Source organism: Telopea speciosissima, chromosome 2, assembly GCF_018873765.1.
Source record: "Telopea speciosissima isolate NSW1024214 ecotype Mountain lineage chromosome 2, Tspe_v1, whole genome shotgun sequence".
Classification (NCBI taxonomy): domain Eukaryota; kingdom Viridiplantae; phylum Streptophyta; class Magnoliopsida; order Proteales; family Proteaceae; genus Telopea; species Telopea speciosissima.
In genome coordinates this window covers 58453009-58523743 of record NC_057917.1, presented here as the reverse complement: position 1 = coordinate 58523743, position 70735 = coordinate 58453009, and the positions used below count along the sequence as shown (strand labels likewise).

The 70735-nt window shown below is 40.9% G+C and overlaps 6 protein-coding genes across 6 annotated transcripts; 4 read left to right on the top strand and 2 right to left on the bottom strand.

The window, feature by feature from the left end:
• Nucleotides 1–10928: 10928 nt before the first annotated feature.
• On the top strand, nucleotides 10929–11786 carry LOC122652506 (F-box/kelch-repeat protein At1g23390-like). The gene is made up of 2 exons (XM_043846266.1): nucleotides 10929–11300; nucleotides 11331–11786. The coding sequence occupies exons 1-2, from the start codon at nucleotides 11083–11085 to the stop codon at nucleotides 11755–11757; spliced, it is 645 nt and encodes a 214-aa protein (XP_043702201.1). The 5' UTR covers nucleotides 10929–11082; the 3' UTR covers nucleotides 11758–11786.
• Nucleotides 11787–35893: 24107 nt separating this feature from the next.
• LOC122649571 (endoglucanase 8-like) lies at nucleotides 35894–38638 on the top strand. Its single transcript, XM_043842769.1, has 7 exons — nucleotides 35894–36149; nucleotides 36218–36625; nucleotides 36709–36801; nucleotides 36903–37064; nucleotides 37639–37750; nucleotides 37856–38019; nucleotides 38182–38638. Exons 1-7 carry the CDS (start codon nucleotides 35910–35912, stop codon nucleotides 38503–38505), a joined length of 1503 nt encoding a protein of 500 aa, XP_043698704.1. The 5' UTR covers nucleotides 35894–35909; the 3' UTR covers nucleotides 38506–38638.
• Nucleotides 38639–42541: 3903 nt separating this feature from the next.
• On the bottom strand, nucleotides 42542–45758 carry LOC122650927 (cytochrome P450 CYP82D47-like). The gene is made up of 2 exons (XM_043844287.1): nucleotides 44805–45758; nucleotides 42542–43186 (listed from the first exon to the last, which is right to left on the bottom strand). Exons 1-2 carry the CDS (start codon nucleotides 45756–45758, stop codon nucleotides 42563–42565), a joined length of 1578 nt encoding a protein of 525 aa, XP_043700222.1. The 3' UTR covers nucleotides 42542–42562.
• Nucleotides 45759–52447: 6689 nt separating this feature from the next.
• On the bottom strand, nucleotides 52448–53469 carry LOC122650926 (cell number regulator 10-like). Its single transcript, XM_043844286.1, has 3 exons — nucleotides 53265–53469; nucleotides 52868–53179; nucleotides 52448–52571 (listed from the first exon to the last, which is right to left on the bottom strand). Exons 1-3 carry the CDS (start codon nucleotides 53467–53469, stop codon nucleotides 52495–52497), a joined length of 594 nt encoding a protein of 197 aa, XP_043700221.1. The 3' UTR covers nucleotides 52448–52494.
• A 2786-nt stretch (nucleotides 53470–56255) lies between these two features.
• Nucleotides 56256–61154, top strand: LOC122650925 (protein FAR1-RELATED SEQUENCE 5-like). Its single transcript, XM_043844285.1, has 5 exons — nucleotides 56256–56399; nucleotides 56481–58568; nucleotides 58659–58754; nucleotides 60938–60994; nucleotides 61083–61154. The coding sequence occupies exons 1-5, from the start codon at nucleotides 56256–56258 to the stop codon at nucleotides 61152–61154; spliced, it is 2457 nt and encodes an 818-aa protein (XP_043700220.1).
• A 5051-nt stretch (nucleotides 61155–66205) lies between these two features.
• On the top strand, nucleotides 66206–68657 carry LOC122650924 (protein PLANT CADMIUM RESISTANCE 2-like). The gene is made up of 3 exons (XM_043844284.1): nucleotides 66206–66446; nucleotides 66556–66840; nucleotides 68581–68657. Exons 1-3 carry the CDS (start codon nucleotides 66206–66208, stop codon nucleotides 68655–68657), a joined length of 603 nt encoding a protein of 200 aa, XP_043700219.1.
• The last annotated feature ends 2078 nt before the right edge of the window (nucleotides 68658–70735 follow it).

The following is a 70735-nucleotide window of genomic DNA, read 5'->3' as shown; positions in this document are numbered from 1 at the left end:
GAACTCGTAGCTGCATACATTGTCAAATTTCTTCCTGAAGTGGTAAAACGAGTAGGTTGCACCATCAAGGTTCCCTAGTTGTTGAATATAGAATATCTAATGAGTCAATAACAAAAAGAGAAACTACAAGGAAACAAGTCTTCTCCATAAACAACATTAAATCCATAAATAGACAACTTTATTCCTTAATGCAGGAGAGAGCAGGAGAAAAAATATTTTATTTTTCTCCTAGAATAATGTAGAAGCAACAAGCAAACATAGTTTCCCTAACTTAAAAATCAAAAAAGCACTGAAGAAGAAGCCAACAAGAAGAGAAAAAAAAATTGGTGGTGTTGTAAAACTCAATTATAAAACTAAAAATGCCTGAACATACGTAATGTCCTTTATATAGACCTCTAAAACTTGAAAATTCCATTAGAACCCAAACTATCTAAAAGACAATCTAGGAATCTGTGACTAAATTACAAACCAAATAAGCCAATAGGAGTAAGAACACACACACACACATAGAGGCCTTACCCTTGCTTTCACAGAGAGTCTATTTTGAGACTTGAACCCGTGACCACTTGGTCACAATGGGCTATTGAGCAACCTTACCGTAGCACCAAGGCCCACCCTTGAAGATGAAAATCTCAATCCAACTAGGAATTTCAATAGGAACTCTAAATCTGTTTTCTAGAGCTTGATTCTAGCTGGGACTAATCTGGAATTGGAATCCGTCTCTTTTCTTTATTTTGTGTTTTTAGGTAGGTACAGACATGTTATTAAGCTGCAATATCTTATCCATCCATTATAGCTGCTGTATCGAAAACATCATGTCCTCTATGGACCATGTGATCATCCATGGGGATTACCATTGTTGCAGGATCAATCGTGATTCCACCAAAGATGCTGGAGTACATAGGCAAGAAAAGCTGCCTTTTTTGTTCTCATGGTTTGCCTTTTTTTAACCTTTCCATAACCTTAGAATACATAAAATTAATGATATTTCAGACAATCAATGCTGACAGATGAAAGCTGAAGAGGATTAAAATGTGAAAGATAGGGGTTGGGGGGGGGGGGGAGAGAAGAAGATAAATAGAAAACAAAAAAATTAAAGACAATGGAGCACATGGAAGATATATTAACTCAAGGAACTTAGTCAATGAACCCAAAAACAACGGAATTAATAGAAAGCAAAAAACTTAAAGACAGAGATTTGTTTAACAAGAGAATAAGTGAAATCTTACCGAAGATGTTTCATTGCTACTGGGAACCATATTGATTCCTGAGAAGAGTACCCAGCTGTGGCTGCAACAGTTGCTAATTGGAGGATACAAAACAGCCCCTTGTGATTCAAAAAATCCAAGGAGCTTGCTGAGATTTTTTTTCATCCTCTTTGATCTGCATATCCACCAAACAGATTCTTGCTGATTTTTTAATGCTTAATCAACTCAACAACCCCTTCCTGTGATGGTGTTTTGGTGCTGATCCAACAGCTGAGTTCTCCAATATTACTTAGTTACTAGTTCTGAATCCTACTTTCTAATTCCATGACTTGTTTATATCTAAGCATCTAACCACTAACTTTTGCTGAGATATTGAAGACTGTTTTATTCCCTTACTACCTACCTTCAACCAATGTATTGATCCCAACTAGGAAGTCTAGTTTCTATTTTGGTGGTTGGTTATTTCTGTCAGAAGTTCACTCTAAAACTATTAACCGACAGCCAAGTTCTAGCATTGTTAATGTTCTATTTTGGTGGTTGGTTATTTTTCCCCCCTTCTATTTTGGATCCCACATCGTCCCTAAGATACACTCCAGCATTTGAAAATTGAATGAAAACAACCAGTGATTTCTCCATCCCAGAGATATGACAACTGACCAAATTCCATTTTCCCTCTATCACCCTCTAGAGGGAAAAAATTGGTTTTTAAACAATGAAGCCTTCTAATTAAGTTTTAACCCAATTTAAGGTCCTAATTAGGATTGATAAAAACTGTCATTTGAAAATAACTTGCCATTCAATCAATTAATCAGATAATTACCACACACCACCAGATGGAAATGAAATAACAAATTGGTAAAGTTGGGTGTATATACATTGTGGATTACTACATTTGTTGGATATAATCCTTTTTGAACCATGGTCTACTTGTTCTGTTCTGTCCTTTTCTTATTATAGTAAGTCCTTTCTCTCTATTCTCTATAGAAAAATTGAGAGGAAATAGGAAATGGGTTTTGCTCTGTGTCTTTGTACAGGAGCAACCCACTTGCTGTATTTATGATTCAATGCATCTGTTTAAATATACAATTGTGTTTGGTATGTGCTAGCCTAGGTTAAAAAATCCACCTATGCCAATACATATGGTTATCAGATAATTTAAATTGGTTTTGGTTTGCTTTGAAACCGATTGTTTTTCGAGGATCGATTAGAGATTGAACCGATATTCCTTTCTTCCTTACCTCAGCTTTCTTCTTGTCTCAAGTAGGAGGTTTAATTGCTTGGTATTGGTTCCCTTCCCATAAGGCCTTATTACTAGAAGACAATATACGATGAGAGAGAAAGGGAACTAATACCAAGCACTTGTAAACTATAGCAGTGTTAGAGTGAAGGTAACAGGTTTAACTACATCAAAGTTTCAAAACTCACAGATATTCACTACGAAATCAAAGCTATATTCTCGGATGCAATGCATCGAAGGAACAAATATTTCAATGCAGCAACAGTCAAATTCAATGAATCTCAGATACAAATACTCAAAAACAAATTAACAGAAGATATCTTGCCTCAGAGCATCTCAGATTCAACATTATAAAATGGGGAAAAAAATAAATAAAGTGCAGACATCCCTGTTATCCCACATTATTCAAAGAGCAATGCAACACCATAGGAATTTCAATATATAGGAACTCTAAATCTGTTTTCCATGGTGAGGGATGCAATTCCCCAATTTCATAGGAAATTATCAAATCCATTTCCAAAATCACCTTTTAAATGCCTTTCAGAAACGCATGATTGGGTGGCAAAGCATAGATTCCCATATCCCATTCAGATAACCGAACCCTTTTCCACATTCTAGTTGAATCCTCCACGGACAGAAACAATGACTTCAAGTTTGAATTTGCTAAAAACTTAAAATTAAAGACTTCGCGTTGAATATAAGGAATTAATCTTTTCCTATATACAATTATGACGTATGGAGTGTATTAAAATTTCCCCAACCTCACTTGAAGAAAAAAAATAAAGGGACCACAGTTTTTGGAAAGAAATTACAAAAATACCTAGAATGGCTTTTCTTCCTCAACATCCAAAGAGAATGACACCTCCACCATTGTTCTGTGACTGTAAGAAGAAACAATGTGAGTAGAGAATGAAGTGCCAAGTAGAAATTTCCTAAAATAAAAAGAAAAGGAAATAAAACACTAGTAAGGGATGTACCCAGTGCACAAGTCTCCCGCCACTACAGGGTCTAAGGAGGGTCATAATTTACGCAGCCTTACCCCTGCTTTCACAGAGAGGCTGTTTCTAGATTCGAACCTGTAACTACTTGGTCATAATGGAGCAACCTTACCGTTTCACCAAGGCTTGCCCTTAAAACAGTGTTGTTTTTTAGTCAAAACGAAATTGATTTGTATACATTCACCAAGGGGCAAGTGGTGAAGGCGGGACTTGATCCCCAATCTCAGCTACAACAAGCCCAAGACTTTACCAGCTGAAACAGAGTTTAAGTCACAGCTCTTATGTACATATAAGTTTTAGATGGATGCTTGAAATTTTCAGATCTTTAAAAATTTTCTACACACAACACAATCTCCTTGAGAAAATTTTGAGTGAATACTAAAAACACAAGCATACTTGAGCAAATCAGTAAATACCAAGATTTGAAACCCTACAAAGAAAGGGAAGGGGGGGGGGAGAAGAAGACAAATAGGAGAAACAGAAACAAGAATCCACTTCATTGACTTAAAATACTTTCCACCACTTGAGCAAAGAGGTGTTGACTACTAAGCACTGTGGTCTCAATAAGGTATGAAAAGGTCAAATTGTCAAAATAAAAGAGGATTAAACTGAAAGTAGTACATACTTGATTGGACTTATCACAATTTTCAAGAGCAACATCTCCAACTGTAAGAAAATCACTGAAATATTCCAATTCCACAAGTTATTCAAACAATTTAACATGCAGAACACACATAGTATACATAAAGATAAATGCAGACATGGATAAATGCAATTATAATACGCATAGGCCTTTGTAGACATGATAGAAATGTTACTGTCTTACTGACACTTGGCTAACCTGGATACCTTCTTTGGAGGAGTGTAGGCTCCAGCTTGCAGTATAGTGACATGTACACTTAAATCAACAAGCAACGCATGAAAAGTATCAAAATGAACAGGGCAATATGAATGCAAACCCAGAAGGCCTTAGGGAGGAATCCGAAAGTCATGGATGAAAGTAGGAAGTGCGTCCAAGGATGGGAAAAGGAAGCCTAGTAAGTTGCTTCAAAGATCAACCTTTAGGTATTCAAGAACTGTTTTTTTTTTTTCTTTGAGAAGCAACCCAATAGCTTGATCTTCAACCCTCTTTGATCTTTTTCTCTTTCAATCATATTAACAGGGGACTTGCCTTCTACTCCGGAAGCAACAAGAACACACATATGTAGAAGACATTAAACGGTTGAATCCCTAGTTAAAAAAAAGGGGGGGTTAAGAAAAAGAAAACAAGGTATAACAAAAGAATCGGAAGAAGGAGAGCTATGGAGGCAGTAATTAAGTTCAGAGGAAGAAAACAGAATAAAATATGTTAAGATAAAAAGGAAACAATCACATTCAAAAATAGCATACCTTCTTTAAATCACAGGAACCGCTTTTGTTTATCTAAGCTATTCTCCTCAATGATCTCTTGGAAACCCATAGGGAAGGAGACAGAGATATATTGACCGTGAGAATATAAGAGGGGGAGAGAGAGAGAGAGAGAGATTGAGATTAAGAGAGCAACCAGAGGTAGAATGAGGGCGAGGGTGAGGACGAGAGAGAGATGAGAGGAGTTTGTTAGGGCACGAGAGAGAGAGAGAGTGAAAGACTGAAACGAAAAAAAAAAGGCAGGAAAAATCAAATGTCAGAGGGTGAAGCAGGAAATTTAAAAAAAAAAAAAAAGGAAAACCAAAAGACAAAAGGGAAAAAGGATTACAACGGTAGCCAAAAAAATCCGTCATATCATACCATATTAATAGGACGGAAACAGAGTTCGGTGGTAAAAAAATGTTAAACACGGTTACATACAGATAAAATTATTAACAACGGTATTATTTTACTATCGTAAAAAATGTATGTTTAACGACAGAATATTAATATCCGTCATTTCAAATCATTTTTAACCATAGTAATTTATTTCTGTCGTTAAAGACTAAAAATTCACGACGAAAAACGAAATATCCGTCGTTTCTTATTCTTGTACTACGATAATATCATATCGTCGTTAATTACTGGATTTTTAGTCATAGAATTAAATTTTCGTTGTAAATAAGTCTTTTTACGATAGGAAAAAAAATCTATTGTAAAAATACTGTCGTAAATGACCATTTTTGTTGTAGTGCAAGCACTTCAGCTAGTATGCTTCCCCACTTTAACAGTTCGAAACTTCGAAATTTTCTAGCATGTCTTTCAAACTGAATTTACTTACTATATCTACCCCTCTAAAGAACATTTTTAAGGTAAATCCTAGTTTTAGTTTTACCTAAAAATTTTCCTTTAACATGGTTTTTATCTGGAAATAAACAGTCTTAAATAACAAAAACAAAGAGTATCCAAGGCCAGGAGAAAGTTGATAAGATAGATTTTTTAATCTCATACTTCTCTCAGTAATGGTCCTAATGGAGGATGTTGGAATTTTCAAACAATTGATTTGGGATTTTAATCCCACATCGGTTGTGAAGAAAAGTATCATGTGGGTTATATGTGTTAGTGCCTTTACTATCACATATTATGTTTAGAAGAGTTTCTAAGGTGCACTTGCAAGGACGGTGATAGTCCGAGCACGTACGTATGCACGTGCGTGAGGCGCTTTGATGTCATGTGAGCCCAATAGTTGTAATCTATCTGAATAGCCATTTCCAAGCTCATAAACAACCCACGAATTCAGTCTTTCAAATATAATAACTCTCATGGTTTCAAGTTGATTACTATCTCTGCAAACCAGTGATCAAGTCAGCCTGATTTATCTTGGGAGGCAAATTTCCTATAACTCGTTGCAGTAATAAGGGTGCAAATACTAACTTAAGGACATAACGTGTTTGTTCGACTTGGGCAGTCTCACCGTCCTCTCCATTTTTGCTATCAATTTTTCTAACAATCTTAAGGCAGTATTTGATTCAATGGAGAAGACTACAATAATGAAGATACCTGGGAACAAAATTAGTAAACTGGACAAGTTCGATAGGTCGTTCTTCAAGCGTTGGAAAGGGAAGATGTATTTCTTCCTCACTGCTTTGAAGATTGCTCATGTTCTGAATAAAGAGAAGCCAACGGCATCGACAAACACCAATGGAGAACTTTCAAGTGGAGAAACACTAGTACAAATCAAGCAGTGCCAGCAGTGGGAACAAGTCGATTTCATGTGTAAAGGTTACATTCTCAATGGTTTGTCAAACTCACTTTATGATGTGTACGAGCCCAAATTTGCAGAAAGCACATCAAAAGAACTATGGGAGGATCTCGACAAAAAGTACAAGATTGAAGATACTGACAATAAGAAGTTTCTTGTGAGTAAGTTATTTGATTATAGAATGTTAGGTGATAAGTCCATTATTTCACAAACTTATGAGTTGCAAGTTCTCATGAATCAAATAATCTCTGAGGGCCATTCTCTTGAATCTTTCCAAGTATCTACAATTATTTCTAAATTACCTCTTGCTCGGAAAGATTATCGGAAAGAATTGAAATAAAAGAAAGATGCAATGACTATTCAAGAGTTGATCAAATATATCCAAGCTGAAGAGAATTCGCAAGTTAGACAAACTTGAATTGGAGGAAAATTTTCCAAAGGCTCATGTTATAGAAAATGAATCTTCCAAAGACAAAAAGTGAAAGTATGATGGTCAAGGAACTGTTTCAAATAAGAAGAAGAGAAATTTTACTATCCCTAAAGAGACATGTTGAAAATACAGAAAACCCGGTCATCTCAAGAAACAGTGTAGAGTTTATTTCCAGGAGAAGCAACAAAAGGGCCACACCAACATGGTTGACAATGATAATTCGGCTGCTATGATATATGAAGCATACACAGTTGGTGATGATGGAAAATGGTGGATTGATTTCGATGCAACCAAACATATTGCCAAAAACAAAAATTTGTTCAAGATTTATGAACCTATAGCAGATGGACAAAATCTCTTTATGGAAGAATTTTCAACTGTTAAGGACTAGGCTTGTCAACCGGTACGGTCCCAAAAATAGGTACCCAATACCGATACGGTATCGTACCATTTAAAAATACCATTTTCAATACCGATACCGTACCATTTTAGTATGGTTTCGGTACGGTATGAAAAACGGTATGGAAAAGCGGTTTTAAAGCTAGTACAAATTCGGTACCGATTGGAGAATTACTGGTTCATTGACCAAAAAATATATACATTAGATCAAAAGAGGAAAAGAAAATTCTTTATTAGAATAATTAAAATGAAAAAACTTAAAAACTTAAAGAAGGTAAATCCATGGGATGAAGACAAAACCCCAACATGGACAGTTTCAGAGAGAAAGAGAAAAGTGATTGAGATGGGTAAAGAAAAAGCTAAAACCTCTATTCACCTATGAGCAAAGCCAAGCCATTTAGGCATTCTTTTCTCACAAATTCCATAACCATATTCCTCTGTATTTCCTCAAACGCATATGGTTGCAACATCTAGAGTTACAGAGAGAGAGAGACATAGAGAGAGTTGAGAGAAAAAATCGAACCTGAGAGGTTGCAGAACCGTGGTTTCGCCTTCGCCCTAAGGTTACTGGGGATTGTGAGAGAAATTCCTTTTCGTCTCTCAGGAGGAGTGGAGAGAGGAGAGAGAGAAAGCAGGGGGTTGTTCGCCTACGGCGTGATTCAGACCAGAGATGGTTCGCCTTCGCAGAAGGTTGCAGAGGTTACAGTGTGCAGCGGTCACTCACCTTCACCGGATTTTGCAGCGGTGTTCGGGGGATTGTGAGAGAAAGCAAGGGCTTGTTCACCTTCGCTGGTCGGCTTCAATGGGCTCCCATATTGACGAGCTGCAACATCTTCAAGCATTTGAACTTCTTCACTTCTGGCTAAAAGGTTGATTCATAGTTTCCATCTACTATTCAGATATGGTGGACTCAATTGAGGAGGCTCTACGGCCTCTGCCGGAGTGCCGCTCTGGGCGCCTGGAGGAAGACAGGAAGGGCGAAGAGGAAAGGGCCGAAAGGAATTAGTAGGGTTGGTTTTAGCCTTTTAGGATTTAATCTTACCCATTTAGATTTTAGGTATTTTTTTTTAATTTTACAAGTATACCCCCAAAACGGTATAGTTTCGGTATGGTTTCGGTATAATGGTACAGTTTTGGTACATATCGACGGTATTGTACCCAATACTGATATTGTACCGTACCGTGATCAATATCGTTTGACCATACCGTATCATACCATTTTTGCAACAGTACGATTTTATACGGTTTTACGTGGACGATTTCGGTTTTGGTTCCAAATTGACACTCTTACTAAGGACATAGGAAAAGACACAGTAGTTCTGAATCTCACATTCGCAAAGAAGCTTACTTTGAATGATGTACTTCATGTTCCTAATATTAGGAAGAATCTAATCTCTGTAAGCTTGTGACAAATATGGGTTTAAAATCCTCTTTGAGTCAAACAAAATCATAGGGTCCAAAGGGAGAATTTATGTTGGAAAAGGTTATGCATCGAATGACATATATAAGTTTAATATGATTAATGGAAATCTATCTTCTACTTACATTGTTTCTACTTTTGATACTTGGTATTCTAGACTTGAACATGTTAATTATAAGTGCATGAAAAATATGATTAAATTAGATTTATTACCAAAATGCATTTCTCCTAGTCAAGATAAATGTTCTGTATGCATCAAGTCTAAAATTGCTAGAAAATCTTTTATGAAAATAGAAATGAATACATAAATTTTAGAATTGGTACATTCTGATTTGTGTGAGTTAGAAGGTATTTAAACTAGAGATGGTAAAAGATATTTTATTACTTTTATAGATGACTGTTCAAAGTATACATATATGTATACCGGTTAAGGACTAAAGATGAGGCTTTGGAGAAATTCAAAATCTATAAAATCGAAGTGAAAAATCAATTAGGTCGTAAGATTTTAATCTTACAAACTGATAGAGGAAGAGAATACTTCTCTACTGATGATTTTTGTGAAGTTTATTGAATTATCCATCAAACAACGACATCCTATAGTCCTCAACAAAATGGTATAGCAAAAAAGAAAAATAGGACTCTAAAAGAAATGGTCAATACATTTTTACTTACTTCTGACTTACAAAAAAATTTATGGGGGGAAGCATTAATAATTGCTTATTTTATACTTAATCATATACCTCATAAAAAGACTAATGTCATACCCTATGAACATTGGATGAAGAGAAAACATTCTCTTAGATATTTCAAAGTAAGGGGATGTAGAGCCTTAGTAAGATTAACAGATTCTAAAAGACCTAAATTATGTGAAAAAGCAATTGAATGTATCTTCATTGGTTATGCCCAACATAGTAAGGCTGGTAGATTTCTAACTATGGAATTTATAGACACAGTTAGTCAAAATACGAAGTGAGAGAGAGAGAGAGAGAGTTTTCGATACGAAGTGATTTATTTTTTTGCTTTAGTTCCATGGATATGAAGAGATTAATTCTCGTTGAATAGGGGGGGGGGGGAAATGAAGTAGTTGCAACCAAGAGTAGAAGTTGAAACAAAAAAGGAATCGTGAGAAACCAATACCTCGCGAACGTCAAAGTGATTTATTTTTGCTATAGTTCCATGGATATGAAGTGATTAATTCTCGTTGAATAGGGGGAAAAAATGAAGTAATTGCAACCAAGAGTAGAAGTTGAAACAAAAAAGGAATCGTGAGAAACCAATACCTCGCGAACGTCAAAGGGCTCAACAGTCCAAGGATCGTAAATTCCCTGATAAATTGTTCGATTGGTAGGTTCCCATAAGAGTTAGGTGAGAAAATACAGAAACACCCCATGTTAGCCCCATATAAAAGAAGAATCTGGAATGAATTAGAATTGTTGAGCAGTCTAAAACAACCAACAGCAATCGATCCCTCTACAACTGAGCAGTCTGCCCGCAGGCCCCTTGTGGCTTGGGCTGTGAAATTTTTTTTCTTTTAATAAAAAGGGGATCTAAGTAGAAGAAGGTAATGAAGCTAATTTAGCAATCGGCCGATTATTCCACCATGGATCTTGCTCCCTCCCTCTCTATCGCCTTCCCAGATCGCAAGGCTTTGCAGGTAGAAGAAGAAGAAAAGAGAGGGCGGGAAGCATGCCTTACTAAAAATAATCCAAATGACGCTTTTACCCTCGACTTTGAGGGTTTAAGAGCACATGCTCATTAAACTACTGAAAAAATGAAAGAAAAACTTTTTTTGCCATAATCCATAATAGAGAATCTATTATCTATTAGGGAAAATTACAATGTCACCCTGTGAGGTTTATATAAAATACAGAACCACCCCTGTGTTTTTAAAATATACAACTAGATCTTTCATGGACGGTGAGTGAACTGTGTTAAACAATACATTTTAAATACCAACTTTGCCCTTCAATTAAAATAATCTTATTCTAATTTTTTATTTTTCTAACATAAAAAAGTAGGAGCCACCACTATTTCTTCTTCTTCAACCACCGCCCCACCACCATTGCAACCTTCGTCCCACTCCACCAGATTCTCTTTCTCCTTCGATCCCTTCCACTTGAATTGGCACCATGTGAAAGCGCCATTTGTGTGGCACGAGAACCCCATCGTCGCACGCCTCTACTCCCGCGTCCTTGTCGCCGGTGGCACCTGCGACTTTATCGATGACCCACTCGCCATCGAAATGTACGACGTCAACTCCGGGAGATGGAACCCGTGTCAGTGCATGCCGTCGTTGTTCAAGGACTCCACCACCAGCACTTGGATCTCCACCGCCACCGACCGCAAACTCTACCTGCTGGAGAAGCGTTCCTGTCTGATCTGCTCCTACGATGCTGAAACCAAGAAATGGGGAGACACCTTTAATCTGAACCTGCAGATCTCGAATCCCAGCAAGATTAATCCACCTGTGGCTGTGGCTGTGGCTGTGGCTGTGACTCACTCCACCATCGGATTCGTCGACGACCGGCTGGTTCTAGTGGGGCTAATGGGGGAACCTGAGGACTTGCACGGACTTGGGCTCTGGGAAGTGGATCATGACACCTACGAGTGTAGGCCGGTCGGGGAAATGCCGCCGGAGATGGTGGAGAAGATGAGGAACAGAAACTCACCGCTCTCGACCGTGCGTGCGTCGATGGAAGGTGGTTCCATCTACACCAACAATCCTCGGAATCCAGAGCAAATATTCTTCTGCGAATTGAAGGAAGGGATCTGCCAATGGGGATACGGAGTGAATTCCATGGCGAATGAAGGGAACCGGATGCAGAGATTCGTGTTCACATGTTCCAGAGTCGGAATGGATGATCTTCACAAGGCTGTGGCGACTGGAAGCCGTACATTCGCGGTTGAATCCGACTGACGGACATGGCCTTTAGAGTTTCCACTCTGTCACTGGTCCCCTGTATTAATGTTTAATTTGAATCATGGTTCGTCACTTTCGCAGAGACTTTTGAGTCTTCTGCTACCAATAGTAGTAGTTAGTTGAATTGATCATTAGGGAGGGTGGGGTGTGAGGGTGGGGTGTGGTGTTGTTAATTGCAAGGGGGTGGGGAGGATGGGATTGGGTTGCAGCAGGTGGTGGGGCCAGTGGAGTTGCAGAGAAGAAGGAGGAGGAGGAAGAGGAGGGATGGTGGGTCCCATTAAGTTTGTTTCAAGGGTAAAATTAATAAAAAGAAAAAAATTGAGAATTAAGGGTATATTAGTTATTTTAAATCATGAATTATCAACATAGTACCACTTAAGGGGAATGATATAACAGACTGAGACTGTTGTAACAACTAACCAAACCTTAGGGAGTGTGGCTGTATATTTTAAAAATATAGGAGGTCATTTTGTATTTTATATAGATCTTAGGGGGTGGCAATGTAATTTTCTCTATCAATTATCATTGTGGGGGTATTTACATTTATTTTAAATAAAAACAAGTTTCAAAAGTGATACCAAACACATGAAAAAAATGAAAAATTATCAAAAAATGAAAATGAAAAATAATACCAAAAAAGCCCTATAAATCTATAACTTGTTACCTGTATATGTCTTCTTCCTGACCCTACAAAATAAAGCAAAGAAAAATATCAACTTTAACATCCTTTCGTCTTTCGTCATTCTATAGCATAATTTGCTCTACATGCACAAATGCTATCTCTTGGGGCTTTGTTTGGTTGTGACTAAAGGGAAGGGAACTGAAATGGATTGTAATTAATTTCAAAAGCAAAATAGAATTTTTTGTAATAATGTGATAGAAAATTTTTGCTACTAACTTGTTGCTGGAATGTTCCTGCTATCTAGACTTGCAGCCAAAGAAATGGAATAATTCACTTCCCCGTTAAGTTCACAAATACCCTCATAGGTTTTAATATTTTAAAAAACACCCTTTTATATTCCATTTCCTTGGCTGTGAACCAACTAATAGGAACATTCCTGCAACTTAGGTAGCAGTAAAATTTTGTCCTCATGTGATTGTCTAAAGTAGTTTGAAGTCTTAGGTTGTGTTTGCTATGCATTCTTGGAATAGCTTCTAGGTCTAGGACATATTCTGAAACCCAGTTCTTCATTATTTTTTGTTTTTTCAAAATGCATTTTAGGCCTAAAATCTATTCCAAGAATGGATAGCAAACACAACCTTAGTAAATATGCTCAGCACCATTGACAGAGAAGCAGTGAAAAGTGAATTCTGAATTGTATTCTCTATCTGTTACAGTGGTGTATATATAGGCATTATGCCTTGCTGTACAGTTTGTTAGAATAAAAGGTAAATGGAATATTTGGCGCTGTCGGAGTTTGTTGGAAAACAATGGTGGTGATTACCTTTGTGGATCAATGGTCTTTGATGAATCACATCTGTTATCATCCTCCCGCAAGCTGATGGGTAGTAGGTGCAGCAGCTTGGAACTGTGATAGTGGAACAAATGAGATGAAAGCCCCTTTGTAAAAATGTCTGCCATTTGAGAAGTAGACCGAACAAAATGGACCTTGAGTGTGTGGTTGATAACCAAGTCTCTCACAAAATGATAATCCACTTCTATATGCTTTGTGCGAGCATGAAGGATGGGATTGGCAGTCATGTGGGTGGCCGATAGATTATCACAGTGGATGAGGAGAGGAGGCTTGATGGGTATGTGAAGGTCATGAAGAAGATAAGAGCACCAGAGCATTTCAGAGGCTGTAATTGCAAAGGCCTTATATTCAGCCTCAGAGCTGGACCGAGATACAGTAGGCTGTTTGCGAGATGCCCAAGAAATGAGATTGGGGCCAAGGAAGATACAAAAACCACTTGTAGATCTCCTTGTGTCAGGGCAGCCGACCCAATCTGCATCTGAATAGCCTTGGAGAATGGAGATTGAACCAGGGGTAATGTGAAGACCTGCCCCAAGAGTATGCTTCAAGTATCGAAGAATTCTTTTGACAGCATTGAGGTGCTCATTGGTGGGAGAATGCATGAATTGACAGACTTGATTAACAGAGTAGGAAATATCAGGTCTGGTGATTGTGTGATATTGAAGAGAGCCTACAATATGCCTATATTCATGTGGATCAGACAGGGGATCACCATGATGGGCCGAGAGTTTGGAACCTGTGGGACAAGGGGTGGAGCAAGGTTTGCAGCCAGTCATCCCAGTTCGTTGAAAAAGTGAAAGGCAGTATTTGGATTGTGTAAGATGCAGCCCCTGTGGATCTCTATGTGCTTCAATTCCCAAGAAGAAGTGAAGATCTCCAAGGTCACTCACAACAAAGGCATTGCTGAGAAGAGTGATGAAATCATTGATGAGCTTGGAGCTGGTGCCCGTAAGGATAATATCATCGACATACAATAGCAAAATAATCATCCCAAGTGAAGATTTGTGGATAAACATAGAGCTATCAGCCCGGCTTTGTGTGAAGCCACTGTGTAAGAGAAATGAGCTAAATTCATGAAACCAAGCTCTAGGTGCTTGACGAAGGCCATAAATAGCCTTATTGAGCCGACACACATGGGTGGGATAGTCCTTGTGAATGAAACCAGGAACTTGTTGCATGTAGACCGCTTCATGTAGCTTGCCGTGTAGAAAGGCATTTTTAACATCTAGTTGTCTAAGAGGCCAATGGCAAGAGACTGCAATAGAGAGTACAGTTCTTATTGTTGTAGCCTTCACCACTGGGCTGAAAGTCTCCTCAAAATCAATCCCAGGTAACTGATGGAACCCCTTAGCAACCAACCTTGCCTTGAACCGTTGGATGGAGCCATCACTGTTAGTTTTAACTCTGTAAACCCATTTGCAGCCGACAAGATTAGTAGCTTGAACAGCAGGCACAAGGGTCCGGGTATTGTTGGAGATAAGAGCCCCAAATTCGTCTTGCATAGCAGCAATCCACCGTGGGTTAGTAGAGGCCTGCTTGAATGTGGATGGTTCAGGTATGGAGGGTGAGATAGTAGCAAGAAATGCTGCTGAAATGGGATGCTTTGTTGTGCACAGAGACAAGGGGACCTTGGGGTTAAGGTGACCTGTTTTGCTTCGAGTCACCATAGGATGACAAGGAGATGGATCCGAAGGAGGTGAAGTAGTTGGTAATGGTGGTGGAGGTGGAATTGGTGGTGGGGAATGCTGTGGAGAGGGTTGTGGTGGGGTGGGTGGTGTAGATGGTAGTTGTAAACGAGCTGGTGAAGAAGTAACAGAAGAGGAGACAACAGGTAATGAAATCATAGTAGGAGAAGATGGTGCTGTGGTTGAAGGCTGTGGAGACGAAGTAAAAGGGAAAGAAGTTTCAGCAAAAATCACATGGCAAGAGATGTATACTCTGCCAGTGGATAAATCAAGACACCTATAGCCCTTGTGAGAGGGACTATAGCCAATAAAAACACAAGCCAAGGACTTGGGAGACAATTTATCTTTTCTGTAAGGCCTAAGACATGGAAAACACTTGCAACCAAATAATCTAAGGGAGGAATAATCAGGTGTTGTTCCAAAGAGGACCTCATGAGGTGATTTGTGTTGAAGAGATGGAGTGGGAAGCCTATTAATGAGAAAAACAGCAGTATTAAAGGCTTCTAACCAGTATTGGGTGAGCATGTGGGCTTGAAAGAGAAGAGTGAGACCCATATCAGTGATGTGGCGATGCTTCCTCTCAGCAATCCCATTGTGCTCAGGGGTGTGAGGGCATGAAACCCGAGACACAATGCCATGATTATCAAGGAAGGCCTTGAAGGGACCTTTGGTGAGCTCTAAAGCTCCATCACTTTGAAAATATTTAATAGAACATTGAAACACATTTTCAACCATCAATTTAAAATGCTGAAAACACTGTATAGCATTAGACTTAGAATTTAGAGGATAGAGCCATGTATATCTACTGTACTCATCAACAAATATGATGTAAGAATGAAAGCCAGTAAAAGAAGCCGATTGAGTTGGCCCCCAAAGGTCACAATGGACTACCTCCAATGGTTGTTGAGAGTTTCTTACAATGGAAGAAAAGGGCAATTTATGATGTTTACCCATTAAGCAAGAGTCACAAACAAACTGAGAATTAACCGATTTAGGAAAATTTAAAAAACTATGCTGCCTAAGATGCAGAAGTATAGCTGAAGATGGATGACCCAATCTCCTGTGCCAGGTGGAGAGAGATTGCTGCGAACTGAGAAGAGCAGTATGGAAGGCCTAAAGAGTGGTCTTGGTGATGGGGAGTTGATAGAGATCAGCCTGTAGTGGACCCTTGAGCAGAGTGTGGCCTGTGAGAAGGTCCTTTATAAAGAATCCCCAAGGATAGAAACAAACACAGCAATTGTTATCACGAGTCAGCTTTGAAATAGACAATAAATTTTTAGAAATTTGGGGAACAACAAGTATATCGTGTAGCAGCAAAGTGGTGGAAGGGGTGGAAAGTGTGGTAGTGCCTAAATGAGAAATGGGCAGAGCCTTACCATCTCCAACCACAACTTGATCAGATCCAGTATATGCAGCAGCTTGATGAAGAACAGTTGGATCGAAAGTGATGTGTGAGGTTGTCCCAGAGTCAACTATCCATGAGGAGGTCTCAGAAGGAGCCGTGTGCAGACCAGCAAATGAGCTAGGTGGTGAAGAGTTGGAGGGTAATGGAGCTTGATAATGGGTCTGATAGCCTGGAGTAAAAGGTGTTTGAGAGTTACTTGGTGGAGCATTATTTCTACTAGCAGAGTATCGAAAGAAGCATTTGCTAGCAGGATGCCCTGTTTTGGCACATATCTGACATTTGATGGCTCGGTTGGAATAACCAGAAGGAAAGGACCAAAGGGTAGAAGGGTGTTCTGGATTGGGTTGCTGCTGATATGGAAAACGAGGTTTGGTGTTGGGAGGAAATTTGGCTTTGGGGTTGTTGGAATGCAGAGAAAGAAGGGCTGTTTCAATATGCAGATCTGGAAGGGGCAGAGACTGTGTACCAAAGCCTCGTTTGAGGCGCTGCTCGTGAGTGAGTAATTTGGCTCGTAGTTCAGAGAAAAAGACCAGAGGGGTGCTGTTTTCAATGGTTATGACAAAAGTGGAGTAGTCTGCATCAAGGCCATTGAGAGCATAGGTCACCAACTCTGCATCCTTGATGCGATCATCAATGACTGCAAGAGAGTCAGAGAGACCCTTGAGTTTGGTTAGGTACTCAGTGATGGAGCTAGTTCCTTTGTGCATATGCATCAATTCATGACGTAGGTAGCTCCTATGGGCTGCAGATTGTTGTTGAAAGAGATCGGCTAAGGAGTCCCACACATCCTTAGCAGTTTTCAATCCAAGGATGTGTGATGATAGTGACTCATGGAGGGTGGCATTGATGCAGGCTCTAACAAAGTGATCAGTCTTGCGCCAGGTTTGGAACTCTGGGTTGGGTATTGGGGTGGTAGTGATGACTCCATTAGCATCTGTGGAGGTTTTGAGAATGGTTGATGGTGGAGCTGACAGAGAACCATCAACATGGTCCATCAAATCGGAACTGATGAAGATGGATTCTAGTTGTTCTTTCCATAGTAGGTAGTTGGTGTAAGGGTATTTATGTAATATCCCTTTATATGTTCTAATATAATCCTACTTGCATTAATGCCCAAGCTATGAGGGGTAATCTAGTAATTAGCCCATCTGACCTAAACCCTAGTTTTCCTATATATACTAGCTGGAGGCAGCAGTCTGGGTATTTCAAACTAGATACTCAGGGTGTAATGCTTTAAGCAACCTTGTGCTTAAAACCCTAACCCTAACAATCTTAAAGCATTAGAGTTTGTGTGATCGACCTTGGAGATTGGAATCACCGTGGCTGTTCTTATACGATCAACTTTGGAGATCAGATTTGGCGCCGCTCATCGTTCAAGTCTGCAGGATTTATTCCTCTTTATCCAGAAGCTTTGGTAACCAAAAGCTTTCTGGTTGTTCGTTTGTTTTTTGTTTTGAAAAAAAAAAAACAACAAAAGTGTGGCGGGCTCCACCCACAAAGAAGAACTTCTCACCTCTGATAGCAATCGTCGTTGCCAACTACGGCGGCTCTATAGCTGTTATACCCGTACCCCGGGATATAATTAAATATCATTTCTTCTCGTGACGTGTAGATACCGCTGCCATGTATGCTGGTGACCTGTTCTCCATGATGGTCAAACCTAGCTACAAAATCGTTGACCACAGCACGGGTTTGCCTGTGGAGGAAAGATTCCTCAACCGCCAGTGGGGAAAGTTCGTGGACGGCGACTTCGTCGACTACCCTCCAAGTACCAGCCCGGGAAGCGAGGAGTTCAGGAGAGAGCATCCTGGACCGTCACCTCAGGTGGATATTTCGTTCGGTGATGAGCTTAGCATTGCCGTGGCGAAGTGTTCGGGTCATGGGTAATAAACCATGACAGGGGGAAAAGTAAGTTCTAGCCTCAAGACTTATTAATTATTCTTCCCTTGGTAACCTCGAAGTGCGGGTCCGGGCTTGAACCGCTCGAGCTATTTCATGAGAGAAGGGAATAATTTAAGTTCGGGTCCCGCGTACCTTTAGGAAGTACATTGGGGACTTAAACCCATCTCATATGAACCCATCTAAGAATGGGCTTTTCCCTAATTGAGGTTGTGGGCAGGCCCATATAACCTATTGACCCAATGATGGGTTATCCCATCCACTTACCCACATAGGACTAATGGGTTGACCCATTAGGCCTCATGACCCATTTGACTAAGGGTACCCATAGACCCATTTATTATAAATGAGTCCATGAGGGAGAGAGAGAACATCACTTCTTCTTCAACATCCTCTTCTACCCTAAATCGTGGAGGAGAGAAAGAGAAAGAGAAAGAGGAGAGAAAGAGAAAGAGGAAGGAGAGAGAGGCTTGGAGGAAGGTGGAGACCCCATCTCTTGGGCCATAAATCGTGGAGCTCTCATCTTGGGGGAAGGTAAGCTATTGAACCTTCTTCCTTCTTCTATTTTGGATTTTAAAAGGGGTTGGGTAATGGGAGAGATTGACCTAGATCTCTCTTGGAACCTAGGGAGTAGATGGAGCTTTAAAGCCAAGCTATGGTGGAGTTAGTTCACTCCATTATGAGCTCTAATGTGAGGGTTCTCATTGCCATTTGAGAGATTTAAGGTTGGACCCTAATGAGCTTAGGATGGAGTTTTCTAGAAGTCCTTGTGCTTTAAAACCACTTGAAATGGGGTCCTTGGAGGGGAATCCTTCGGATTTTGGACCTGAAGGTGTGAGGGTTTACATGTGGTTTCAGACCTGCAAGAAACCACCCTGAAATTACCTTCCCGAGAAGGATTCTGTGAAGGTCGGATTTACACTCGGATTCAGTTTTTCTGAAACCACATCTGCATCCGACCTTGACAAAAATTGTCCTGAGCCCCTGTGAAGCTCGGATTTACACTCGGATTCAGTTTTTCTGAAACCACACCTGCATCCGACCTTGACTAAAACTGTCCCGAACCCCCGGTTTCCTAGGATTTACATGTGGTTGCAGAATTTGGGCATGAAACCACTCCTGCAACCACTTCGTCTCTGAAACCTTATACTTAAGTGTTTATGGGAGACCTTTTGGGGATCCGTTCCTTTCGCTCGTGTAACCTTATTCCACTCCTTGTATAGGTTAAAATATTCACTTTTGTGGCTTATTGCTTGATCGAGGCGACAACTGATAATCGTGGTGCTTGGCGTATACGTTGTGAGTGGGTTTGGTCGTTTGGGCTTGTTAGTATTATTGCATTATATATTATGTAATCATTATAATTAATAAGCATGTTTGTGCATATTGCATACTCTTATATACAATTGTTATAATGTTGATTGGTAATGTGATACCTTGATGGGTCTCGGTGCCGGTGGGTACGTGCGTTAACCCAACACTATATACATTTATGAAGAAATTTTGTTGAATGTCATGTTGAATCAGATGCGCCGTGCCGTCTGTAACCGGGCACTAAACCGATGAAAAGTTGATGCGCCGGATTACCTCTCGGGCGATAGGACTTGCATGTAGTATATTGTGGCTAGGATTTCACACCCTTATGCTACGACCCTTACCAACAGGGGTTTAGGTGTTGGGTAATCGCACACCGGATTCTCGTGGAGGTGGGAGAGGCCATCATGGTAGTATTGGTTATCGTGGGTCCGCCACCGAGTGGTCTTGGAGGCTTCGATCGGCGTAGGTCCCACGTGACAATTGAGGTTTCATTGTGGCGATAAGTTAAGTGACCCACAGTGTCTCCCGAGTTGTCACAGTAGCATATGCCATTGACTTAGTTGTTTGTTAGGTGGAAAAATGAACTTAACATGTGCATGCATCATTGGACTATGTGAATTGTGTGTTTGTGCATTCCCATCCCCTCACCGCTCAGTGGAGCTAACCCCTCGTGCGCACATTTTTTAGATTATGATGCAGGTGACGGATATCTCGCGGGACTTGGAGTTCAGCCCTCGGGATACGATGAGATCGGTGAGGAGGAACCGGAGGCCGTGTTTGAGGAACATGGCGACGGGTGTCCTTGCGATGATTGTGCCTACGGGCCGTGAGGATATTCGGAACTCGATCCCTTTTTGATTACTTTTGAGGCTAAGGCCTATGGTGAAATACTTACTATTATACCGTTTTTGATAGTTATTAGATGGTCATTGAAAATGTAACTAATTACTGTATTTATCATTTAGCTTTGAACATCTTGTAACTATTCGATATATACGCTTCCGCAATACTACTGATCATTGGAATGTAATATTCCTCTTTTCTGCATTCTAATATTATATTGTGTTAATATTGGATATGACTGTGCGTTGGGACACTGTGTCAGTGATCCGGGCGGTTTAGTAGGATGACACGCGTCGTCCTAGTCACCCTTTATATGATATTATATCCCTTGTTGGGATGGGGGCGTGACAATAGCGCTGTCATCAGAGCGAGATGCTCTGCACCAGCCACAGTCTAGCGGAATTGTGATTTACTCTACACAATAGGTTGCTAAAATAAAAGCTTCTAACAATGCATAATTGGAATGTGTGCGAGTGTTAGGGAGAAAGCCGAAGACAATAGCAAATAATAGACAACAGTGGAAGGAAAGACATGTGTATATATTTATATATATATTCCTTAATTCCACTGTGAATACATTTTCCATAAGCCAAACGAGTGATTACAACAAAATTCAGCTGAATCAGAGACTTCAAATTCTTACAACCAAGAAAAAGAAAAATAAATTTGCCGCATGGTAAGACAAAATGCTAGGGGTCCATTGAGAGTATGGTGGGAATGGACAGAGGTCTACCGCTCCATCTCATCATCACTACTCGGGCTCGTCCCTCTCGTGCCCTCATCATGGAGGTAGGAGTGCAAGTCCTCCATCTGCTGCTCGAGGCTCTCCATGCGTCTGTCTGATGCATCGAGCCTAGTGTTCACTCCTTCAAACCCCTGAGCCATGCTGGTGCTCATCTGGCCCAGAGTTGCAAGAATCCTCGTCGATGTCGACTCCACTAGGAGCAAAGGCGGATGAAGAGGCCGCATGCACAATGCCGAGGAGGAGGCTCCTGCACCGAGGCTCGTGCCCGTGACCCTCGCTGGGACCAATGGCTCCCCATCACTATATGCATCCATCGCAATTCGCATCCTCGCCACTGCATTTCGATCTAGAGGTGGATCTTCGGTTAAGTCTTGATCCTCCTCACTCAAGTCAACTCCAAAATGCTGAAAAATAGTGGTGAGCAACCTCCCATAGGGTAAATCTAAGTTCCTCCTGGGATTTCGCCCCGCATGATCCATGGTCCGCATGATAATGTAGGGCAAGCAGATGGGAATGCCTTTGTAGAGGTGATAGGCCACATAGCCTACGAAGATGGAAGGCATGGTGCGGTGACCTGCTATAGGCACGATGTTGTGCTGCACAATCCGGCTCAGTATCCTGGGAGAATTGGCAAAAGAAGTCTCAGGCACTTTCTTCTCGAATGCCCCACGTGTAAGCTCCCTGTACAATTCCCTGTATGCCTCTCTCCTGAGAAAGGAGTAGGGATTCTTCCATGGTGCGCAGTAGGTCTTCTCTCCCCAGATAGCTACATTGAGGATGCCTGCCAACTGTGCCCCTGTGAAGGATATGGTGACTCCCTTGACATAAGAGAGGATCCGGTAATCTCGCGTGCCTAGGTTCTCGGTGTGCAGGTTGGCGTAGAAGTGACGAACGAGCTTGGGATAGAATGGCTCTGGAAGGTTGAGGAGGTTGGACCACCCCAGTGCTTCAAATCTCGGCCCTACCTTGTAGGCCTTGAGGTCTTCCAGTACCACATCTCTCCCCTCCAAGATACTCTTAAAGCGAAAGTGGTCTTGGTACATCTCCTGCTTTCTCTAGGTCTTGGAACCATAGTGCATCCAAAGCAACAGGGCAGCTTGTTCGGCCCGTGCACGCCTTGTTCTAGGAGCCATTTAGATTCCCTAACCTGCAACCAAAGAAGGTCGAGAATACAGAAACATATTAAGTCCATGCTTGGATATTAAGGTCTAAGCAGATATACAATGAAAGGAGATAGAATTAAACTAAATTCAAGAAACAAATTACGGAAACTTTCTAGAAAATTTGGTTGTGAATGGTCTAGAGTTAGGAAAAGGGAATGCATGGCCAACATGTAGATGCAATCATAGAGGATAAATGTACATGGCCACATTATGCTTGGAGAAGCATTATATCATACAAGCAATTAGTTCAAACAAAGTTGGACTGATTTGATAAGAAATTTACTAAGAAATCCAAAGAGGAAATTTTCAGTTTTGTGTTTGGAAGTTGAATGGCATAGTAAACAATATACATACATGGCCATAGTATACCTAAAACATGAAGTTTATACTAAATACCTAGTTCAAGCAATATATGGAGCTAAATAGTAGTAAATAATGCTTGAATCTCTAAAAGAAAATTCAGATGTGATTCTTGAAGTTCCAATTTGCAAGAAATAAATAAGTAATGGCTTGAGACAACCCCAAATTATATACACCAAGCCTACCTAGCAAAACCGAACTTGAATTGGGCAAAAAGACATAGAATTTCGGTTAGGGTTTTGGGATTTCTCCAAAATCCAACCCAAACCCATGGTGAAGGTGCAAATTTGGGGGGAAATACCTCAACTAGGTTGCATATGATGGGAAACGAATGGAGAATGGACAATAATCCATCTATTTAGCTAGGAGAAAACAAAAAAAAACCCAAATCTTGTAAACCCGAAATGGATTTTGGGGTTTCTCCATAATAGAAGTCGAAAGGAGAAAGAGATAGATCGATAAAGAGGGAAGAGGGCATACCTGAACTCGATCGGATCTGTTGTGCGTGGATTGAGTGCCAAAAATCCACCTAGAAGGGAGAGGGAGCAAGGGACGAGTGCGGTTTTGGGTTCTCCAGAGCGTAGGGGGTGTTTGGAAAAAGGAATTTGGGTTTTGAAAGAGAGTTTCGAGTTAGAAATTCTGTTTTTTTGACCATGCGGTTTTACACTCGGATGCACAATTTTGAAACCGACTGTGAATCCGCGGTTTCCCGAGACCAGACTTTGGTCCTGTGAATGTCGGATTTACACTCGGATGCAGCCTAGTGAAACCGCATGTAAATCCGACCCGGCCAGAAAGGGTTTTTTGACCCTGTTTTGCTTAACCAACTTGTTTCTAATGCTTATTACCCTCATTATTGCTTCCCTTACCCCTCGTGTAACCTATGTTTACCTTTGCAAATCGATTTTTGATTGGTTTGCTTAATATTGCTATTGTGCCTATAACTGTGGGTGTTGACTGTAACCAGGTGTGAACCATGGTTAATACACGGTCAAATGCCAACCGTTCTCCTGCTAGGGAAGAGGCCGGTGAGGCTTCGAATACGGTTCTACCGGTAGCACCGCCAATTAGTAATAATGCGGATGTCGCCGCGTTGTTGAGCAATAGGTTGCAATCCATGGAACGAGAGCATAGGGAGGCGCAACAAGAGCAACGCCAATTTATGCAAAACATGACGGCTATGTTCCAAGCCTTTGTTAGGGAAAGGCAGCCGTGCCTCCTCCCGTGCAAGTCAATCCTCCCCACCGCCCGTGGGTTCTCCTGCACCTAGTGTTCCTCCTGGCTCAAGCCACCGCGAATTCCTTTGACACAAGAGGTGCAAGACCTATTCTACCTTCCACTTCGTGGCTCCTTCGGTCCATGCGGTGACTCGGCTTGGGTGGATGCTGCTAGGTTATCGGAGAGATTTCAGAAACATCGTCCTCCAACCTTCTACAAGATGGCCCATGATTCCTTTTTCCCGGCAACATTTATAAGGGATCTTGAGAGAATCTTTGAAGTGATACAGTGCAATGACACGGACAAGATCCGGTGTGCTACCTACCAGCTCCGGGGTGATTCTGATGCGTGGTGGCTCTCCTCTAAAGACCATTTTTGGGCAACTCACCCAGAGGCAACTTGGGCTCAATTCAAGGAAGTCTTCTTCAAAAATTTCTTCCCTCAAAACTTCCGTGATAGGAAGGAGTCTGAGTTTATGAGCTTCTTTCAAGGATCCAAATCGGTCCTTGAGTACCAGCAAGCTTTTGAGGAGCTGTTTTACTTCGCCCCGGTACACATGAAGGCCGAGAATGTGAAGGCTAGGAAGTTTGAGAAGGGGCTTAGACCTAGCATTAGTACTTCTGTGGTGCTACACAAGTACCCTACTTATGCTGAGACGGTCCAGGCCGCTAAGGTGATTGAGGACCAGCAGAGAGAGAATTACAGGGCCATTCAGGCTGGTAAAAGACCCATGACCTCTCACGAACCTAGGGGATCCACAAAATTCCAAAAGAGAGGATCCTACACTACTACTTTTCCGGTCCAGTCCCGGAGGTCAGATGCGGTGCAAGCGCCCAGGCCTACCTCAACTCCTCACTATGGTTCCCAGACTCTTATATGTTACAATTGCAAGGAGTCCGGGCATATGGTTCGAGACTGTCCCTCATCCTCGGATGATAGGTCCTCCAGTGCAGCTACACAAAGGGCACCCCAAGCCAAGGCATTGTGCGTTCTCTTCTTCCCCGCTCCGGCCCATAGATCTCAAGGTCGGGTGTATTCTCGTGACAAATGAAGAGGCCCAGGCCGATCCCAAGTTATTACATGGTAATGCACTCTACTCTTAAGATGTGCATATAATAGCTTTTGTTTCTATGATTGGTTGTCTGTGCTTGTCGTGTGTCGTTCTTGTTTGCTCTCACCGCTTATGCTTTATTTGATTCGGGGCATCACACTCTTTGTGTCCCCTAGTTTTGCTAAGAAGATGTCCATTGAACCAAAGCTAATGGCCCGAAACTCGATAGTCAAGACACCAACGGGTAGCAAGGTTAACTTAACTCGGTTTGTGATCCTTGCCCGGTATGTGTGGGTGGTCACGACTCAAGCAAGCTTAGTAATCGCTGGATATGAAAGACTTTGATGTGATTTTGGGAATGGATTGGCTATCAACTCACAAAGCCGCCTAACTGCTTCGAGAGGAAGGTTCTATTCAAACCAATAAGGTGAAGAGTTTGTGTTTATGGGTACTAAGCGGAGAGACCCAAGAAAGTTATCATCTCCGCCTCCAAGTACGTGGTTGTTGGCGAGAGGGATGTCGTGTGTTATCTAGCATCCGTGATAGACATCAAGCCAAAGGCGGCCTTTGGAAGAGTTGTACGTGGTGAAAGACTTTCCGCATGTCTTTCCCGAGGATCTAACGCGTTGCCACCGATCGCGAGACAGAGTTCATGATAGATCTCATTCCCGGTGCAGCCCTAGTATCCAAGGCACCTTACAGGATGGCCCCAACTGAGTTAAAGGAGCTACAAGAGCAGTTGAATGACCTGTTGAAGAAGGGTTTCATTAGACCCAGTGTATCTCCTTGGGGAGCACCTGTGTTGTTTGTGAAAAAGAAGGACGGTAGTATGCGTCTATGCATTGACTACCGTGAGCTCAACAAATTGACAATCAAGAACAGGTATCCTTTGCCTAGGATCGATGACCTATTCGATCAACTACAGGTGCTAAGGTGTTCTCGAAAATTGATCTCCTGGCAGGGTACCATCATTGAAGATCGAAATAGTGATATCAGAAGACAAAGATTCGATCTCGCTATGGTCATTATGAGTTCTTGGTCATGTCCTTTGGGCTGACCAATGCCCCGGCCGCCTTTATGGAGTTGATGAACCGGGTGTTCCACGATGTTCTAGACAAGTATGTCATTGTCTTCATTGATGACATCTTGGTCTATTCCAAGAGCGAGGAGGAGCACGCAGACCATCTTCGCCTAGTATTGCAACGCCTAAGGGAGAAACAGTTGTACGCCAAATTCAGTAAGTGTGAGTTTTGGCTACAACAGGTGGCATTTCTGGGACACCTTGTTTCTGGTAAGGGTATAGAGGTTGACCCTGGCAAGGTGAAGTCAGAGTTGATCGGGCGATACCCAAGAATGTGGCGGACATTCGTAGTTTCCTGGGACTAGCATTACAGAGATTTATTGAGAACTTCTCAAGGCTCTCCGCTCCTATGACACGACCGACCCGAAAGGGAGTGAAGTTTGAGTGGTCCGATAGCCGTGAAAAGAGCTTCCAAGAGCTCAAGCGAGGTTAGTTTCCGCTCCAAAGACTTACCATTCCTAATGGTACTGGAGGGATGGTAGTCTACAGTGATGCATCTAAAATGGGCTTGGGTTGTGTTCTAATGCAAGATGGGAAGGTAGTGGCCTATGCTTCTCGGCAATTGAAGGACTATGAGAAGAACTACCCGACCCATGATTTGGAGCTTGCGCCGTGGTTTTCGCTCCAAGATCCGGAGACATTATTTATATGGTGAGAAGAGCGAAATATACAAGGATCACAAGAGCCTCAAATACTTCTTTACACAAAAGGAGCTCAATATGAGGCAAGATTGGTTGGAGTTGTTGAAAGATTATGATTGTACTATCCATTACCACCTGTGCAAGGCAAATGTAGTAGCGGATGCGCTGAGCCGGAAATCTCGCCTTGTCACCGCATCATTAGCACCAAAGGAGAAACTCATTGAGGAAGCTAGAAGGATGGACCTGGAATTACTGGTTGATGGTGTTACCTTATCTCTATCAGCTTTATCAATACAATCCACACTGGTAGGGCGAATTCAATCAGCCCAGGCTTCTGATGAGGAGATTCAAAAGGTTATCGAGGCTATCAAGGGGGACACGCAGCGGGAACTGGATTTTACTTTAACAGAGAGTGGTGTCCTCATGTTCAGACAACGGCTATGTGTTCCTAGTAACCCTCAGTTGAGGAAGGAAGTGTTAGCCGAGGCCCATGACTCTCCCTATTCTATTCATCCAGGTAGTACGAAGATGTATAGAGATCTGAAGGAATATTACTGGTGGAGTGGAATGAAAAGGGATGTGGCTGAGTATGTGGCAAAATGTCTTACTTGTCGCCAGGTGAAGGCGGACGGACAATGCCTCATGGCCTCTTACGTCATTGCTGTTCCCGAGTGGAAGTGGGAGCATGTTACCATGGATTTTGTCACCGGGTTGCCCCGCACGCCTAGAGGTGTCGATACCATATGGGTTGTCGCGATGTGATTAACAAAGACGGCTCACTTCATCCCCATGAAGATTACCTATTCGATGGACAAGCTGGCTCGCTTGTACATTGATAATGTAGTTCGTCTACACGGAGTTCCTGTCAGCATCATCTCCGATCGGGATCCCAGATTTACATCTAAGTTCTGGGGGGGGTTTTCAGAAGGCAATGGGTACACTGTTGAGTTTTAGTACAGCCTTCCACCCTCAAACCGACGGACAGTCGGAGAGGACTATTCAGACATTAGAAGATATGCTCCGAGCCTGTGCCATTGATATGCAAGGCAGCTGGGACGAGCATCTCTCACTTATTGAGTTTGCTTACAATAACAGTTACCAGGCTACTATAGGCATGGCACCGTTTGAGGCTCAGTATGGGAAGAAGTGTCGGACACCGTTATATTGGGACGAAGTAGGTGAACGGCGTATTCTTGGACCCGAGTTGATTCAGGCAACATGCGAGAAGGTGGACTTGATTCGTGAGCGGATCAAGGCGGCTCAGTCCAGGCAGAAGGGTTATGCAGACTTGAGACGGAAGGACCTTGAGTTCACTATCGGTGATAAAGTGTTCCTTAAGGTATCACCCTCCAAAGGGGTGATGCGTTTCAGCAAGAAGGGCAAGCTGAGTCCGAGATTTATAGGACCTTTTGAGATCCTTGCACGGATTGGACCGGTGGCATATCGGTTAGCACTCCCTCCCTCTTTAGAAGGTGTGCACGACGTCTTCCACGTGTCCATGTTGAGGAAGTATGTCCATGATCCAAGCCATGTATTGACGCATGAACCACCGTAACTTGCGGCCGACATGTCCTATAAAGAGTCTGCCTCGAAAAGATTTTGGACAAGAAGGTTGTTCATCTTCGCAACCGCCCATTCATTATGTGAAGATAAAATGGTGCAACCATCCGGAAGAGGAAGCTTCTTGGGAGGCAGAGGTAGAAATGCGGGCGAAATACCCTTTTCTTGCCTATCTACAAGGTACATCAAATTCCGAGGACGAAATTTCTTATAAGGTGGGGGGGATGTTATACCCGTACCCCGGGATATAATTAAATATCATTTCTTCTCGTGACGTGTAGATACCGCTGCCATGTATGCTGGTGACCTGTTCTCCATGATGGTCAAACCTAGCTACAAAATCGTTGACCACAGCACGGGTTTGCCTGTGGAGGAAAGATTCCTCAACCGCCAGTGGGGAAAGTTCGTGGACGGCGACTTCGTCGACTACCCTCCAAGTATCAGCCCGGGAAGCGAGGAGTTCAGGAGAGAGCATCCTGGACCGTCACCTCAGGTGGATATTTCGTTCGGTGATGAGCTTAGCATTGCCGTGGCGAAGCTGTTCGGGGTCATGGGTAATAAACCATGACAGGGGGAAAAGTAAGTTCTAGCCTCAAGACTTATTAATTATTCTTCCCTTGGTAACCTCGGCGCGGGTCCGGGCTTGAACCGCCGAGCTATTTCATGAGAGAAGGGAATAATTTAAGTTCGGGTCCCGCGTACCTTTAGGAAGTACATTGGGGACTTAAACCCATCTCATATGAACCCATCTAAGAATGGGCTTTTCCCTAATTGAGGTTGTGGGCAGGCCCATATAACCTATTGACCCAATGATGGGTTATCCCATCCACTTACCCACATAGGACTAATGGGTTGACCCATTAGGCCTCATGACCCATTTGACTAAGGGTACCCATAGACCCATTTATTATAAATGAGTCCATGAGGGAGAGAGAGAACATCACTTCTTCTTCAACATCCTCTTCTACCCTAAATCGTGGAGGAGAGAAAGAGAAAGAGAAAGAGGAGAGAAAGAGAAAGAGGAAGGAGAGAGAGGCTTGGAGGAAGGTGGAGACCCCATCTCTTGGGCCATAAATCGTGGAGCTCTCATCTTGGGGGGAAGGTAAGCTATTGAACCTTCTTCCTTCTTCTATTTTGAATTTTAAAAGGGGTTGGGTAATGGGAGAGATTGACCTAGATCTCTCTTGGAACCTAGGGAGTAGATGGAGCTTTAAAGCCAAGCTATGGTGGAGTTAGTTCACTCCATTATGAGCTCTAATGTGAGGGTTCTCATTGCCATTTGAGAGATTTAAGGTTGGACCCTAATGAGCTTAGGATGGAGTTTTCTAGAAGTCCTTGTGCTTTAAAACCACTTGAAATGGGGTCCTTGGAGGGGAATCCTTCGGATTTTGGACCCAAGGTGTGAGGGTTTACATGTGGTTTCGCACTGCAAGAAACCACCCGAAATTACCTTCCCGAGAAGGATTCTCGTGAAGGTCGGATTTACACTCGATTCAATTTTTCTCAAACCACATCCGCATCCGACCTTGACAAAAATTGTCCTGAGCCCCGTGAAGCTCGGATTTACACTCGATTCAGTTTTTCAAACCACACCGCATCCGACCTTGACTAAAACTGTCCCAACCCCGGTTTCCTAGGATTTACATGTGGTTGCAGAATTTGGGCATGAAACCACTCCGCAACCACTTCGTCTCTCAAACCTTATACTTAAGTGTTTATGGGAGACCTTCGGGATCCGTTCCTTTCGCTCGTGTAACCTTATTCCACTCCTTGTATAGGTTAAAATATTCACTTTTGTGGCTTATTGCTTGATCGAGGCGACAACGATAATCGTGGTGCTTGGCGTATACGTTGTGAGTGGGTTTGGTCGTTTGGGCTTGTTAGTATTATTGCATTATATATTATGTAATCATTATAATTAATAAGCATGTTTGTGCATATTGCATACTCTTATATACAATTGTTATAATGTTGATTGGTAATGTGATACCTTGATGGGTCTTGCGTTTGGGTACCGGTGCGAACCCGAACACTATATACATTTATGAAGAAATTTTGTTGAATGTCATGTTGAATCAGATGCGCTGCGGCCGTGCGGTAACCGGGCACTAAACCGGATGAAAAGTTGATGCGCCGGATTACCTCTCGGACGATAGGACTTGCATGTAGTATATTGTGGCTAGGATTTCACACCCTTATGCTACGACCCTTACCAACAGGGGTTTAGGTGTTGGGTAATCGACACCGGATTCTGTGGAGGTGGGAGAGGCCACCATGGTAGTATTGGTTATCGTGGGTCCGCCACCGAGTGGTCTTGGAGGCTTCGATCGGCGTAGGTCCCACGTGACAATTGAGGTTTCATTGTGGCGATAAGTTAAGTGACCCACAGTGTCTCCCGAGTTGTCACAGTAGCATATGCCATTGACTTAGTTGTTTGTTAGGTGGAAAAATGAACTTAACATGTGCATGCATCATTGGACTATGTGAATTGCGTGTTTGTGCATTCCCATCCCCTCACTGGCTCAGTGGAGCTAACCCCCTCGTGCGCACATTTTTTTAGATTATGATGCAGGTGACGGATATCTCGCGGGACTTGGAGTTCAGCCCTCGGGATACGATGAGATCGGTGAGGAGGAACCGGAGGCCGTGTTTGAGGAACATGGCGACGGGTGTCCTTGCGATGATTGTGCCTACGGGCCGTGAGGATATTCGGAACTCGATCCCTTTTTGATTACTTTTGAGGCTAAGGCCTATGGTGAAGTACTTACTATTATACCGTTTTTGATAGTTATTAGATGGTCATTGAAAATGTAACTAATTACTGTATTTATCATTTAGCTTTGAACATCTTGTAACTATTCGATATATACGCTTCCGCAATACTACTCGATCATTGGAATGTAATATTCCTCTTTTCTCGCATTCTAATATTATATTGTGTTAATATTGATATGATCGTCGCTGGGACACCGTGTCGTGATCCGGCGCGTTTAGTAGGATGACACGCGTCGTCCTAGTCACCCTTTATATGATATTATATCCCTTGTTGGGATGGGGGGGGGGGGGGGGGGGGGGGGGGGGGGGGGGGGGGGGGGGGGGGGGGGGGGGGGGGGGGGGGGGGGGGGGGGGGGGGGGGGGGGGGGGGGGGGGGGGGGGGGGGGGGGGGGGGGGGGGGGGGGGGGGGGGGGGGGGGGGGGGGGGGGGGGGGGGGGGGGGGGGGGGGGGGGGGGGGGGGGGGGGGGGGGGGGGGGGGGGGGGGGGGGGGGGGGGGGGGGGGGGGGGGGGGGGGGGGGGGGGGGGGGGGGGGGGGGGGGGGGGGGGGGGGGGGGGGGGGGGGGGGGGGGGGGGGGGGGGGGGGGGGGGGGGGGGGGGGGGGGGGGGGGGGGGGGGGGGGGGGGGGGGGGGGGGGGGGGGGGGGGGGGGGGGGGGGGGGGGGGGGGGGGGGGGGGGGGGGGGGGGGGGGGGGGGGGGGGGGGGGGGGGGGGGGGGGGGGGGGGGGGGGGGGGGGGGGGGGGGGGGGGGGGGGGGGGGGGGGGGGGGGGGGGGGGGGGGGGGGGGGGGGGGGGGGGGGGGGGGGGGGGGGGGGGGGGGGGGGGGGGGGGGGGGGGGGGGGGGGGGGGGGGGGGGGGGGGGGGGGGGGGGGGGGGGGGGGGGGGGGGGGGGGGGGGGGGGGGGGGGGGGGGGGGGGGGGGGGGGGGGGGGGGGGGGGGGGGGGGGGGGGGGGGGGGGGGGGGGGGGGGGGGGGGGGGGGGGGGGGGGGGGGGGGGGGGGGGGGGGGGGGGGGGGGGGGGGGGGGGGGGGGGGGGGGGGGGGGGACAGTCGACACATTAGAAGCTACTTTCGTGGGATCAACCGGCACTATGACTGTCAATGCCTACACAGAGAATCAGAGATTATTCTACCGGCTTGTTTTGGCCGAAAGCCTTCTTTGTCCAAACCTTTGTCAAGAGAAATTACTCCTTTTGAAGGCCGATGCAGGTGTATTTGGGAGGCAAGATCCACCTTGTCAGTATTTACACTAGGATTGATTGAAAAAAAGGGGGGGGGAGGTGGTTTTGTTGCTTTGGTGTGGTACCTTTATTTATGTAGTTTATAGAACAAACAAGGGATTAGTTCTTGTAAAGAAACTTGATGATGATACTTATTGTTTTTTGATTTACCTTCACCATATATGAAATGTACTAAGTTCTTATTATTGAACTAGATACTATTGTGCAAATGATTGAAAACTAGATACTATTGTGCAAATGATTGAATTTCATAATATCTTATGAAATTCATATTTGACAAATTACGAGAGAATGGCGAAGATGGAGGAGAACGGTTGAATCGGATCTCGATGAGGATGACTTACTTGATGAGTAAAGTCACATGGATTGCAAGGGCTTTTTCTTTTGATTATTTCTTTTGGTTTAGCCACTTGCATGTGGAACTTCGGATTTATTGTTGGGTTTAGTTTTGATCTAAAACCCTAGTTTTATTTCTTGAAGTTTACTTATTTCGTATTTGATTTATTGGATTATTGATATTCAATTTATATTGATTCAATTACTGATTGAACAATGGTTCCTATACATGTGTAATGGATATATGTAGAACATAGGAGGAGATTGTAAGGGTATTTATGTAATATCCCTTTATATGTTCTAATATAATCCTACTTGTATTAATGCCCAGTGTGAGGGCAATCTAGTAATTAGTCCATTTGACCTAAACCCTAGTTTTCCTATATATACTAGTCGGAGGCAAGCGTGATGCAGGTATTCCAAACTAGATACTCAGGGTGTAATGCTTTAAGCAACCTTGTAAAACCCTAACCCTAACGATTGGTTCCATCTAGTTTACTGCAACTAGGTTACTAAGGTGGTAATAGGAAAGGGTGCGAGAAGAGAAGGACGATGATGGCATTGGAGAAGAAATAAGGTATTCGATAAAGCTTTTACGGCTACGATACCATGACAGAGAAGGAGTGAAAAGTGAATTCTAAATTGTATTCTCTATCTCATTCATGATGGTGTATATATAGGCATTATGCCTTGTGTACGATTTGTTAGAATAAAAGGTAAATGGAATATTTGGCCCCGTCGAGTTTGCTTGGAAAACAATGGTGGTGATTACCTTTGTGGATCAATGGTCCTTGATGAATCACATCTTATATCAACCATGAAGAATGAAGTTGATAGCTTCACTATAATTTTTTGCCCATGACATCGTGCACGTTAGTCAATATATTGAAGACAAGAATGGCAATTTTACAATCAAATAAACTATACCAAACCTACACCCTCTCTCTCTCTCTCTCGAGGCATCGAGCTCAAAACTCGGGGACCAAACCCGTTAAAAGTTAAAAATTCCTTGCAAGAGAGCCACCACACCCACTAAGGCCCACTTCTTGAAATCTCCATTAAAGTGAGCCCAAATTAATTTCTCTCTCTCTCTCTCTCGTTTTTTAGGGCCATGGGGACTCGAGTAGAACGCACTAGGTCCGCTTGCATTGTTAGTAAATGGGTAATTCTGTAATTTCAATATTGCGAGAGTACGGAGATGATTTGTTTCATGGTGTAAGATTGCGGGAGTAGGGAAAAGGATTCTATCCAACCGTGGTGGGAGCTGGACCGTCCCCGATTTTACTATCATTTAGTGGGCTGGACCATCCAGCTTCGCCACGGTGGACAGAGCAGTCCGAAAGTAGGGGGTTGCTTGCAAAGTTTGAGAGTGAGAGAGAGATTTAGTAGAGCCCTTACTCTATGAAATTCCAATAGTAACATGTCAACATATTGAACAACTTAGACTAAAAAGTATGGGTAAAAAAGTCGTAGTGAAGCAATCTAATTCACTTGGCATAGTGATCCTTAGAAGGACTCTACTTTTTAAATGAAATCTTTATTTTCCTTTTTAAAATTATGGATTTTGATTTAAAAATATAATAACCATGAAAAATAAAGAATGTATTTCTATATCATGGCCTCTTTTCTTATTAAATATGTGGGTACCCTTTTCACTTTATCATTAAAAATGCTATTTCGTTATTTGTTGTTGGTTTGATGTGTAAGCAGCGGCATATAGGTCTCTCTCTATCTATTTAGCATGTTTTAAATTTGTTATACAACCATTTTAGGTGTAGTAATAATTACAAAAGATTTCATGTTAGTTTTGATTTGATTTTTCTTTTCTCTTATTTCTCTTGCAATAAACCGAAGCCTCTGAAGCAAGGTTCATAATTCAGTACCAAACTCGGGATCGACAAAGGTAGATATCGATCCGGATTGGTAAAAATGATAAAAGTTCGGTTTTATTGAATTGAGTTTGGATCGGACAAAATTATTAACATTAATAAAATACTAAAAATCGGTATGAATCAGTAAGAAATTCAAAAAATTGGTCAAAATCCTCAAAATATTGATAACAACTCCCCCCCCCCCCCCCAAAAAAAAAATGATAAATATTGGATCGGATCGACCGATCCAAGAAAACCTTGTCAGATCGATCATGAGTGATACCAATTCAATCCAATCCAAGATTCCGAACCATGCTCTGAAGAAGTAACAACAGCTTAGCTTCCATTGAAAATGAATCTATAATGATGTCAAACAATCGGTTTGGTCTAAATTGAATTTTTTACAATTTTTATTTTTGGTTTTGCATGTATCGCTCAAATTGAAGCTGACTTGTTAAGGTGAGATTTGACTCTAGTCAGTCTCAGATCGCTAGGTTCGATTTCAGGTTGAGGGTTCTTATCAATCCATTATTTGATTGTTATTAGTCGATTTTGGTATATATATAGGGAACAAGGACCATGTCTGGAAGCATGGATCTTGCATCTTGACACAAACCTTGTGAAATGATCACCTGCCCTTGTAAAAGGCAGAAATCCCACTCCTATTGATATTTTCATGTAAACTCCCTTTGGCCGTCATCATGATTGTGTCTCTGGCTCTGCCATAGCCATAGAGAGCTTGAACAGTTTAGAGCCTAACATAATTCTTTCCACACTCATGGCCTGATTTACTACCTCTGGATTGGGTCCAGAGTTGAATGGAGCCAAAATATTTCTTTCATGGGTCTTAAAACTCTATTTAACTGCACTAAATTAAACCGTGCCTTTATCCCAATTAGTGCCAGCCTGATCGGGCCCCCAGGCGATCTACCAAGTCTCATCCCTTTCACTACTAGGAGAAGAACATGTCTTTATTCGGCAAAAATGGACAAGTCTTTTTGTCAGGTTCAACTCTGTACCCAAACACCATAACGGTCTAATTGAATTGCCTTAGCAGCCTGGGACCACATAAATAACCTTCCCTTATACACCTTCCATTCTGTTATCAGCAAGTACTACTGACTTCACCATGGTCCGCACTTATTGTTCACTAGCTTTAGTGTGTAAGTGTAAACTTGTAAGTTGTAATTCAACCCTACCCTGCTTTGACCCTTTGAGGCTTTGACCCATATTCCCATGTCCCAACGGTCACATACTCACATGACCCAAATCCGGTTCACCACTCCGAACCGTCAATTGCTTAGTCCCAATAACAGAACCGGTCAAGCACGTAGACCCATTGGTGTCATACTCCCAACCAATAACAAAACTACACGTGTTAATCCTACCATTCTCAGAATGAAGAATCCAAAGTGGAAGTGGAAGTGGAAGAAGCTCTTATAAAAGCACTCCCACGTCAGTGCGATCCTTTGCTCTTTCCGCAAGAAAAATGGCGCCAATCACTCGTCGATCTCCGCCTTCTTTCCCGGCACTCCTTCACTTCATCTTTCTTTTCGTAGTGGCGGCATTTCATCCTCCTTCCGCTGCTGCCTCCGGTGGCCATGACTACTCCGGCGCCTTACGTAAGAGCATTCTCTTCTTCGAAGGCCAACGCTCCGGTAAGCTCCCTCCGGATCAACGCGTCAAGTGGCGCCGCGATTCCGCTCTCAGAGACGGCGCTTCCGTTGGGGTAAGTTAGTTAAAAAAGTTCGTTACACCTTTCTGTCACCGATAATAACCTACATTTTCTCGTTACAGCTTGACCTGACCGGTGGTTACTACGACGCCGGCGACAACATCAAGTTCGGCTTTCCGATGGCTTTCACGACAACATTGCTGTCATGGAGCATTATCGATTTCGGCAAGAACATGGGCCCTGAGCTGAAAAATGCCGTCAAGTCCGTTAAATGGGCGACAGATTACCTCTTGAAAGTAACAGCGGTGCCGGAAACCGTTTATGTCCAGGTGGGTGACGCTCTCTCCGATCACAACTGTTGGGAACGGCCGGAAGATATGGACACTCTTCGCACGGCTTTCAAGATCGACCGGGCCCACCCTGGATCTGACGTGGCAGGAGAAACTGCCGCTGCTTTAGCTGCTGCTTCAATCGTGTTCCGATCACGTGACCCTGCGTACTCCCGTCTCCTACTTGACAGAGCCGTTAATGTACGTTCTGTTTTACACTGAATCTATCCTATTCCGGTCAATATCTCACGGTAATTTCAACTTTGAACTAACGGGTCTTCCAGGTGTTCGAGTTTGCTGACAAATACCGAGGTGCGTACAGTACGAGCTTGAAGCATGTTGTGTGCCCGTTCTACTGTGATGTGAATGGGTACCAGGTGAGAAGATTGATGATCTAGTGATCTACCGTCCGATCGGCATAAAGTTTGGTTAGTTTTTTATTTTTATGTTTTTGTGCTTTCGTGTCGTATTTTAATAGGATGAGTTGCTTTGGGGAGCTGCATGGTTACACAAGGCATCGAGAAGGCGCGAATACAGAGAGTATATAGTGAGGAACGAGGTGGTCTTGCACGCAGGAGATACCATTAATGAGTTTGGTTGGGATAATAAACACGCCGGAATTAACGTCCTCATTTCCAAGGTAATCAATCCTTCCAAACACGACTTTATGTTTCGTTTGTCTCTCTTCCCTCAGTTTTTCTTGTCTTTATGCTCCTGTTTCTCGTCGGACGTTAGGGCATTTTACATGGTCGAGTATCTAGTACAGTGCATTTGTTCATTCTATAAAGGGTAACGTTTTTGGACACCGTGGTCATTAGATCTGACCGTTCAGAATGCTTTTTTGGAAACGAATCGTACGGTGAATTGTCTTAAATGAAGTAAAAGAAAAAAAGAGGTCTTTAATTGGTTCACCGTTCACGTGATGGCATTGTATATTTTTTTGACTTTTCGGGTGGGACACTTGAATTCGTGGGTCCCATCCCTCTGATTGCCTCCATGTGCCGAAAGACAGAGAGAATGGTTTCATGACTTTCCCTCCCATTCCCGCTATTATTCTTTCCTTTTACTTTTCTTGGGGATGTATCCGACATCCCATCAGTCTCCTTAAGGGTAAAATCGTCATTATGAATCACGCTTTATTCGAAATGACAATAATACTCTGATAATTCCTTCATTAAGTAACATGTAATTAATTATTTGTCCTTAATTCTCAGGAAGTATTAATGGGAAAGGCAGATTATTTTAATTCTTTTAAGCAAAACGCGGATGGCTTCATTTGCTCGATTTTGCCAGGAATTTCTCATCCTCAAGTCCAATATTCTCCAGGTTAGTTTTTTTATTTTTTATTTTAAAGTTTAATATTTTAAGATTTAATTTCGGATCTATCTAAAATTCTGATTTATTTTTTATTTCTGAAAATAATTTAAAAAGGTGGCCTTATCTTTAAAGCTGGAGGCAGTAACATGCAGCATGTAACGTCGCTGTCTTTCTTACTACTTGCCTACTCTAACTACCTAAGCCACTCCAATAAATTTGTGCCATGTGGAGACACATTAGCCACCTCAGCTCAGCTCAAGCGCTTAGCCCAACGACAGGTATTGTTCCCCACCTTTATAACTCCTTAAAATAATCCTGCGGTGGGGGACCGATAGTGAGATCTGACAATCCAACGGTTATTATTTAACTTTAGTCCTTCGGTGGGATAAGGATAACCGTTTTAACCGAATATTTCTAATTGGGTACTGAAATGCTGCCAGGTGGACTACATTCTAGGGGATAATCCGGTAAGGATGTCGTACATGGTGGGATACAGCGCACGTTATCCACAACGCATTCACCATCGGGCAAGTTCGCTTCCGTCCGTGGGGACCCATCCGACCCACATTGGTTGCAAAGAAGGCTCACGTTACTACCTCAGTCCTAACCCTAACCCTAACGTGCTTGTAGGAGCTGTTGTTGGTGGGCCCAACAGTACAGATGATTTCCCTGATTCAAGGCCATTCTTTCAAGAGTCTGAGCCCACTACGTATATCAATGCACCTTTGGTGGGCCTGCTAGCATACTTCTCGGCCCATCCTTGAAGTCCAATATAATATCCATATATTTGTTTGTTACCCTGTAGAAGGCTAAAAGCCTAAAAGCAAATAGTGGTGCGCAATAGACACCCTGCAGTGTAAGGAATGTAGTAGCAAGAAGAATGTTATATTGTTGTTATTGATGAATGAAAACAAAATTAAAGGTATCGTCCCTAATGCACATGTATTGCATTTGATGCACACTTTCAAGTTTCAACACCGTAAGGTTTAGTTCGGATGGATCGCGATTCATTAAATAAGTGGTAGTAAGTGGTACATGTGTTGTCGTCAGATTTGTGTCAGAGGGTCTTATGCCAATGGGGATAGAGGTGGGCCAGGTTGTAAAGTGGATACCAATCGTGTGTTAGCAATGCAACAACCACGTGGAGGACCCGTCAGTCACACTACTAAGCAAGCAAGTGGAATCAGAAGGTGGTTACTATCAAAAAAAGAATCAGAAGGTGGTAGTGAAGCACAACAACAACAAAAGGTTAAAACTCCACTGCTTAATTATTGAGCTACTTCAGTAGATATCATTTATTTATTTATAGAGCCAAGGAATTATTGAAGCAGTATCATAATAATCGGAATGTCCAGTTCAAGTAGGATTAGTAATTATATATGGATTTTACCAAAAAAAATAAAAAAATTATATATGGGGTAAGAGTTCTCTGTGGGGAGCATGACCCATGCACATGCGATGGCATCAACAGGTCAGTCATTATTGCCTTTTATGGGGGTCATTTTCGCCGCTCTGTGTTTGGGCGCATTGCGTATGCCGTACTTTTCCCCACATAGAACTTTCTCCCTTATTTATGATATGTGATAGAGATCGTCATCCGGTTGTGCAGTGCACACTGTTCCTGCACCGTGACACAGGATGCGTGAAATGACTATTGCACCCCTTGAAACCCCTGAAATAATCAGGCTTACAAATGTTATTTTGCGCACCCCTGTGTCAGGGACTCTAGATGCAGGGGCGGCGTGTGTGGCACAACCTGGTGACATTCTTTCTCCGATATGATACATATTGTTGATGATATTCTTACCTAAAAATTAGTGATTAAAAACTCTTGCTCATACGTCAAATTTCAAACATATCCATAATTTTGGTGTGAAAAACATGATTATTATATCATGCCTTAGAGACATCCAACAATCGGAATTGCTCCATCACTTTTTCACGTAACAAAAACGTGATCATTCCACATCATACCTTACACATCCAATAGTTAGAACTACTCCATCATTTTTTTCACATGCTAAAAAGAAAGGGAGTGCTGATAGGAAAATCAACATCAATCATGAAGAAATCTTTTTTCCAATAAAAATTTGTGGTAAAATAAAGTAAAATGAAATGATGAACAAATACTTAAAAAAAACATTTCATTGAGGTGTTTGATTTGGAAGTATAGTTGACTTAAAAACATTTGAAACCTACACTCAGGAAAATAGGAGGTGAAAAAATTTCAGTACTATTTTTGTTGAAGTGGAAAGGAGAATCTAGTTACCACATATCTAGTAGGGGAGGGGGGGGGGGGGAAGGTTCTTCACATTGCCAATGTAGGACGAATCTCCAATGCCACACCAATTGTAGCGCGCAAGATGATATCATCACTAGAGGCCACAATGGTCAAGCGAGAGAGAGAGAAAATGATTTTTTTAAAGAAAAACCCCTTTAGAAGGCATACATTAAACGAACAACGTGGGGATCTTTTTTTGTTTTTGTTTTTTGAGTACCCTCTACGTATCTGCATCAATAGAACACCAAGCTTATGCTCGGGAATTTGGAGAAAAATGAAGGTGAAACTTTCCCCTCCTGTCTGTGATGCATTGAAGAATCCCACCTACCTTATTGGCTTGTTTTAAGACATCTTGAAGCTCTATTAATGGAGAGTAAGTTCTATTGAGTAATTGGATGAAGAAATACAAGAGAAAAAAGAAACAAGAAGAAGAAAGAACAAGGAGGAAGAAGGAAGAGAAGAAGAGAATGTGTTAGAGATTATCTACTGCCAGCACATCTCTCTGAAGGTCCACCATTGCCAAGGAACCTATTCCGAAGCCGGATTGCTATCACCGAGCATCTCATGATACCAAACATCATTGACTTAGCATATTGTAAGTTTTTCTTTAGCATTGACTTTGTTATTATTTTTGTTGTATCCATTATATGCTAGTAATAGGGTGTTGCATGTTGTAAACTCATATTAGCAACTGCATATTTATATTAGAGGTTGAAGCTGGCAAGGTGTTCTGTGTCATTGTTGTGATTGAAACACCATTGAACTGAGTCAATCACAGGAATGAACGGGGCTGATTGCCCTTGCTCCTAAATATCAGGATTGGAAGTAGGTAGCGTAGGGTCTGGACTGTGTTTGCAATTAAAATTTCGATTATTGAGTAAATGCTGAGATCAGTATGACTATAATTCTGTGCACGCGAAGCACGTATATCTTTGTGATGTGGATGAATATTATTTGTGTATGCTTATTGGATATTGGAGTGCTCTGTTGCAAGATGGTGTACACACCTGATAGAACATTTGACAGTCAGGCTGGGGTGTGTATAATTAAACTGTGTGTGATTTTATGTGTCAACAGTGGATCTCCCACAGTGTTTGTGGTTATATGGTTGAGTGCCAACACAGTGTGATAACATCAGTTCCAGGCAATATTGTAATTTCCAGCTTTACAATTAGCAACTCTTGACAACGGTGTCAGTAGTTGTGATTCTGGTTGTGTGAGCCCAAGTCAGAAGTGCCATACAAAATGAGATTGTGTGCCTGAATACCATTTTGGAAGGACTATGAGAGTAGTAGTGGTGAGTGTTGAATACATCAAAAGGTAAGTTAGAAGGTGAACCTCTTGAGGGAAAAAATTTTAGAGTACACTGATATTCACCCCATTCTCAGTGTCAACCTGAGAATAACACAATTTATTTTAATAAAATGTCCTTGCATTATGATTAATTTGCTATTGTTCACATCCATTCTCAACTGAATATTTATGGCATCCATGCTTATCATGCGACATGGCTCCATAGATTTTGTTACCACCTCTTTATGCCTATCACCATTTGACGTAAACCAAATAATACAGGGAATATAATGTAATTTTTGTATGTTAAAAGAAATTTTATTTATGGCTTGTCTTGGCGTTGCTACCCTTCCTTACATGTGCGATGAAGCACAAATTCATTTTGGTGACGATCATTAATTATCTAACTAGCCATAGATTACAGTATTACACAGAGCAAGACCCCCAAAATTAAGAGAGAAGTATTCATTCAAGTCCCTTGAAATAATATATTAAAAAAAGAAGAAGAAAGAGAGGTTCGGAGAGAGAGAGAGGGGGGGGGGGGGAGAGAGAGAATTTCTAGTGACGGAGTTAGGGTGGACCCAGTTCAAGGTAGATAGGGTTTCAATACTTGGGGCATTTATTTGAAAATATGATGTAAAATAAGGGGTATTTATGGGAAATAGTATAATATTTAGCAGTGACAACTAGGGATCTGGCCATTTTTTATGGACAAGTAAATTATATTAAAAAAACAGAAAAAAAATAAAAAAAATACAACAAAACAGGAAACCACCTAGAACTTCTTTAAAATATGCTTAAAGAGGGAAATGGGAGACCCCTAATTAAAACGGGACAAGCCTTGTATCAACCCAAATGCCAAAAACAAGGAAGCCCCGTAGATCAGAACATTTATTTTAAGGTTTGCATATATGTAATACACACAACTACTACATCATATGATAGCACACAAGTTACCGAAAAAAAGAATATGATAGCACACAATTACACACTACTACACATGACGGACACATATGATAACACAGCAGAGCCATGCAATAACAGGATTTGGGTCCTCTGTAGCACGACACAGTATGCATGTAGTGTACCATCCGACGGTCTGCAGCGTATGGGGATGCAGTCCAACAAATAGGTGGGTTGTTGGGCTGCAAGCCTGTGCGCTGCAGACCATCGGATGTGCGCCACACGTTGTGTCGCGTTACAAAGGAGCCCCACGCTGCAATAACGGACATGGTGGTAACACCTTCTCACTCATAAACATTGGAAGGAAGTCGAGGGCTAAGGAGGACTTCTAATGGTGTTTCCCTGGGTGATGTTAAGCCAGTGGCCGTAGTCATATCCAGAGGCTCATTAGAAGGTGTCTGCAGCTCGAACTCATGAAGCAAGCGGGCAAGCGTTATGTGCATGTTATGAAGTGCAGATGAGATCCCTGGGCATGATCTTCTACCCGATCCAAACGGAATCAATTCAAAGTTCTTTCCACGTACATCTACATCGGCATGGTTTGTGAGAAATCTCTCTGGCTGAAACTCCAATGGGTTTTCCCACACGGTTGGGTCTCTTTGTATTTTCCAAGCGTTAATTAACACACGTGTTCCTTTTGGGACTCTGAAACCACTTACAGTGCAGTCTTCCATGGCTTCATGAGGAACTAAGAGTGGTCCTGCTGGGTAAAGGCGAAATGTTTCTTTGATTATTGCTTGGAGATAAACAAGGTTAGCAATGTCTTTCTCTTCCACCTTCCTATCCTTCCCAACATGGAAGTCTAACTCTTCTTGAGCCTTTTTTAAGCTTTCTTTGTTTTTCAGTAATAATGAAAGTACCCATGAAAGGGTGAGCGCGGTGGTGTCTGTGGCAGCTGCGATCATATTCTGCAAAATGGAAATCAAGTTTAGAATGATGTATTTTTGCTTTTATTTTAGGGGCAATTATTATCATTGTCCTACACTTAGCCTATATTTATTAAAACTATCCTACCTTAAATTTCTTTTCTGATACTATCTGCTTTTAAACTTTTATATCTCCTTCTACCCTCATGTTTTTAAATACCCAGATTACCTTTCTTTTTCACCTAGTAACCTGCTAATCTATTTAACCCACCGTTCATCTTCTACTTTTTATTATTTGTCATTAAAATAGTAAAAATTGAAAGCACCCACTCGTTTCTTCTCTCTCCCGTTTTTTATTTTATTCGATTTTTTTTTTTTTCTTCAATTTTTCTATTTAATTATTTTTTTATTCAACATTTCATCCTCATCGTTCTTCTTTGAATAGATTATGGTTCTAAGTCTCAGTATCGTATCGTTCGTATCGGATGATATGTATCGATTTTGCTAGTCACCGATACCGATAACGTGCCGCTGTCATATTGGTAGCATGGTACAAACAAGGGGTAAAATGGTCAGAAAATTCATTTTTTAAGAAGATTCGGGGGTAATTTTACCCAATACAACCAATCCAGGCAATTTTGTAGGTTACCGATACCCGTTCCGATACCGTGCACTAAAACCATGGAACAGATCGACTCTCTTCAAAAATAGTAAAAAGTAAATTGAATAAAAAGAGGAAGAGAGAGAAGAAGTGGGATGCTTTGAAGAGAGTCAATGTGTTCCAAGGTTTTAGTGCACCGTATTGGAACATGTATCGGTAACTTGCAAAATCGATATGTAAATCTCCTTAATAAAAAGAGTTTTTTGACCATTTTATCCCTTGTCTGTACCAAGCTACCAATACGGTATCGGCACGGTATCGGTATCAGTGACTAGCAAAACCGGTACGTATTGTCCGGTACGATATCGATACTTAGAACCATGATTTGTTCGAAGAAGAACGATGGAGATGAAATGTTGAATAAAAACTAATTAAATAGAAAAATTGAAGAAAAAACTAAAAAAAGAAAAGAAAAAAAAAACGAATAAGTAAAAACGGGAGAGAGAAGTGGGTGGGTGCTTTCATTTTTTACTATTTTAATGACAAAAATAAAATAGTAAAAAGTAGAAGATGAATGGTAGGTTAAATAGATTAGTAGGTTACTAGGTGAAAAATGGAAGGGTAATGTAGGTATTTAAAAACATGAGGGTAGAAGGAGATGTAAAAGTTTTAAAGCAGGGTAGTATTAAAAAAGAAGTTTAAGGTAGGATAGTTTTAGTAAATATAGGCTAAGTGTAAGGTAATGATAGTAATTGCCTCTTCATTTTTAGAGTAGGGCAATAATTTGGCTGACTCTCTTATCATGAGGGTCCAGTCTATGACGTGTAGGACTGATTGATAGCACCGATACTATGGTAGCAGGAACATTCCTACTATACTTCAGCAAAATTTTTTTTGATATTTTCAGCTTTACCAAGTGGGTCTCACGGATTTAAAACATATTATAACAAATAAAGTAAATCACGCATTCCATGACACATCCCAGGCGATGTGAGATTTTCTATATATAGTTCAACTTTAAGACTTAAATTACATAGAAAAATAAGAAAAAGTACTTACTAGTGTGATGGCCTTCACTACTGTATCACGATCGTGACCGTGGAATTGAACATCTTCTTCGAGGATAGACAACATCACATCCATGAAATCTTGCTGCTCACTTGCATGATCACTCTTCTCTGCAGGTTTTCTCTTTTGTAGATGCTCTTGGAGCCAGCTCTCAGCAACCAAGTCAATCTCCTTGGCTACCCTCTTCATTGCCCTTTGTTCCCCATTCCAATCCATCCATGATAAGAAGCTGGGAAGCACATCTGATGCAACCGAGACACCCATCAATTTTAAGAACTCCAACAGAATATTTTGGATCCGCTGGACCTCTTGTTTGTGCTCCACATCAACGACACTGAAATATCGTTTGCCCACAACCGTTTTGAGAACAACACTCAGAGTTAGATCAAGAAAAAGTCGATTCATTTCGACCTGAATCTGATTTCTGTTGTTGTTGCTGCTGACACAAAGCCCATGTAAATCCTTAATCCAATTATCTATTTCTGCAAATTGAACACGCTTGTGTGACTCGAGCCGGCGGTTTGAGAGTAACTCGAGCACCAACCACTTGCGTACTTCACGCCAGTAAGGTCCATAGGGTGCGAACCCCATTATTGCGTAATCATAGGTTAAATGGTCACCGGCGGCACTTCTTGGACGGCTTGCGAGGGCCTTATCGTTGGTAGTGAAGCACTCCTTGGCCAATTCCCAGCTGCTGATGACTAGTGTTCGATGGACACCGAATCGAACAGTGAAAGCCGGTCCATGCTTGTCAGCCATGGTTGCAAGCGTTCGGTAGAGTGGCTGAGGGGTTGCAAGTTGAAGGAGATGACCAATTATGGGCCAAGCTCCTGGTGGTTCTGGTGCCTCCTCCTGGTGAGGAGAACTAATTGCGACCCATAAATGGTAGAGGAGAATTATAGCCAACAACCCAACAATGGCTCCGAGCTGGAGGAGCAAATCCATGACTGATTCTACTGGATAGAAGATGAAGGCAGGTTATGTATATATGTAGGGGCAATTATTATCACTACAGGTTATGTATAGGTAGGGATTTTTCTCTTCTCAAGGTCCTGATGTGTAAGTTTTTGTATGTACCCACCTAGAATTGTGACACGTGGCAATAAAAGATCTGATGGTTACAATTCAAATAAAAAATTTTCAGTTATCTAACCTGGTTAATTAAACCCATACCCGGACCCTGGTTAACCAAACCATACCCCTACCCTCACCCTAGTTTACTTTACCATTCTTGAACAATTCAAAAAAGGGTTTTTTATTTTTCTCGCTAATGTCGATGCCGGATTATTTTATTTGTTTCAAATTAAGAAATCTATATTGTGACTCTGCTTTTAGTGCCGAGGCCCTTGCTATTCGATCTGGCCTTCTTCTTGCTGCTAGGGGTGATTTCAGGAAAGTCTTGGTGGAATCAGATTGTTATTCGTTAATTTAGTAGTTATCCTCTTCTGATCCAGAGCTTGCTATTCAGAGTATTCATCATGATATTGTTCAGCTTCAGAAATCTTTTGATGATTACTCTTAATCTTTTGATGATTGCTCTTTATCTTTTGTTCCAAGGTTTGTCAATAGTGTGACTTATTTCTTGGCTAGGTCGGCCCTTTCGGTTGAGTCTCCGATTGCTTGGCCTATTACCACTCCTTGGCTTCTTCATCCGTGTGTGAATGAAACCATTGTTTGTAATGACTCTCTAGCTCAATAAATTTTTTTCTTATAAAAAAAAAAAAATTAAGTAATCTATAGAAATATTTCAAAGTCTTAAAAGGGTGCCTAAGTTATCGAGCCTTTTTTTTCCAACAGAGTGTTGCAATGGGGAGCTTTAGAGCCGCTGGTTCACCTTCTTCCTCTCTAGCAACGACATTAGCGAGAAAAATGAAAAATCCTTTTTTGAATCGTTCAAGAATGGTAAAGTAAACCAGGGTGAGGGTAGGGATATGGTTTGATTAACCAGGGTCAAGGTATGGATTTAATTAACCAAGGTTAGATAATAACTTGAAAATTTGGGTTTGAATTGTGACTATTAGATCTTTTATTGCCTCGTGTCACGATTTTAGGTGGATACTTATAAGAACTTACAGCTAAATAAAGCGAATGACCTTGATGGGTCGAAGCCTTACTTTCCATGTGTGGCATTTTTTAGTGTTCCAAATTTTCGGATCACTATACTTAGCAAAAACACGTGAACCATATGGCCTTGGCCCTGGCCCTGGCCTTGAGAGGTGATGCAGACAACGTTGGTTGGGTACCTCCTAACGTGGAGAGGGGAACGCACTTACATATTTGTTTGTGAAGGCGGTTTTGGCGGACCGACTTTCACGGTCTCAATCTCAATGTTATAATAGAGACTAAAGGGCGGTGATCTCACCAACACCAATGTGTTCACTATTTCTGTTTTGGAAATTTATCTTTTCAAGAATAGTGCACTGCCCGGTTCATCACTTAAGAATCCAATCGTCCATTCAACACTAGAGAGGATGTTAGATTCTTAGTGTGGTGCATTGGCAGTGCATTGCACTTGAGAGAATGAAATTTCCTCTGATTTTCTGATCAAGTGCGTTCGGGGAAGTTTCGTGAGATTTTTTTATCTGCGAGAAAGGTAAAGGAAGAACAATATTTCAGTATTTTGGGTACTTTGTTGTTCATACAGAGATTTGCATCATACAATGTAACAGTGTGACAATATTCTCCTTGTTCAAGGAAATAAGAAAGGTGCTAGTTCTTCTTATTTTTGTCATTGTCAATATTGAGGTTAGAGTGTTATTTTGTTCTGGTGAATCCACCTTATTATTTGGTGACATATTTTAATATCCAAAAGTGGATTATTTATTTTGATGCTTGGTAGCCTCTAGTTTACCTAGAAAAGAATATTGTAACCTCATGATTATTTGTATAGTGGAAGTTTTACCTGGGCGAGATGTTAGGAAAAAGAATAATTATTATTTAATTTCCTAAAACATTAAATCTTGTTTGTATGATAAAATTTGACTTGGTGAGTCATTCACTCTAATTAGGAAACCCTTAAGACTAATTGGATAGTTACATAAACTCATTTTAGTAGGGATTTCCAGATAAGAGATAGAGTTTGACACATCCACGATAGGAGTGAAACGGTTCACTCTATTCCACTCCTCTAAATAGATCGTGCTCTCCTCCCAAGAGAAGTCTTATTCACTTGCTCTCTCTCACCGTGATTGAGGAAAAGGAAGAGTGTTCTAAGAAAACCCTACTGGTGTGGACGAGCTTGCACGAGGGAATGCAAAGTTGTGCATGTGGGAAGGACTCGCAACGAAAGGGCTAAGATTGCGTGGAGGCTTTGCATCTATGAAGTTTCAGGTAATGATCGAAACCCTTTTGTTTATTTGTTTGAATGGTGTTTCCACTGGTAGGATACGATCCATATCACTTCCGCGTATCCACTCTTTCACGAGGTCCCATAGTTTTTTCCTTTCGTCTTGAGAGGGTTTTCACGTTAAAATTGGTGTGTATTTTTGTAGTTTCGGTTGATTTGTTTCGATGTATTATTACTCTACACATATTCAGCTATCGTTGTGGATCTCCATTAACTTGCACGCAGGTGTTAAAGAGTTATTTTTCCCAACAAGTGGTATCGGAGTCAGGTTCTTGAATCATTGCCAAAAGATAAAGGGAAACACCATAACACGAATGATCATCTTGAATGGGAACAACTAGATTATTTGGAAAGCTAAGATGGAATATATGTTATATTGCAACGATCTGTATGCACTTGTATAGGGTGAGACAACGAAACCTGGAAAGATGACTGATGACAAATGGAAGACCATAGATTAGAAAACCGTTGGATTTATCTGTCAATTTTTTTATGATACCGTTTTCCATCACGTATTGTAGACGCTGATTTTTTGTCACCCCCTGATTGGCAATGATGACAACGGGACATGGACGATGGACGACGCACTCTCCCTCTTTTCAGACCCAAAGATACTTGACCCATAAGACCAAGAACCATGCTGAGCACAAAATGGCCCATTTTAAACCCAAAAATAAGGAAAAATGGCACTGCGCTCCCACGGCGCCGTGGACGCCTTCCCACGGCACCGTGGGGATGTGTACCGGATTTCCACGGCGCCATGAGGGGGTGTGACATCAGCTTGCTGACGTCACCTACGGCACCGTGGAAAAGTCCCCCACGGCGCCGTGGACATCTCCACGGCGCCGTGGAGGACCTATAAATAGGAGGGTCCCCTCCCACATTTCCAAAGGAATTTTGGGCAGAGAGACCCTCCCCAAGTGATTCCTAGCCTCTTTTTCTCCTTTTCACCCTCATTTATCCTCCTTCTCTCATGAGTGTGTGAGTATTTGAAGTTTTCTTGTGGTGGACAGATCCTTCGATTGTCCCTCTGAGTATAGAGCGTTTTGGCTCCTTGGCTTTGGTATCCCGTCTGTGCACGGATAACCATCGAAACTCCTTTGGTACAGACGTTATTCTGTCTGTTTACTCTTTTTCAAATCACTCGAAAGAGCCGTTACTCTTCCGAGAAAGAAGCAGCGTCGGTCCATTCATCCATCTCCCCTGAGCCAGGGGCATACAACCATACATGTATAATTATTGCATTTTTGTTGATCCAATGTAGTCCTTTCATATTTTACCATTTTAGTTCGCATTTTTCACATATATAATGTAGTTTATTATGCTTTTGTTCAATTCATAGCATCTGAATGTAATTCATAATATCCCCCATCCCCGTAATAAGAGAGAGACAACATTCGTCCTTATGTAGCATCTAACACAGAGAGACCGGCTTTGGCCGGGCGAGGTGGGTGCCTAACACCTTCCCTCACTCGTAACCTGACCCCTTACCCGAACCTTTGGTCGGACCATATGGAGTCACGTAGCCCGATTCCGCTCACCACGGGTAGGGCTACACTTAATGGGTCCTAGGCCCTAACCCTAGGTGGCGACTTCTCATTATATTAGCATATTTTAATGCATGATCACAATCCCCCATTTATCGATATCATACATTGACAATGTTAACCACATCCATACACACACACATGTATCTCCCAAAACCCTATGTCGCCATATACCACAAAGGGCAAGGGCTGAGGAAACCTTCATCCCGAAGGACTGCGGTACTTACACGTATCCATAGAGACGTCAACACATTCACTGTGCAAGATATTAGAAGGTTTGTATGAAAGGAAGACTGCTGTCAACAAAGCTTTCTTGGTTAGAAAGCTTGTGAACCTGAAGTACAGAGAAGGAAGCTCAGTTGTAGAAATTTTGAATGATACGCAAAAGTATTGTGAATTAGCTCTCCTCCATGAATATGGTGCTTGACAATGAGTTACAAGCCTCGTTACTTCTCAGTTCATTACCTGATAGTTAAGGAAGGAAATTTCAACATTATTTAGATCCTGTCACACCTCCTCACCGGGATGTTCATACCGATGACCTCATTTATTTTGGTTCACATCCTCTTCCCATGGGATGTAATGATGGGGGAGATGTACAACAAAATAATGGGATGCAGACGGTGATGATGACGATGAAGATGCTCTTACAGTTGGTATAGGCGATGTGAACAGGGGGAGAAACTTTTTTTTCAAGAACCACCAGCTGAACCTCAGTTAATGAAGTACAAGTGGAGTATATGAAGGTAAACTGAAATGCTTTGAAGAAGAAAAGCCGACAAGTATGGAAGCCATGCAAATGGAGTAGTTGCATAATGAAGTACACGTAACAAGTACGATGTTTGATTTGTTTCATGATCCAGAGTTGTTCATTCAAGGGACTAGCAATGCATAGAATTACACAGACAGTGTGTACAGGATTGTACATACAGTGAGGTATACAGAATGGTTCATGCAAAGATAGTGATGCACACAGAATGATACATGCACTAAGAATGCATAGAGTGAAGAATAAAGTGAGTAAGCCGTTTGTGGGGGTAAAGAAACCACGTTGTAGGATTGGTGAGATGTGGTGGGTACTCCTATAATGTGAGAAGTTTGGTGATCGTCATGGGGAAAGCCTATGTTACAGGGATACATAAATGTTGACATGACAGATTTGGGAGATCCCTCCTCGTGAGTCGGAGGGGGAGTTTGTTGGGTACCTCCTCAAATGGAGAGGGGAACCCACTTGCTTTTTTGTTTGTGAAGACGGTTTTTTCAAACTGACTTTCACGATCTCAATCTCTCTTCTCTCAATTTCAATGCTATAAAAGGAAGTAAAGAGCAGTGACCTCATCAACAATAATCTCTCACTCTCATTCTCTGTTTTCCCGGGCCAGTGTGTTATGTGGAGTTTCGTATTTTGGGAACTTTGTTGTTCATACGCAAATTTGTATCGTATGATATAACACAATGACAACATTTTCCTTGTTTAGAGAAATAGGAAAGGTGTTAGTTCTTCTTATTTTTGTCATTGTCAATATTGAGGTGAGAGTGTTATTGTTTTTGTGAATCCACCTTATTATTTGGTGAAATATTTTGATATCCAAGAGTGGATTATTTATCTTGATGCTTGGTAGCCTCTAGTTAACCTAGAGAGAAATATTGTAACTCCATTATTATTTTCATAGTGGAAGTTTTACTTGGACGAGGTCCTGTAGTTTTTTCCTTCGTCTTGAGAGGATTTTCACGTTAAAATTGGTGTGTTTTTGTAGTTTCAGTTGATTTGTTTTGGTGTATTATTACTTTACACATATTCAACTATCGTTTTGAATCTCAGTTAACTTACACACAGGGGTTAAAGGGTTATTTTTCCTAACAAGTGGTATCAGAGTCAGGTTCTTGAATTGTGTGCAAAAGATGGAGGGAAATACCACAGTACGAATGATCATCTTGAATGGGAGTGTTCGAATTTTCAGGGTTTCTGATGGTAATCCAAGTTAATGGGTGCTCCCTTGGTAATCTAGGTTGCTTTAGGGGTAGTGGAATTTTCAAGGTTTCTGATGGTTCTCCTACACGATGTTTTGCTTCCTATGAAGGTGTGGGTACCAATTTTATGGCTGAATTTGCAGGTTTCTTTGTAGAGCTACACCAGGCATATTTGATGAACGTGGATAACCTGTGGATAGAATGTGACTCAAAAGCTGTAGTGAGTTGCATCATAAGGCAAAATCATCCATGGTGCTTTCAACAAATAATGGAGGTTGTACAAGAGTTATTTGGATGAGATCTCATGGACAATCTTTTATGTTTTTCGTGAAGCGAACTTAGTTGTAGATAGGTTGGCAATGTACCCGGCAACTACAAGAATATCTTCTGTCTGGGATTCGCAAATGAGGCCTAGATATAGATTTTCATCATAAACAATTTGCGCTCTACTACTTTATCCAGACCTTGCTTGTTGATGGCCATGCCGAAGGTGGAGTAGTGTCTCAATGGTCTTTTCTAACTCTTATAGTGCTGTAATTTAATTCCATTAATATCCACCTTCGCTAATTCTTAGCAAAAAAAAAAAAAAAAGAGGAGGTTATAAAGGACTTTGTACAAGGACTGTGTAACAATCTTTTTTCGGCAGTCTTTTTCCCTTGATTTAGTTATAAACAATGGCAAAGAACTCAAATCATACGCTAAGGTCACCTCATATCTTGTACATATATAATACATATTTTGAAGTAAAATTTCTTCAGAGTCATCGCATGTAACAGAATAATCTTTCAAATAATGAGATAATCTTCATTAATACACTCTATCGAGTCATACCTTGTTGAACAACAGGAGGCATTGCTAGTTCACGGTTCTTCTTTTCCATGTTACCATGCCATCCTGCAAAATTAAATTCACCAATATTAACCATGATTTAATAATCAGAATTCAAAACCAAGCAATCAAATTCTTTTAAATATGGGAAAAAGCTGGTGCGCCTGTGAGGGTCCCCAGCATGTATATGTGTCATCCTCTCTCCTCCCCCTTTGAAAAAAAAAACCCTTTTGACCTCCTGTATCTAGCCTTGTGATTGGTGTATACTGCAAGAAAACTGGCGGCATACCCAACATTCTCCATTTAAATTTTTCCTAGATTCAAATAGATATAAAAGAAGAAGAAGACATAAACTAATTAACCTATGCTCATGTCAAATCCACGGCTCTGCAGCTCTCTATACTCTTGGCAGATGGCACATCGCTCACAGCAACAATGAACTAGGCAATCCGCACAGGGTTCCTCTTCCAGTTTATATTTCTTCCTCATCTTGGACCGATAGCAAAATGAGAAACAGAATGGGCACCCACCAGTACAGACCATGATCAATGCATAAATTGCTCCATTTGCTATACAGGAGGAAGATCCTTCATCGACAATCTCTGAGATCTGGCCAAAGGTAATGTATGGACACCAACATGTTAAACAACCTGCGTGTGCAACTCTAATCAATCCTTCATGGTGACTAGATTATGAAGTTTATAGAAAAGAAATATGGTATCATGGTAGGAGCAAAATTAGATTTATTAGACTTACAACTCTTAACATCGGCATCGGCATCGGCATCACAGTCGTAAAGACCGGAGGACCAAGGAACTGGAGCTTGAAGGTTTGCTGAACGCATAGGAATACCGACGGGAACACCAATGGCCGGTGCTGCACCGAATTGTGGAAGAGGTGGAGCAGTACTGGAAGAAAAAGTTAGAGTGGACTTCTGGTTATCATTTTTCTTAGATGAATACATGTTTCTTGCCTTTTAATTGATCCAAGGTGTTAAGGTGTATATATATAAGACTTTGTTTGTGTATAAATACCAGAGAAAGAAAGAAGAGAGATATGTGATCGCCGGTAGTTTGTGAGTAAGATAAAGAAATAGGTAAATTGGGAACTTGGGGTCTAGGCTAGATATATACAGGAGAAAGTTCTCCGTTATCCAGGATGGAGAGAAAGAAAGAAAAGTTTTTTTCTTTTCCCTATTTATGTATAGGGTGAGTATTCTAAGTGGGGGAGAGTGGCCCTGTGCATGCGGCACCCTAAAAAATCATGGGGGGCAGGATTTCCGACTTTCATAGGGATACAAAACTTTGAGCCCAAGGCATACATGTACCTTCCCTGAGGTATTAGATATTTACAAAAACACTTGTGAGTTTTGGATATTTAGGCATAACATCCATGAGTTTTGGGCAAGAAATCGTTGTCTGGTCATGTAGTGTCTACCATAGTGTGGGGCCCAATAAGTGCATGTGCAGAAGCATTTGATTGAATGAGATTTTTCAATTAGTTATCTAGGGGCTGATGGTAATTTCACGTTGGTGCACACTGTAGGTTGCAACCCAACCCTCTTTCTTATATAAATATTGAATTCAGATCCTCTACTGCCGAGTATGTTCTTGCCATCGTCCTGCCGGCAGCAGTAAGCTTGACATGTGGAAATGTCCATATCCAACGTCTAAGTTACAAATCCTATAAAAAGTGATAGTTTTTCCGGTTTATGAGCATAGTAAAACCAAACCGATCATAACCCAAACCGACCATAAACCCAAACCAGAAAGAAAATAGAAAACGTAAGGTCTTAAAGTTTCAAAACAAAAAGAAATCCCTTCTTCCCTCTCATCTTCTTCATCTCCTCACGGCCATGGAACGTTGAACAGTGCTTGAACAGCACCGAAGGAACACTGAACAGCGAGAAAGTTTCTGCCATTCATCTTCTTCATCTCCTCACTGCGATGGAACCGTGAAGGCTTCTTCCTCTCCTCTGTTTCATCTCCTCTGCAATCTCTCTTCTTCTTCCATCCTCTCCTCAATGTAAGTATTTCAAACCCTAAATGATTTTTGTTGATTAATGTTTGTTGGAAATCAAAACAATGGACAAGGGTTATTGAGATGTAACGAATATCCTTCTGTGAAGTTGTGCATTTGAGAGTTAGAGTAGGGTAGTGTAGGAAATAGCAAGAAAGGTTAGATTGAAAGAATTTTATGTAAGTATTTAAAAGGGAAGATACACAAAATTAGACCCGACCCTAACAATTGTGAGAAATCGCTAATGCCACAAGGAAGGTGCATGTCTGACTCTTAGTTGTCCGTATATGGTGAATTAATATATCTTTCATTCATCTCTTCCTCTTTTCTTACATAAAACTACAGTCTGCAGGTAATAGACTTTTCTACATTTCTTCAGTGTGAGTGGATTTGAAGTCTGTCCCAAGACCAATTTTATGCATTCAAGATTAACTCAAAGCCAACTAAACCTGATCTTCCACTTGTTCCCATCTAATTCAATAATCCTTGGAAGGAAGAGAGGATTGGGAAAAAAATTTTGATTTTGGATTTTGTCCTAGGTTCAGTCTTAGCTTGGCTTAGCTTGATTGGCCAAGCCCAAGGGTTCACATAAGCCATTGTCTATACACACGGATATCCCTATTCACACAAGCTGTGTTCCTTAAAAAAAAATTGATGGTCAAGTATCTTGTAGGCAGCTGCACTAGCCACGGCTGCAATATGGTAACTGAAAGATAGATTTCACACTCCCCTACTATGGGCTCTCTCTGGTTCGATATCAATTTCACATTAAAAGGGCGATTTCAAGAAATTAGGGTGTTTGGTATGAATTTTATACCGGTTATGGGATATAGAATGTAATAGAAGCTGAAATTCTGAAATAGTTGGGGAGCTATTTTGGGATTTTAGTTTGTATTAAATTTGACACTCTCTCTTTCTCTCCTCTCTCACTCTCTCAACCTTCCTACCCCATCTTCTCCCTTGCCCACCATGCTCCGTATAAACCAGTACTAGATTTCTTAATCAATAAGAGTTGTTTTGTTACTTGAGTAGATCTTTACTTTCTGTAGAATGAACCCAAAATAAGATGACTATAGAAACAAATAATTAAGAAAATCAAATCACAATGTCTGTCCATGGAGTTCCTCATCTTTAGCTCAAGCTCAGGGGTACAGGTTGCATGATGTATGTTCACGATTTCTTTGTTTTAATTTGGATCAAGAGTAAGTTCCTAGGTGAGGATGCATAAAAACTAGTGTATTAAGGTTTGTTTATGGTTTCAATTGGACTATTTAGGAGCCAGTCGGTTGAGCCAGAAGATATTGTTAGGCAGCCACTAAAAACTTACATTGGTTATTGGATTGGTTGGTTGGGTGAATATGGTCTCAATTAAGTACATATCCTATTTTCAGTGGGTCCTCTCAAATTGACTGTTGTGGTGCATTAATGAGGATTAACCTCAGCCTGGTCCCAGTGAACTCTTTTCCAATATTTATGTTGAATGGCAATTTGTAGTATTACATATTATTTGAAAAAAAGAAGATTTCCTTAATGTTAACTAGCAGTATGTTAAAGGTCATGATTTACATCTTTTATTGTTCTAATATCTCCCATTTGAGGAAGAGTTATTCTTGTGATTTTACATGGTTTTATATTTATTTACTCTTGTTGCACATGTGTATGATCTGCAGTAGGTTGTTGCCACCATAGGCTTCCTGAATTTGAAAGAGTATTCGAGACATAATATTGGAAATGGACAATCCAATGATTTCACCGGTTGAAGCCAGTGGTCAAGATGAGTGTGTTGATTATAAGCCTTGGATTGGCATGAAGTTCATATCGGAGATTGAGGCATTTGATTTTTACAATCGGTATGGAGGAATAGTTGGGTTTACTGTTAGAAGAGATTATATACATTGGTTAAATATTGGTGATAAGAGAATCATAAAATAGAGGAGATTTGTATGTTGTAAACAGGGACATCGGAAAAAGGACAAGAGAGATGTTAACACGACCAAGCCTCGTGCAGAAACCAGAACCGATTGTCCTGCAAGAATGGGAATTTCTATACTGAAGAATGGAGGGTATGAATGTAAGGATTTTTGTGATGATCACAACCATGAACTTCGTACACCAGATTCTACTCATTTTATGCGGTCTCAGCGTAAGATATCAAAGGTAGATGCCTATGAAATAGATATGGCTGATGATACTGGCATCAGGCCCAAGGCCACTTTTGATTTAATGGGTATGCAAGCAGGGGGAAGAGAAAACCTCGGTTACACCAAGGAAGATCTTAGGAATCATCTTCGAACCAAACGTCAGCGTGATTTATCTTATGGTGAAGCTGGGAGTTTGTTAGTATATTTTGAGAAACAGACAAGGTTGAACCCATCTTTTACATACTTTTTGCAGATGGATAATGAAGAGCAAATAACAAATATATTTTGGGCAGATCCGAGGATGATCATTGATTATTCATTGTTTGGTGATGTTGTTATCTTTGACACTACATTTTTCACAAACAAAATGTATAGACCATTTGGTGTTTTTGCTAGGTTCAACCATCATAGGGGTGTAACCATATTTGGAGCTGCACTTCTATATGATGAGACAGCTGAGTCTTTCAAATGGTTGTTTCAGACATTCTTGGAGGCACATGGGCAAAAGAATCCTATAACCATATTTACTGATCAAGATGCTGCAATGGCAAAAGCAATAGTTGAGATTTTACCTAAGGCATGGCATGGATTATGTACCTGGCACATAATGCAAAATGGGATAAAGCATCATGGTAATCTGATGAAGCATGGATCACCTTTTCTTAAGGATTTGAATAAATGCATATTTCATTATGAAGATGTAGAGGAGTTTCAGAATGCTTGGAAAAAGTTGCGTGATGATTACCAACTCGAGAATATTTCATGGCTATATCGGATCTACAAAATTAAAGAGAAATGGGCACGTTGTTATATGAAATACACTTTCACATTAGGTGTGAGGAGCACACAACTAAGTGAAAGTATTAACAGTGATTTGAAAGAGTATTTGAGACCCGGTTTAGATCTTATAAGATTTTTTAAGCATTTTGAACAGGTAGTGGAGGATAAACGTGCTAATGAATTGAAGGTTGAATTTGATGCAAAAAATAATATTCCTAAGAACATAAATTCCAAGTCACCAGTACTGAGACAAGCAGGAAAAGTTTACACCCCTTATATATTTGAGCGCTTTCTAGAGGAGCATGATTGGATGAGTGCTTGTGTCATAAAATCCCATAAGGGGGATGATGTCTTCTGTGAGTATGTGGTCGGATTGGTTGACGAGGAAATGAAGCTTATGGAAGGGGAATATGTGGTCTTGTATAATGCATCTGAGCAACTAATAGAATGTAGTTGCAGAAAGTTTGAGACATTTGGCATCCTTTGTTGCCATGCTTTGAAAATCTTGGATGTGCTAAATTTTAAGTGTATTCCTGAAAAGTATATTTTAAGGAGATGGACACGGGCAGTAAAAAGCTTTGTGGTGGATGACAGTAATGGTAAACAAGTTGAAGAAGATGTTCAGAGGAGTTGCACACAGCGTTTTAAGTTTCTTTGCCCAAAATATATTCAGCTAGTAAACCAAGCTTCTAATACAGAAGCTGGTTTTGAGATAGCCAAAATGAATGTCGATTTGTTGTCCAAACAGCTTGTAGCACTAGATGTCGATAGTCCCAATATAGAAGCTTCTTCATTTGAATGCTTTGATGTCAACACTGATTTGGGGCTCAAAAAGAAAGAATGTACGAAAGGTAATAGCAGCAAGAGGCATAAGGGTTGGAGTGAGAATATGGGCAAGCAGAAGACCAAGAATGGAGAAAAAGCATACAAAAGCCATAGCTCAGTTGAAATAGAAAATACTCAAGATATGGAAAACACTCAAGATATAGAAAGATTTCAAGATCTAGAGAACCTTCAAACTTTCATATCATCAGGATTCCCATCTCAAGATTTGGTTTCGTGTGATGTTCGTGATGCATCTCAACCAATCAACACCCCTCAAACTTTCACGTCTCTTTTATTGGTATATAAATCTATAAACTCAACTTAATTAGGAATGTGAAATACTAACATTGTAATACTAATGCCATGTTTTCATTGTTGCGTTGTGTAGGGAGGAGGTTCTTCACAAGGTTCAACACCACCACCTATACTACATCCATCTCAATATCAAGGACCAGGTGAATATGTGAAAAACCTCATTCGTAATGTATTTTTTATGTTGATTTTTTTGTGTATGGAGGCCCTAACCATTTTTTGTATCATTAATGCAGAATGGAACTTTTGGTGAGGCTGAGACACATGACCTCTTCAGTTGCTGCCCATTATCAAGAGAAAAGACGAAAGAACCAGAGATCTTGAAGATTTAAAATTCCTGTTTTGAGTTTTAATTTCAGCATATTTAAGGGCTCTGCCTTGTACACAAATTTAGTTTCAGCATATTTATATGAACTAGTTGTTTCCTTGTATGATCAGTCATGTTAATTTTATTGAGGAGTGTTATTACATTATTGAATTAGTAATGCAGTTTTTATAAATTTCTTTGGATATCATAAATGAGTCTTGTTCTTAATCCTTTGGGAAGACTGCTTCATTTTATAAATTTCTTTGGATATCATTTTGTGTTTGAAGTCCTTCCCCTGCTGCTACAGCCCCAATTGAGCCACTCGTCCTAGTACTACTGTTGTTGCAGCCCCATTGGAGTGGGATTTTTATCTGCTGCTGTACTGACACGCTCCATTTTGCTCCATTACCTTCTTAGATGTTGGACACGTGTGAAAGTAAGATCCAACGGTTTAAATTTGAAAAATGAAAAATCATTTTCAAATTTGAATTTATATTTTCACTTTTTCTTTTTTAAAATTCATGTAACAGCAACCTATATGTAGTACTCTTTCCCATTTTCATTTTTCCGGACTATCACTGAGAGGACTACTAGGTAGCAGTCCCTACACTTGTGTCCATATGAATTGAGGTGATGGGTACTTTTTCCTTACTTCTGTTGAATCTCTCTCTCTCTCTCCCTAATGTGGACTGAAGTTCTTGGAGATAGGAATCATAAGACTCAAAAGCCAGCAAAGAAGCAGGATCAAGTGAAGGGAAATTTCCAGATTTCAGGAGAACTCTAATTGAATCAAATCAACAGATCGAGTCTGAGCAATATCCTGGTTTTTTTTTTTTTTTTTTTTGGTAGAAAGCAATATCCTGGTCAAGGGCTTGATTTTAAGGGTTGAATATAATACTGAAATCTCAAGTTAATCCAATAGCTGGCTGTCAAGACACAGCAGATTCGTACAACTAGGAAATTTCAAAACAGGGTAATCAATGAGAGATTTTAAGAGACTGAAATCAATAGCTGTTTAGGAGGATGCCAGAGAATTTCAGCTTTGTCAACCTTGGGAGACATGTTTGATTAAGTGACTGTTCTTGTGTCCAGAACCTCTGGTTGAATATGGATGATCTGAACAACACTGATACTGTATTAGTCCAGTATATATTTATTCATCTTTGAGGCTTACAAATCTTCAGCTACTTATGAACAATTGAATAAAAGGATCTTGGTGGATTCGAACCACCATCCCCTTGGAACATGCTCACTTTCCAAGTGCTCTACCAATTTGAGCTAAAGATCCAACAAGTAGAGTTTGAGATTTACAAGTAACCATGAGACACTGCCACAAACCATGTTTCAAAGATCATACCCAATGGGGCTGTTTGCTTACTTTTTCTTGAAGGAAGAAAAATATTATACTGCTTTTGGGGGAAGAAAATAAAATTTCCTATAATATATAAATAGCTCTGATCTTTTTGGGGATACTGCAATTTCTAATGGTGAGTTGTTCGGTAATTTATTGACTTGTAAATTTGCATGAAATGGAGTGATTTGCCTTTCTCACACATGGAATGAGTTGAGATTAACCATGTTATGATATCAGGTTTCACCTGAAATAGAGTGCTCATAGTTGATGCATGGTTTCCCCTTCCTTTGTTTTCATTTGTTGCTGATGCACAGGGCACATTTCATTTGTTCTAGGGAATCAAACCAGAAAATTTTTAGTGCAGATATGTTGGTTTCTTCTCTGATGGTCTTATATTTTTCACTTGTATTGAGTATAGGTCATGTGACATCACGGTATATTTGAAGCAAGTGTACTAATTTCTTATCATAGTAATTGTTATAAACTATGGTTATATATATATGTGTGTGTGTGTGTGTGTGTGTGTGTATGTGTGTGATACGGTCTCCCTGATTTTTTTTTTCCCTGTGTTGTATTTTTACTTCTTTAGCATATATTGCTAGCCAAAAGAAGAAAAACCTAAGAGAAATTTGTTTGGTAGCTTGGTTTAAGTTTGATCACCAATTATCCTAAGTGACCCCATATGTTCTTGCAGGTTCACAGCTTCTTTTCATTTGCTGTTGGTGATGATTTTCTCAAGAATGACATCCGGGTAAAACATGGTTTTTTGGTGGGTTTGGGAGAGGGGGTTATCAAACACTTGTCTGTGAGGAGTGTCTGGGTTTATGGACTTTGCACAGATTAAGTATAAAAATATAAGAGAAAGGTGGGACTGGATTTTAGAGTTGTGCAATTGTGAACAGCAGTCATGAATAGCAATTTTTTCTATGGTAATAGGCTTCACAATTTAGAGTTAAGAAGAAAATTAGAGTTTGGTTACACAGTGGCAAGGTGAGCAAAAAACACCGAGGGAATTAAGAAATTTTGCAGAAAACATAGAAGCAAAATGAAGAACAGTATTCAAACCCATTTGAACACATACTTATGATTTAGAGCTACTCAGATTACAATGAAAAGAGATCCAAACTGAACCAGAGCACATGTGGTACATGATGTAATCCAAAATTTAAAGTCTCAAAAATACCCTGCATGATGGAAAAGTTAAGAGAAATTTAAAATAAGCAGGAATTTGTGAATCTAACAAAAATACCATTGATGGAGCTTTCGTAACCATTTGGAACACAGAACAATAATTCCCTTCACTGCTGACAGTTAGCATGTTAGTAAAGAACACATCTACCTCTTCTTTGATTTTTTTTTTTTAATTGCAGCTTGGGGAGTACAAATTTTAGAGAAAAGAAAAAACTAAAGGCAGGTCTTCCTTCCCCAATTTTGGTGTTTTCTACTTCCATAGTGTTTTTTACCCGTCTTTCTCATTTACTATTTAAGGCTCAGCAACTAACGTCTTCCTCATCAGAGTACTTAAAACCATGACATGCACAGAGAGAGAGAGAGTGAGAGATGCAAATTGGTTTCTTTACAAAAATAGAAACCATTAACAAACATTAACACATTTAGGGCAAATGGTTCCACCAACGTTTTAGGGCAAATGGTTCCACCAACAAACATTAATCAACAAAAAGCATTTAGGATTTGAAATACTTACATTGAGGAGAGGATGGAAGAAGATGAGAGGGGCAAATGGTTCCACCAACGATCCTCGCTTCAGATTTGTGCGAACAGCAGAGGTCGCAGATGAGAGGTTGAAGTTGAGAGTAAGAAGAGAGGTTGCAGAGGAGATGAAACAGAGGAGAGGAAGAAGACAGCAGCCTTCACGGTTCCATCGCAGTGAGGAGATGAAGAAGATGAATGGCAGAAATTTTCTTGCAGTTCAGTGTTCCTTCGGTGCTGTTCAAGCGCTGTTCAACGTCCATGGCCGTGAGGAGATGAAGAAGATGAGAGGGAAGGAGGGATTCGAGAGGGAAGAAGGGATTTCTATTTGTTTTGAAACTTTAAGACCTTACGTTTTCTATTTTTTTTCTGGTTTGAGTTTATGGTCGGTTTGGGTTATGATCGGTTTGGTTTTACTATGCTCATAAATCGGAAAAACTATCACTTTTTAGAGGATTTGTAACTTAGACGTTGGATATGGACATTTTCACGTGTCAAGCTTACTGCTGCCGGCAGGACGATGGCAGGAACACACTCGGTAGTAGAAGATCTGAATCCATAAATATTGCCCTTTTAATATAATACAATTTTTTCAATGAGGGTAGATACTGTCATTTTTCATATGTATTTGAAAAATGTGCATGACAATGGCATATTTCGATAGTGACATAATGATATGTCTTTTTCAAATTATTTTTGAAAATTCTTAATAAACTTCTGAGATTAAGAGAAAGGGCAATTCCAATTAGAAGAATATCAAGTTCTAAATACACCTATATCATGACTCCATTTAGTTGTAAGCTATGGTACTCCAATCTTATGCTACTGAATTAAAATCATAATATATATAAATAAAGGGAAATGGTTCTCCGAGCAAACAACACAAGGGAGTGCATCAATGAGATGAGCATAGGGAGGTCATTTCATGTAAGGAGGAAAGAAATAGACACATAAATGCTAGTGTACCCTACTCTAGTAGTTCATAGAACCTTTTTCCTTAAATAATATAGTTCAAAAACAACTCTCTAAAGAATATTCCAAAAGACAAATTAAATAATTTCAAGAACGAATAGAAAAAGAATTTTGTTCTGAAATCCCTAATGTGTTGTGGCAAAGAAAAAAATAAAATTGTTAAATTACCCTACATAGAGTTTTTAATGGATGTGAAGTTCCCACTAGGTCCTAAGCTATTCCCAAGAAACCTAAAAATCAAAGACTTTGTATTCAAGATATTTCTGACTTACTCAAAAAAAGATAATGATATTTATCATAATCACCTTGAGCATATAAAGTCTTTTCTAGAGTTTCAATATCTAATTTAGATTTTCAAATTGAAGCCATAACCTTTAAGATAAATTTTTTCTATTGGGATAGAAAGAATACTCAATTTTCTATTTTTTTTTTCTAGTTCTACAAAATTAATTTATTCTATATTTTATTGACGTTCTTCTAATGAGGAGATGACTATTATCTTTTGAATTATGAGAAAATGATATAATAATTTTAGAAGTCTTTTTTTTTTTTTTTTTGGTTGAACAAATTTAGAAGTTATTACAACAAATAAACTTGCAAGCTGCAGTCAATATATATCTTATAGCCTTTGACTCTTAAAATGGGTCTTACTGAGACCACAAATAAAAAACAAGGGAGAATGTTCTTTGTATTGGGGGCGTAGGCTGTGCCCAGACATATGGGGGTGGGCGCAATGACCACCCTGCCCCCTAAGTGGCAGGCGCAGTCTGCGCTGTGGCACAAGAAACATGAGCCCATAAAAAAAAGAAGGATAATAGGAAAACGGAGAGAGTGTAATGATGACACAAGACTGAAGGAAAACTTAGTCCAAACAAAAAACAAAGTCCGTCAAGAACTCAACCTTTGCTCATCGCTTCACAAATCGAACCTGATTTTCCTACAGCTGTGACGGGAACCGGAGGACCTAGCCCAGCAAAACCAGGGGTGTTTGGAATACCCACAACTCATAGATCAAATAAAATCATGCCGCAAATCACATTATACAAAAGAAAATTTTCCAACCGTTAACTAACACACGATCCAAAAAGGAATCAATTCAAAGTTAATCAATTCAAAGTTCTTTCCACGTACATCTACATCGGCATGGTTTGTGAGAAATCTCTCTGGTTGAAACTCAAAAGGGTATTCCCACACGTTTGGGTCTCTGTGTATTTTCCAAGCGTTAACTAACACACGTGTTCCTTTTGGGACTCTGAAACCACTTACAGTGCAGTCTTCCATGGCTTCATGAGGAACTAAGAGTGGTCCCACCGGGTAAAGGCGAAATGTTTCCTTGATTATTGCTTGGAGATGATAAACAAGGTTAGCAATGTCTTTCTCTTCCACCTTCCTATCCTTCCCAACATGGAACTCTAACTCTTCTTGTGCCTTTGTTAAGCTTTGTTTGTTGTTGTACAGTAATAAGGAAAGTACCCGTGATAGGGAGAACGCGGTGGTTTCTGTGGCAGCTGTGATCATATTCTGCAAAATGGAAGATAACTTATTTTGAAGGAAATATATAGGATCTTTAGCATAATGGGTTTCTCATAAAGCTTAGGTTTCCATCATATTTGATTCCAGGAATGATTAAGAGCTTCAAGAGTCTAGATTCTCTATCCACATGGGGTTCCACCTCACATGGATTTTACCGTTCATTTCAGGGGGTGTGGGATCCACTTCTGATACATGAAACTAAGGGTGTCAAAACCAAGTCCGGATCAGCTGCCCACTTGGGGAGCGATGGGGACAGATCCCAACCCTCCATGGGCTGTGGGTCCCACACCCCATGGAGGGTTGGGATCTGTCCCCATCGCTCCCCAAGTGGGTAGCTGATCTCGACTCTTCAAAACCTAGCTCGAACCAATAAGATCGATTGACATCGATTGAAAAAATCGGGACCAATAAGATCGATTGAAATCGATTGAAAAAATCGGGACCAAATCGAACTGATCCTTATCGGATTGGTTTTGGACTAGGGTATGATGGGCTAACTGAAGACTGCACCAAACTGATTGATATTTAAACTGAAAAACCGAATCTAATGAAAACGATAAAAAATCATTGAATATATATAAGGTTCGGAATAGGTGAATTGATTATCCATATATTAATGAGAAATTTCTTATTGTTAGAGGAATTGTTACAAATCAACGAGTTTAATGATGATATAAGACTCCAATCATAGAGTTGAATCACAAGAATTCATCCTTTTACATGATTGAAGGAAAACTTAGTCCAAACAAAAAACAAATATGTCAATGAAATCCTGATAGGTAGAAATTTAATTATGATGGACCTTAAATTAGTACTTTAATCAGACCAATACTATTTCTACCAAAAAAAAAGAAAAAAAAACAGACCAATACTATGTTCTCTTGATTAGTCCACAGAATTAAATAAATTCTTTCAACCTCTCCTTATCACTCCACCACTCATAGATCAAAATCAAGCGGCTAAGATTCTTTCCTCAGACCCATCAAGGATGTGACCTAGAAGTCCAAAACCACACTATATAAAAGAGAATTTCTCTATATGTGACAAATGAAAGTGGCTATGCTTGTTTCCTTCGCTGAAAATGATATCAAGAGCCCACAAACCCCACAGGGTTTCAATATATGGTACCGGCATTGGTATCGATTAGGGTTGCAACAAGTTCAGGTTGGATTGGGCTTTTTAAAACTTTAGACTAATAAGAATACATGCAGACGAATCAAATGGGGGACAGTATTTCCATCTTTCATGGGGGTCGGGGCAGTCATTTTACCCCCTTTGTATGGGCACAATGCGCGTGCTCCCCACAAAATCCTTTTTCGCTATCTTACTTAACAATTCAAATAAAAGAAGTATCACACGTTCAACCAACAATGTCTCATTAGTAAGCCGTGGACTTTGACCCCTTCTCCTACGATATTATTTAAAGAGGAAAATGGTTTTTTTAAGAGGCGTGGTGGATGTGTTAGATACATGCCCCATGAAATGCAAGTTGATGTCCTGTTGATGCTTCTTTGTGTTATTCCATTGGCCCCTTCTCGTCGGGCCACGTTCCCGATAGGAAACACATTTCCATATAAAAAAGGGCATAAAAAAACAACCCGTCTCATTTTATTGTTTTTAGGTGCAACGACCCCATCTCATTAAGTATATATATATATATTCACAAACGGCCGGGGAATCACTGATCTGTCTCTCTCTCTCTCCCGTCCGGTATACACTTTCTTGGATCAATTGAGAGGTAAGAAACATGTATCCATCTGAGGGAAGTGTTGACCAGAAGTACTTCACTCCAGCTTCTTCTGCCACAGCCCCACCTCTCACACAATTCGATTCAGCTCCGGCCATCGGCATTCCAGTGAGTTCAGGAAACCAGACGTACAGTTGGATTCCTCCCACAGCTGCTGCTCCACCTCCACCTCCACCTCGCCCTCAAGCTCCAGTTCCTTGGTCCACCGGCCTTTGCTGCAGCGGTGGGGATATTAGCAACTGTAAGTCTAATTAATTAATCTAATTTTGGTCCTACCATGGTATACCATTTCTTTTCTAAAACTTCACAATTTTTTGATCATGAAGGGTTGATTTCAATTTCACCTGCAGGGTGTATAACATGTTGGTTTCCATGTATTACCTTCGGCCAAATCTCCGAGATTCTCGATAGAGGATCCCCTTCCTGCGTTGCAAATGGAACAATCTATGCACTTCTCAGACACTTCACAGGCTTGCAATCCTTGTACTCTTGTTCCTATCGGTCTAGAATGAGGCAGCAATATAACCTGAAAGGGAGTTCCTGTGGGGATTGCTGCATTCATTGCTGCTGTGAGCCATGTGCCTTGCGCCAAGAGTACAGAGAGCTCAAGATCCGTGGATTCGACATGTTCATTGGTCAGTTCTTTCTTCTTTTTATCTCTACCTGAATTTTTCTGAATCTATTGGGTATATTGTTGCGAGTTGCAGACTAAATTTTGCTGCAAATGTGTTGCACGGTCAGTGCACCTGTAAAGTGCATCGAACAACGATCATTGCATTTGAAAAGATAAAAATCAAAGTTTCAAGTACGGTGCATCGTCCGACGCACTGAACAGTGCATCGCACTTGAGAGAATAAATATTCAAAAGAAAATGAATTATTCCATTCTTTTACTGCAGAACCCAAATAGCAACAAAATTATCTAGGGGAGGTTTTACACCATCTAGGCTCTAGTTAGCCCATGCTTATTTAATTTGGATTCTAGAATTATTCTTTTATTAAAAAAATTTGTATGCTATTTTTTAATATTTTAATACATATTTTACATTATCAACCAGTTATTATATGTGCATAATATGCATGCGATATATCATTAAAAAAGAATAACACTTGTTTTATTAATCATAAAACATAATAAAAAAATCAAAATTATAACATTCAATCCATCTAATACCATTATCAAAAAATATATATACTATAAATAAAGCAAAACATACATAAAATCATAACATTAATTATATTTCCACGATTCATACTTGAATAAGAATAGGTCTGATTGATCTGACTTTGGGACAAGATAGATTGATTACTACATTTTATCTAAAGTCTACACATATCATAGAAGATAGAGGAGGACCTACTCTAAATAAGGACTTGGTCTGGATTTTATACATAGGGGCTAGCAGATGTTAGTTTCCCATATTATTTACATAATCCATGAGATATTTATTTAATTTAATACGAAATTTGTAAAGTTGTACCTAAGAAATAAAAAAAATTATTTTGCTTTTTAATCTTCAAGCTAAACTAATTAGGTACGAAACGGTTGAAAAGTGAATATGGAGTTTATTTTAGGGAGAATGTTTCTATGCCGCCGCAACGCAGGCTGCGATCAGGCACATGGGCCTACCACCTAGGAGGACAGGGTGGTCATTGCACCCACCCCCATGTGCCTAAGTGCAGCCTGCGCTGCGGCACAGAGAACAGCTCCCCTTTTTTTTAATATATATTAGGGGGTGGACCTTGGTGAATCAGTAAGGTTGCTCCATTGTGACCAAGTGGTCACAGGTTCGAGTATTTGGAAACAGCCTCTCCACGAAGTGGGGATAAAGTTACGTACATTATGATCATCCCTAGACCCTGCAGTGGTAGGAGCCTCATGCACTAGGTACTCTATATATTGTCTGAATTATTTAGTTATAATTTGGTCCAGACGAATTATTTGTGGTTTTTATAATGATTCGTAAAAAGGAAAAAAATGCAAAGTTTTCCGAATCAATGGATTTAGTTTGGATTCACCCAAATTATTCATCTAATTCGCTTCTGCCATGAATAATTCAACGAATTAAATAACTATGAGATTCCAGCCCCATGTAAAGAAGAGGCCCAATTTGATTTTATGGGATTTCTCTCGGATTTTCTTGGTTATTTTTCCTTTCATCTTGAAAGATTTTTCACGTTAAATTTGGTGTTTTAGTTTGCTTTGGGATTTTTTTTTTTTTGGCATCTAATTTTTGAATAAATATATTTTTTAATTATTTTATCTTTGAGCTTTTATTATCGAAAAAATCGTAGTTATAAACACTTTTGTTGTGGAATATTCTTTGATTCTGAATTCTAATGGTTAAATCTTGGTTGATGAATTTGATTTTGCAGGATGGCATGGTAATGTGGAAAGGCAGAACCTTGCAGCAATGATGCCTCCTATTCTGCAACAAGGAATGATTCCATAAACTGTATTAATGAAAATGGGAGCATGTTCTCTGTGCCGCAGTGCAGGCTGTGCCCAGGCACATGGGTCTGCCACTCAGGGGGTAGGGTGGTCATTGTGTCCACCCCCATGTACCTAGGCTGCCTCTGCTGCGGCACAGAGAACAACGCCCCGATTATCTAGTTATGGGCCTTTAGCTCTCTGGCCCTCTGAAAGATTATTTTGTTACATCGTTGATTGAAAAATTCTTACTTCAAAATTTGTACTGAAAAGGTACAAGATGTGAGGTGACTGTAGAGTTTGATTTGAGTAGTTTGTGATTAATTGTTTATAATTAACTTAAACTTGATTTAATTAGGATTGTAATGCTACTCCCTTATATCTAAGGGACATAGTAGCCCAATGAAGAATTTTAGTGAAATAATACAAAATAAAAGGGGTAAAACCAAGTGGGTTCATTGATTATTGAATGGGCTAGGACTAAATTGGAATCTGCCAAACAAATTATATTCAGTTTTGGATTTATGGGTTTCAACAGAGGACTCATGATTAATCCTGTTTCATCGCAAGAATGAGAAAATTCATCTTTGACCATTTTAATTTTGTCCATCAAGAAAGTTTTGAAAGAAAAAAAAAATTATACATGAATGAAATCTTGATGAATATAGAGCATGCATCTAAATATCATGAACCTTAAATTAGTTCATGAAATAGTTCATTGACCCATCAAGTATGTGATCTAGAAGGTCTAGTCCAAAACCGCACTATGAAAAAAGAGAAGGGACCTTATGATCACCATGGAGATCTGATCCAGTTGATTAGAATGCAGAAAGTATTTTTGATCTATTTTAAGGGGAAATTACAAGATTAACTAAAAACGAGATTTTATTTACAATACTATCCACCAAATGTTTTCTTCAACCAAATTAACAAAAATAAAGATGATTATTGCAAAACCAACCACAACAGTGCCCCTCTCTTAACAACCAGTTGTGTTTTTTTATTTTTTACATTTAAAAACCCTTCTCTCTAACTCCTCTCAGTTTTCCTGTTCGATTAGGTTCGTAGGTTCCTCTCATAGGGGGCTAGAAATGATGACCTCACCCCTTGCCGGAACACACTGCCCGAGTGGGGTGAGGTTGTCATTTCCGCCCTCCTATGAGAGGAACCTACGAACCTGACCGAGCAGGAAACCTGAGAAAAGAAAAATTCCTCTCTCCCTCTCTTTCTACAGTCGCTCTCAGATATTCTAGCTGTCTGAAAGAAAAAGTAAATCTAATGTCAAAAATGGGAATTCTAACGGTAGCTTGTTCTTCCCTCCTCCCCCTATTTGCCTTAACAAGAGCTGGAAATCCACGTTACCTTTGCTTAGATTCGCTTGGAAGAATTGCTCAAAGGCAAAGAATTAGGAAACTCCAATCACTTAAAGAACCCAAGACGACATGGGCTGCAAGTAAGCGGAGGCTGACTTCTTCACAAGCCTGTTCTTGATGGGAATCTGATTCTGACTCAACGATGAAATTCCTGGCGGAGAAGGAGGCAACAGATCCTTGAGGCTCGTATACGACATTAAGGATACCATCCCAGCCATGAATTTCATCATTGAGTCAGAGCTAGGACGAGATTCACATCAAGAATAAGCTTGTGAAGAAGCAATTCAGATCGTCTACGGCCCAGCTGCCTGTAGTGGAACTGTGCGATGAGCTGTGCATGCAATGACCGCCTTACCTCCGTTCGGGCAAGATGTTTGGGCAGGTGTAAGGCAGTCTTTGCTTGCGCGGCTCAATCTGCACCGCACAGACCCCTACAGGCAGCGGGCCGTAGAGGATCGTCAGCCTCCGCTTACTTGCAGCCCATGTCGTCATCGCGTGAACGAAATGATTCGGGGTTCTTTAAACGGTTCTTTCCTTTTTCGTTCGAATTCAGATTGCACGAATGTGGTTGCAGATGTTTGGAGTTTCTTAAACAGATAATCAGAAATGCCTTTGAGCGATTCTTCTGAGCGAATCTAAGGAAAGGTAGCGTGGAAATCCAGCTCTCTATTAAGGCAAATAGGGGAGGAGAGAAGGACACTTCTGACAACTGTTAGAATTCCCGTTT

Excerpts from the sequence above, each read along its gene's own strand:
- LOC122652506 (XM_043846266.1), top strand. The coding sequence starts at position 11,083 with ATGTACGACGTCAACTCCGGGAGATGGAACCCGTGTCAGTGCATGCCG. Across the intron at positions 11,301-11,330 it reads TCGAATCCCAGCAAGATTAA|TGTGACTCACTCCACCATCG; the intron begins TCCACCTGTGGC and ends TGTGGCTGTGGC.
- LOC122649571 (XM_043842769.1), top strand. The coding sequence starts at position 35,910 with ATGGCGCCAATCACTCGTCGATCTCCGCCTTCTTTCCCGGCACTCCTT. Across the intron at positions 36,150-36,217 it reads GAGACGGCGCTTCCGTTGGG|CTTGACCTGACCGGTGGTTA; the intron begins GTAAGTTAGTTA and ends TTCTCGTTACAG. Across the intron at positions 36,802-36,902 it reads GTGATGTGAATGGGTACCAG|GATGAGTTGCTTTGGGGAGC; the intron begins GTGAGAAGATTG and ends GTATTTTAATAG.
- LOC122650927 (XM_043844287.1), bottom strand. The coding sequence starts at position 45,758 with ATGGATTTGCTCCTCCAGCTCGGAGCCATTGTTGGGTTGTTGGCTATA. Across the intron at positions 43,187-44,804 it reads TAGTGAAGGCCATCACACTA|AATATGATCGCAGCTGCCAC; the intron begins GTAAGTACTTTT and ends TCCATTTTGCAG.
- LOC122650926 (XM_043844286.1), bottom strand. The coding sequence starts at position 53,469 with ATGTATTCATCTAAGAAAAATGATAACCAGAAGTCCACTCTAACTTTT. Across the intron at positions 53,180-53,264 it reads TGCCGATGCCGATGTTAAGA|GATTGATTAGAGTTGCACAC; the intron begins GTTGTAAGTCTA and ends GTCACCATGAAG. Across the intron at positions 52,572-52,867 it reads TGGATTTGACATGAGCATAG|GATGGCATGGTAACATGGAA; the intron begins GTTAATTAGTTT and ends TTAATTTTGCAG.
- LOC122650925 (XM_043844285.1), top strand. The coding sequence starts at position 56,256 with ATGGACAATCCAATGATTTCACCGGTTGAAGCCAGTGGTCAAGATGAG. Across the intron at positions 56,400-56,480 it reads GAGGAATAGTTGGGTTTACT|GGACATCGGAAAAAGGACAA; the intron begins GTTAGAAGAGAT and ends TGTTGTAAACAG. Across the intron at positions 58,569-58,658 it reads CTTTCACGTCTCTTTTATTG|GGAGGAGGTTCTTCACAAGG; the intron begins GTATATAAATCT and ends TGCGTTGTGTAG.
- LOC122650924 (XM_043844284.1), top strand. The coding sequence starts at position 66,206 with ATGTATCCATCTGAGGGAAGTGTTGACCAGAAGTACTTCACTCCAGCT. Across the intron at positions 66,447-66,555 it reads CGGTGGGGATATTAGCAACT|GGTGTATAACATGTTGGTTT; the intron begins GTAAGTCTAATT and ends TTTCACCTGCAG. Across the intron at positions 66,841-68,580 it reads TGGATTCGACATGTTCATTG|GATGGCATGGTAATGTGGAA; the intron begins GTCAGTTCTTTC and ends TTGATTTTGCAG.